Source organism: Dipodomys spectabilis, unplaced genomic scaffold (genome assembly GCF_019054845.1).
Source record: "Dipodomys spectabilis isolate Male_0828 unplaced genomic scaffold, ASM1905484v1 ptg000001l, whole genome shotgun sequence".
Taxonomy (NCBI): Eukaryota; Metazoa; Chordata; class Mammalia; order Rodentia; family Heteromyidae; genus Dipodomys; species Dipodomys spectabilis.
This window is the reverse complement of record NW_024870678.1, coordinates 12,590,655-12,657,167: the sequence shown is the minus strand read 5'-3', so window position 1 is coordinate 12,657,167 and position 66,513 is coordinate 12,590,655. Positions and strand designations below refer to the sequence as shown.

The 66,513-nt window shown below is 36.5% G+C and overlaps 1 protein-coding gene and 1 pseudogene across 1 annotated transcript; both read right to left on the bottom strand.

Annotated features, from left to right (window-relative positions):
• Window positions 1-6,085: 6,085 nt before the first annotated feature.
• Window positions 6,086-36,297, bottom strand: Hsf2 (heat shock transcription factor 2). Its single transcript, XM_042666482.1, has 12 exons — window positions 36,114-36,297; window positions 28,152-28,260; window positions 27,883-28,010; window positions 27,018-27,142; window positions 24,911-24,986; window positions 21,034-21,095; window positions 19,267-19,354; window positions 16,949-17,097; window positions 16,071-16,310; window positions 15,127-15,232; window positions 7,640-7,724; window positions 6,086-7,086 (listed from the first exon to the last, which is right to left on the bottom strand). The coding sequence occupies exons 1-12, from the start codon at window positions 36,204-36,206 to the stop codon at window positions 6,791-6,793; spliced, it is 1,557 nt and encodes a 518-aa protein (XP_042522416.1). The 5' UTR covers window positions 36,207-36,297; the 3' UTR covers window positions 6,086-6,790.
• Window positions 36,298-43,399: 7,102 nt separating this feature from the next.
• Window positions 43,400-44,316, bottom strand: LOC122121073 (annotated as a pseudogene).
• Between the last annotated feature and the right edge of the window lie 22,197 nt (window positions 44,317-66,513).

Here is a 66,513-nt window from a genome sequence, read left to right as displayed (position 1 = left end):
TAATTAGCCCCAAATTTTAACAATGAAAGGAAATAAATGCTTAGTTGTCAAGATTTATGTTTTTGCTAAGCCAGATAACTTGATTACAGTGCTAACAGTTTTTATCTTGAACATGCTGATACACACACACACACACACACACACACACACACACGTACACACACGTACACAAAGTTCTTTAAGAATGCAAAAATGAATATTAGCCATACATTTTCTGGAATTCCAGCAGCAAGGGATATTCTTGCCCATAGCACTGTAGAACCACGATGGTCAGTGTTAGAAAAACTTAAAAAAAAAAACAAAAACTTTTGCCAACAAACTAAATATCTTAATCTTACAGATAACCGAGATCTACATGCTGAAACAAAGTTTATGACCAAGGCACAGTAGCATCGGATTGACCTTTGAATACTTTCAGATGAAGGAAGGGTGAGGGTCACCTGAGGCTAAACTCTTAGCCTACAGGTGGCCTTACTCTTTACCAAATTTTAGACTAGAGCACTTTACCAATTCCAATCTGCCAAAATTAACCAGGGGTCAGAGGAGCTATATTACAGACTGGTACAGAGAACAGAATGAGACAAGACCAAGGCAGAAACATAAAAAACCTAAACCTGCTAGGTAGGCCAGGTCCAAAGACCTCCTGCCTTATCAGTGACCAGAACTCTCTACTGTCCTGAGCATGCTGGGCATGCTTGATCCGCAGATCTCCCACTTCAGCCACAACCAGAACTCCACAAAATGGGAGTTTGCTGTATGTGCCTCTCCAACCTCAGCAACCCCAAACTGTTATCCTCACAAACCTTGAGGGCTGTGGGTGTGTCTCAAGCACATCCAATCCCCTTACCTCTACAGTTCCAGATGGATCTATCCCCCCAAAAACAGAAAAACAAGCAGAATTCAGAGGAAAAAACAAACTTATTCTGGAGGTCTCCTGAGTGACTCCAAAAAATGGATGGCCTTTCAGGTATCCATGAGCTTGCTGTCAAGAATGGCAGAATTGCCTAAAGACCTGGAAAAAGGTCTCAAGCAGTGCCTGCCTTTTGGAGTGTTCCATCCTTTGGCAATTGGCTCATCAAGACCATCCACCAGTGGCATCAAGGAACCCAGGTGCCCCCTTGGCACTGGAATCTGGCTGGGGCCTCCAAATACTGTATAAAACTTGTTCGTAAGAAATAGAGAAGCCGTATTTTGAGAGGTCAAATTAGGAGTCTTTATTGAAAAGCCAGCAACTACAGGTGGAGTCTTGTCTCAAAGACTTGCAACCCAGAATCGAGCTTGCACAAAAGCTTTTAAAGACAAAAGACATGTTTGGGGCAGAGACCCAAGCCCATAAAAGCAGAACCTATAGAGAAATACTCAAGGACAAACAAACAAACCAAATAGGGAAATACTGTACTTAAGGACAAGTATTCACTGTAGCAAAGCTCTCCTGGTGCTAAACAATCTGATATCTGCAATTCAAAAACTGGCCAACCTCACCTGTTGGCTTTTCAGAGCTGGGTAAAAAGGGCCTTCCACCCTGGAAGGCACCAGGATGACTGTGAAAACAAGGTGATGTTACTTAGACCCAGTATCCTTATTTCAATACCTTGTTAAATAATTCTGTTGAAATGGTCTGAATATCTCCAGGATTATACACAAAGAAATGCCTGTAAAACTGGCATTATCCCACCTAAATAAAAACCTACTCACATAAAAACATGTATGTAGATTTTGATAGCCTTATTTGTAATAGTCCAAACTAGAAAACCAGCTGTCCTTCAATTGGCACATGATTAAAATTAGATGTATATTCAGTGCTACTGAATAAAAAGAAATGATACATGCGACAAATCATTCTGGATGAAAATGATAATCCCTAAAGGCCATTTACAGTGTAATTTTCTTATCTTGCAATAATAAAAACAGATCTGTGATTACTTGAGAATTAGAAGTCTTTGTTATTCTGAATATTTATGAACAGTTTTAGGGATTACAGCAAAAGTGAGGAGAAGGTACAAACGTTTTCTATGTATCTTTTTTTCCTGCAGCATTCAACATTTTATTCTGTAGTAGTATATCTGTTGCAATTCATTACATCATTATATTCTAGTGTCCACTACGTTTCATTCTTGGTATAGTGCAGGCCCATGGGTTTGAACAAATCTATGCTGACATGTATCCACCAGAATATCACAGCAAGTTTCACTTCTTTGTGAACTGCCTATTCATCCTATCTTCTTACTGACTTTTGTTTTTCCCTTTTCTGGAGTGTCATGAGATTAGAATTGTGTACGCACTTGGCATTGTCATATATAACCTGAAATTTTCATTAGTAACATACACTAAAAATTCCTTTCTACATGACTTTTATAGCTCATTTCATCTTTTTTTCCATTGCGAAGACACACCAGTTTATACTTTCACCCACTGCATTTTGCTTCCCTATTTTGGCAGTTACAAATAAGGTACATATAAGTTTGTGTGCGGGCATTAAGCTTTCATCTTTTTATGCAATTACCAAGGATTACAAATGCTAGGATCATGTGGTGATCAAAATAAGTTTAATTTGTAAAAAAAAAAAAAAGAGTTCCTCACTGCACTTAGTGTTGTCAGAGTTGTAGCTTTTGGACATTTTCATGTAAGTATAGTTGGATCTGATTATGAGTTTCATTTTTGCGTTTTCTAATGATATAACAGTATGAAGCATCTACTCACATGCTTTGCCATATGTGTATCTTCTCTGGTAAAATATCTGTTAAAATTGTTTTTGCTGGGCTGGGAAGGTAGCTCAGTGGTAGAGCGCTTGCCTTACATGCCTGAGGCCCTGGGTTCGATTCCTCAGCACCACATAAGCAAGAAGAAAAAAGCCGGAAGTGGCGCTGTGGCTCAAGTGGTAGAGCGCTAGCCTTGAGCTGAATTGCTGAGGGACAGTGCCCAGGCCCAGAGTTCAGGCCCCGTGACCGGATCCCCCCCAAAAAAATTGTTTTTGCTGTGTTTCTTCCCCCACCATGTCTAGGTTTTTATCCATTTTTTAAAAACTGCAGTTTTCTTACTGTTGAATTTGTGTATTTTATAGTATTCCTTTATCAGAACTGACTTTTGTTCATTTTCTCCCAATGTTGACTTGTCTTCATTCTCAAGACTGTTCGTTAATCTATTCTTTCATAAATTATAGCCTTTAGAAGACCTAGTAATGAAGCTTTGTGGTAGAGTGTTGTGCAAGGCTCTGAATCCAGTTCTTAGCATGGGAAGGAGGTATAATATTCCTCACCAAATTCAAAGTCATCTAGATTTTTGTCTGTTATATCCCAGGAGTTTTATGGTGGGCATTTTACAACATTCCGTTCTGTGATTCACTCGAGATGTTGTAGAGGGTTTTTACATGTGAATGCCAGTTGTTCCAGAACCATTTACTGAAAACTGTCTTTGCTGGTCTTCTCTATTCTGTTCCAGTTTGTTCACGTCTTTTGTCCATGCCACATTATCTCAATTACTCTATTATTTTGGTGCAGTATTTCGGCTTGAATTCAGGACCTTGGTTTTTTCCAGTTAACAACTAGCATCCTACCACATCCTACCACACCACAACTTCTGGCTCTGCTGGTTAATTGGAGGTATGAGTCTTGTGGACTTTTCAGTTCAAACTGTGATCGTGATCTTTGAAGGTCAGTTTTCTGAGATACTAGGATTACAGGCATGAGCCACCAGCACCCAGCTTCTAAGGTATATATATTTTTTCTTACATTTTTTTTCTTTTTTCTCAGCATACATTAGTTGTACAAAGGGTTTCATATCTATACAATGTATTCTGATCAACTTTCCCATTACATAAACTTACATTTTTCATAAACTTAAGCTCGGGTATTATAGAGCAAACTTGTAATTCCAGTACTAGGGACGCTGAAGCTAAAGAATCCAAGTTTGAGGCCAGACTAGGCTACATAGCAAGACCTTGTTTCCAAACAAAGAGAGGGAGTAAGAAAGACTACTAGCTTATTTGATGATCAGGAAATCTGTAAGTTTAGAAAAAACTTAAGTTATCCTTTTATGGCTCAAAACATGCCTTGGGTGAGTGGCTATTCTATGTAATTGAGAGAAGAATGTGTACTACTAGATATAATGGTCTAAGTTTTTCTGTGGGCTGGAGGTATACAATTTATACAAGTAGTCTGTAACTGGCATAGTGGATTCATCTATTTGTCTCTGAAGTTAGTAAGCTGCAAATTCATTAAAGATTTAAAGGTCTTTTTAAAACAATGGACTCACTATTAATAAACCTAAGTGAGTTATTTTTAATCCACTCTAACACTACTGTACAGTATTAGGACTGTTTTCTATTGGTTGCTCTTCTACTTTTGCCTTCCAGTTTTCCTGCTATTGTAATTTTTGTTTTCGGTCGTTTGTGGGGTCTACTCTGCACCTGGGTGCTGTCCCTCAACTCTTCAGCTCAAGGCTAGCACTGTCACTTGAGCCACAGCACTACTTCCAGCCTTTTCTGTTTATGTGGTGCTGAGGAATCGAACCCAGGGCCTCATGCATGTAAGGCAAGCACTCTACCACTGAGCCATCTTCCCAGTCCTGTTTTTCTTTTGTTTTTTTTTTAATCAGTCTTTCTTCCCTTCATTTTCAAATGTTACCAGACTGTTTCAGGGGCAATGTTGAATACCTAATAATAACAAAAGAAAGTCATAAATCCTCCCTATCATTTATATCCTTGTTTCCTTCATGTATATATGTTTATCCTATCATGAATACATTGTTATTATATTTCATATGGAAGCATGTTAATGGTTACTGAAAAAATTGCATCTTTACTCATATTATTTGGTAGTTATAGGGTTAACATAACTATTAATGTCTACTTCGTTGTTTTTCAAATTTGTTCATAATTATCTGATTTTGTTTTGCTTTTGTTTTCAAGAAAATTAAAAGTGATCTGATTTTAAGTTACCAACTAACAGAACATAAAAGTAACTTGGTAATTAGTGAATTCTGGTACATAATTTTGAAAAAGTTATAGCATAAATATTCTGGAACAAAATTCCTTTTTCATTCATTATTTGATATTAACAAATGAAGCTTCTTATGACTTTATGTTGACAAAAACAAAAATAGGAACAAGGCAGATGCTGGTTGTCTGGAACCTGGTGGTCTCTCAAATTATATAAGTATTGCTCCAAAAGAAGGAGGTATTTTGGCTATTTCTATCATTTCTCAGGGCAAAGGTTGTAGAGGTTTAGTGACTATCAGTGATAATGATCTTCGCTCAGCTGCAACAATGGGAGGTATATTCCAGTTCTTTATTAAGAACAGAATGAGGGGCTGGGAAGGTGGCTCAGTGGTAGAGCGCTTGCCTTGCATGCATGAAGCCCTGGGTTCGATTCCTCAGCATCACATAAGCAAAAAGATAAAAGCCGAAAGTGGCGTTGTGGCTCAAGTGGTAGAGCGCTAGCCTTGAGCTGAAGAGCTGAGGGACAGCGCCTAGGCCTAGAGTTCAGGCCCCATGACCGGACCAAAAAAACAAAACAAAACAGAATGAGCAGGGTGCCAATGGCTCATGCCCATAATCCTAGCTACTCAGGAGGCCGAGATCTGAGGATCTCAATTCAAAGCCAGGCAGGGCAGGAAAATCTGTGAGACTTTTATGTCGAATAAACCACCAGAAAACGGAAATGCTACTATAGTAGAGCGCTTGCCTTGAGCTGAAGAGCTTAGGGACAGTGCACAGGCCCAGAGTTCAACCTCCATGACCAACAAAAAGAAAAAAAAGAACAGAGTGAAACCCTGTATAATCTTGAAACAAAGAACTTCAAAATACATTTTAAGAAAAGGACTGTGAATGTGGCTCAGTGGTAGAGTACGTGCATAGCATGCACAAGGACCTGGATATAATACTGCATAAATAGAGTTAAATATAGAAATGCTGCAATATAAGGCGTTACTTTTTTTTTCAGATGAGGCACAAACATCTTGATGTGTCTCACATTAAGATGATAATGGACAAGAGACAGCTTAAAGCAAACTTCTTCCTGTAATTTGGAAAATATTTCAGGTAGCTATCAATTCACCTCCAAAGAAGACACATAACAAATACTAGTACTCAACGTTCATTCTATTTATTTTACTAAATATTATACTTCATAAAAACACAAACCAGAAAACTTTTATTACTTATACTAATCTAAGTGAAAAGTAGACGGGGTTGTTTCCAACCCCATCCCACAGTCTTTCTACACATAGGGAGCTGGAACAGTATCTGTGAACACTTGTGTACACTTTGCCTTTCCTGTTAAAAGATGAATAAACATCTCTGAACATAAATGAACTTCTCTGAACCAAGAGAGACAAATGAAGCTTTACAAGATACAGGCACTTTATGTTCCCAGTTTTAAAAACAAACCAAGCGAAAAATTTTTAATAAAAGTAACTGGAACAGAGAAAGTTTTAGGAGGTTTACTATTAGTTCTATTGACTTACAGTCAAATGCAAACAGCATCAAACAAAAAATGGAAGTTTAACTGGAGCAAATAATCATATATGTAAAAAACTGGAGAAAAATGCCATGTGACTCCAACGTAAAAGATATGCCAATAATCTACATTAAATTTTGTATACCTCCAAAACTGAGTAACACCTGCAGGTTTTGCAAGAATGTGTGGTTGGTGAGAAAAGCAAAAGGTGCTTTTATTCCACAGTATCTGATGAAAACAAAACAATTTACAAAAGAAAGTACCAAATGATACCTTAAAATAAATACTTCATCATTTTGATGAATATGTACATGTAGAGTCCACTTCCAGGTGATTTAACTATCTAAAAGTGGCATATCACTATCCAGTGGTGCAGGTGCAAGTTCACATAAATAAAACAGAGTAGCTTCACTAGCTTCAGCTTCAGTCAATGGCTCCAGGCGAACAAGCTTGCTTTGGGTTGGTTCTGGGTCCACATTGTTACCCAGAAGCTCATCAACTTCTATAGGTTTATCTACACAAGACATAACTTCAGATGATGCTGTTGTACTCCCTTGTTCAAGAGCAGCGGCAGGATTCCCATCAAGGAACGCAAGAAGTGGAAAGGCAGTATACTGGATAAGTTGCTTATCTATAAAGATTAGAAAGAAAAAACTTTTATATACCCAAACAAGAAATGACATGATATTTATTAGCAAATTTTAAAATATACAAGTCAGAAAAGTTAGTGTTTCCATTAAGAAATGAGGTTCTTTTAGGTCTCAAAATTAAGACAAAATGATCCAGGCCCCAGCAGCTCACTCACACCTGTAATCCTAGCTACTGAGGAGGCTGAGACCTGAGGATTTGTGCCAGCCTGCGCAGGAAAGTCCATGAGACTCTTATCTACAATTAACTACTAGAAAACTCGAAGTGGCTCAAGTGGTAGAGCACTTGCCCTGAGCTGAAGAGCTCAAGGACAGTGTTCAGGCCCAGAGTTCAAGCCCCACAACTGACAAAAAAAAAGTTTTTCAACTCATTTTTCTCTATAAGCTAACACCATTTGACAAGGTAAAGTCAAATTGGTATAACATTGTATTCAACGATTATGACAAGACTTTCCCTGGCTTACACTAGTTTCTCTAAAAAATTTTCTGAAATAACTAAAAATATCATACATAGTTTAATACTACCTCTTTACTCACCTGGTTTGGACTTAGATTTTCTTCCATCTTCTGAAACTGGCTGAACTATATTGTTCTTCGTAGGTTCTAATCCTTTATTCTCAGACTAAAAGAAAAAAAATTGTAAAAATCGCTGTTTCTTATTTTGTACTCCTGAAAAGTACATTCTTAAAAAGTGATTTAGTATATAATGAAATATTATCTGACAGGGGAATACAAGATAGATGAACTAGAAATTTCAGCAGAGGTAACAAAACTGGTTTTTAATCTGCCTTCAAGAGGAAGAAAAACAGACCTCAACTAGGATGGTAGTATATAAGGGGAGTATTTCTATAGTATAATAGATAGAATTTGATAAGGTAAAGATAGGAATGTGCCAAACACAACCAGTTTCAAATACTAATTGAAAGATAACTCTTGAAGCAATTAAATACATTTAAAAAGTATCAATTAAAACACATATTACACAATACTTTTCATGCCTAAACAGAACATTTAGGATAATTATAATTAGGTAAATATATGACATGATGACATCACTAAAACATGCCCTGTCTTGGAAGCCTCAAAGTTGAAGCGGGGTTTCTTCTTATCATTTTCTTCTTGTTTCTTTAAGCTTTCTCTCCCCCCTCCCCCTTTTAAATTGCTTTTTTTCCCCCACAGAGCAGCACAGATGAATTTAACCTCTAGTGATATTAAATTCTTCAGGAGATCTTTTCAGTGATGTTCAAACTCAAAGGAGATGATTCTCTTCTCTTTTGTCCTTTTTTTATGAATAGCTGTTAAGTCCTAACTACTTCCAAACCTGGAATTTCTGAATGCTGGTTAAATATGTATGGTGTTAACAAACATTTGTATACTTAATGTCTGCAATTCCACAGATTCTCATCATAATACTATGCAACGTAAGTTTTCAAGATTCAGAAATGATAATGTTCCTATGATCAAATAAAAACTGAGCATTTCAAGTATTTACATAAAAATATTTCGCCATTTAGCATTCACAATAATTATCTAAAAATAAAATTTCCAAGGATACTATACTGTGGATGCTCTAAAAACATGAGGACCAGAACTATAGATTCGTCTCCCATGACAATTCTTATTCATTAGCAGTGGTTAAACAGCAGCACTACAGAGTATCCTGATTGAATGTCATAGACCATGTCATATATATTAAAAATGGAATGATAGATGATATGCCAGTTTTACTAGAACTATAATGAAAGTCAGTCTCAAATTAATTTGTTGAGTTTTATAGAACATATATTTTGCTATACTACTTTGAAAATTTTCAGAATAGTATAAGAATAATAGCTCAATGTCTAGCAATAAATGTACAGTAAAGCATGTTCACTAAGTTAACCCGTGACATGGACCATTAGGTATATAACTGACAATATAATTATATATATTTACCAAATTTTATACTACAGACAGAATTTTATACTATAAAACAAGCATATTAGAGTCCACATGCCAAATTAAGAATACCATCTGTTTAAAAAAACTCTTATTGAAAGTCCTTTTATATTTTATCTAATTATTTTATATATCATCTATAACTGCTTTTTAAAACCATAACTTTTTATACTGTAACTGTAGCACCAAATAGTTCAAAGAACATGTTACCTGTAAAACAAGTATTTATTAGCTGTCTCTTTACATAAAAAGTATGCCAGACACTGATTAAATGATCCAAATACTAAATGATAATCAGTAACTTAGTATTAGGTTCTCAGTTAGACAGGTGGCTAAACATACAGAAAATCTGTCATGAGTCATGGCTCAATGGTATCTTGGCCAACCTACCAAGTGTGAGAACTCTGAATTTAAACCAAAGTTCTGACAATAAATTAAAATAAATAATACAAAGGTAATAGAAGGGTGCCAGTGGTTTATGGCTCCCACCTATAATTCTGCCGACTTACAAAACTGAGGCTGAGGCCAGTGCAGATAAGAAGGTTCAGTGAAATACACCTTCAAAATAACTAGCAAACATTCAAGCTAGAGGTGTGGCTCATGTGGTAGAGTCCCAGCATAGCAAGGCCCTGAGTTCTATCACCGATACCATAAACAAAAAAAAAGTAAGAACATTTATGTTATTTCCTAACATAACAGAAAAATTCAACCTTATGATTTTATTCATTTGTTTAGGAGTATTCGTTTTTAGATCTTGACTTCACTGGAATTCAGACTTGATTTACTCTGTAGTCAATGAAATAAGGTTCCTAAACAATTATGTGTAAATTAAAACTCTATATTACACTTGTCAGTAAGCTGTACAAAATAACCAATTACAAACATATGCTTACTTGTAACTGCCCTTAATACTCATTGAAAAGCTTGCTAACACTTGCTAAACCCAAGTAATGCTCTTATTACCTTCAATCTTTATAGTTGAAGAAAGAAAAGGCCAGAACTTCACTCTTTTAACCAGCCTTTCCTCCAATGAGTACAATTTTTTTCAATATGCCAATAAAATGAAGAAACTTATACAAGAATATGGGTATCAGTAAATTCCCAATTAAATAAAAGCTGAGAAGTTATTTACAAAGGAATAAGAATGCAGCTTACAAAGCATGAAAAAAAAATCTTTCTATACTTATTTCAACAATATACCTGAACAGGCCAAGGATGGTCAGGTGATTTCCCAGCAAGTGTGGTCATACTTAAGTGAATCTCATATGTGCGAGTATTGGGCAAAACCAGAATAACAAAAAGCTAACTTTTCATCTATCTTGTTCAAAACATACTAGGTACAAATGTATTTTAAAATATTTGTAACTGAATGATACTATCTACTTACTAAGCCTTTCTCATATTTTTATATTATGGATCCTGAATGACATGGATTATAACTTACTTTTATATTACTGGAATTCATTTGTGCAGAACTAATGAAAAGCTGAAAGACCAAACTAGAAAGATGATAAATTTTAAAAGAACTGCATGTTAAAATTTTTTATAGAACCCTGTTGAGTGAAGAAGTGTTAGTCCTTAGAAAGTTTCTACAATAAAAAACAAAATTAGGAAAGCAGAAAAGAAAAACAGGGCAAGGTAGTCTAATGTACTAGATGAAATTTTATGTTAAGAATTCCTCTACAGGGCTGGGAAGGTGGCTCAGTGGTAGAGCGCTTGCCTTGCATGCTCGAGGCCCTGGGTTCGATTCCTCAGCACCACATAAGCAGAAAGAAAAAAGCTGGAAGTGGCACTGTGGCTCAAGTGGTAGAGCGCTAGCCTTGAGCTGAAGAGCTGAGGGACAGTGCCCAGGAGTTCAGGCCCCACAACCGGAAATAAAAAAAAAGAAAAAGAATTCCTCTACAAAAATTAGTGTGTGTGTGGGGCGGGGGTGTTGGGAAGGTGGCTCAGTGGTAGAGTGCTTGCCTTGCATGCATGAGGCCCTGGGTCTGATTTCTCAGTACCACATAAGCAGAAAAAGCCAGAAGTAGCGCTATGGCTCAAGTGATAGCGCACTAGCCTCGAGCTGAAGAGTTGAGGGAGAGAGTCCAGGCCCAGAGTTCAGGCCCCATAAACAATAACAACAAAAAAAGAATTCTTCTACAAAACAATGGTGGTTTTCCCTAATTACCACCTCCTTCATTATTCTCCACTCATTTTTATTTCTTTCACTTCTACTCCCTACTTGATTCTGGCATCATGAGGTAGCAAGGGCTAAGTCCTATGCCCTAATAACAGGCTTCACTGAGTATTTTTTAATTGAAAATAAATGTATAGAATTTATGTGATAGTAGCACCTTAACTACACATCAAGTGTTTAATCTCACCTAATAAGGGAAGATAAGTGTCAATCATTGCTCATGAGCTGTACTCCTTAGTTCACCCAATTTATAAATGTAACTTTAAGTCATAAACTTCAAAATCAGTCATTCCATGAGAATTTATTAAGTATCCGAGAAATAATAAACATCATGAAGACATTATTTCTGCTCTCTAGGAGCTTACAATCTAAACAAGGTAAGACCAACATTAAATAGCCAACAAATGTACAGATACAATCCAATAAGATTAACAAAGGGTGGTAGGGCTTAAAAGTACTAGGGACAAAAGAGAATGAGAAGGGAGAAAGCACACACATGCATACATATTATGAAACAAAAAGACCTGATAAAGCTGTGTGACATTTATCAGTTCCCATAGAAGTGTTAGGGCTTGAGATGAAAAAGATTTGAAGGTGTGTGTGTGTGTGTGTGTGTGTGTGTGTGTGCACGCACATACACATAAAAACCAGATTATATTCTAGAAATGAATGAGCCAAGTCCAAATGACAAAGAAGTTTTGAACTGAACAGTAAATACTAAAGTTCAAAAGGTAGAGCAAAGCAAGTCCGTTGATGAGGCCAGATCCTATCAGTAATGAGAGCCTTAGGAATGGCTAGGTTAACAGAATACAGGCATTAAGTTAGTATTTTCTAAGAATGAGCATAACAATGGTTCATAAGATAGAATGAAGTGCAGAGAATCCACTGGCACATTCACTCTCCATTCTGTCTACATTGATTCCTCTCATTTAAGTTCCTTGAAAGCTCACAGTAGCAGTAAAAATATTACTGGCTCCCACCCCCCAATTTTCTTCTTTTCTTTTTGTATCACCTAGTGATCCCTGAAGAGTTAAGGAATTCACAGTCTTGAAAGCAGACAGCAGCACATGATTACTACTCTCTGCCAGACCACTTTCCATGACTCCAGAGGCCTGCCTGTTTCCATTTTGCTCCTCTAGAGGGTAGGTGCCATAGAAAGGCCACTAGTGTAAACTCATTTCTTCCCATCTTTGTTCCACACACCTACTCCCGACTCAGAAATACTTCTATGTGTTATCAGCAGATACGTGGTAGAAAAAACTAGACCACGTATGACAATCTAAAACAGCGAACTGAACTCTAACCAAACACTACAGAACCCACAAACTACAATATCCTTATTCATCTGACCATCTTTGTTGCTAGCTTAGAACACAAGCAACCTACAATTGGACATTTTAAAAGTTTATGACAGTATAACCTAATTCAAGGATAAAATAAGGATCCTAGATGAGAGAAGTAAACATAAAAATACAAAGTTGGGATGGCTTGTGAATGTTACTTCAGAAAAGACAGGAATGAATGAGATAAAGGAAATAAATTCAAGATGATTCCGTGATAACTATCCTCAGTGGGTAGGTATATTGACATCTGATACTATAAAAAATAAGAAACCTGCTGGATGCTGGTGGGTCTTGCCTGGAAGCCTAACAGCTACTCAGGAGGCTAAGATCTGAGGATTGCAGTTCAAAGCCAGACCCAGCAAAAAAGTTCCCATGAGACTCTTATCTTCAGTAACCAGTCAAAAAATGAGAAGCACAGCTGTGGCTTAAAGTGGTAGAGCTCAGGGATAGCCTAAGTCCTGAGTTCAGGCCCTATGAGAGAGAAAAAAAGAAAAAAAAGGATAGCTAATTTAAAGAATGAATATTTGGTTTTGAGCACAAATAATCTGAGGATACAACTGATGCTATCAAAGGCAAAGAATTAGAATTGAAGCCAAGTTTACTAAGAACTGGAGATAACACATTTCAGAGTAATCCTACAAAACAAATGATCTTTACAGGGGAGGCAAAAATAAAAGAGGATACAAAATTGAGTGTCTCGGAAATACAAGACTGCAGGAAGAAAAGCTCTTAGAAGAAACAGAATGGTTAGAGAGATAAAAAGAAAACAAAGGTTTAGTACCTCTAAAATCAACAAACACAATTTTGATGTATAATATTTGATAATATTGTAATACCAATAATGCCAATTAGAATACTTTCAATGCCCTTCATGTTAGGCATAAGCTATGTAGACTTAAAAGATGGAGAAACAGAAAGAGACAGGTTTTTCCATGTTTAATAATGTGAGCAGGAACAGAACTCAAACCCATATGATTCTAAACAAATTTCCTCCCACTAAATCACCGGATTATAAAAACAACCAAATCAAAACAAACAAAAACACAGAACACACAAAGCCTACTCACTATGTAAAACAAAACAACCCAATACCTAGAAATAGTGCTAAGAGTAAAAAAGCCAGACATTTCAGTCATAGTTTCAGAATAGAATGAGTAAAAATAGGTAATAATACTCATTTCTAAAATTTTGTAGTGAAGACAAAAATAGTAAAAGAGCAAAGCATTAATAGGAAAACACTTTACAATTTGTATCCACTGAAGGCAAAGTTAATAATTAATAACTAAGTTCAGAGGAAAAAAATTGAGAAGCAGAACGCAAGAATATAAATTGGTTTAACTTGCTCAAAGAAATGATACATAATTGAAAACAATCACAGCTCCTGAGAGGAGCGGGGCACAGTAAATTACTTTCTGCAAACAAGGAAAATTTAAGAGAAATAATATTCCAAGTTGAATTAAAATGACCAATAGCCAGAATTCATTCTAGAGGTTTCTAGAGATTTCATTCTAGAGGTATCTAAAGGAAAGAAACTCTAGGCAAGTGTTTACTACCTGTGCCACATCCTTGCCTGTAAGGGATAGAGATTGAGAAAGGTCTCCAGAATGAGTGAACAGAGTTGATAGAATTCACTAAAGATTATAACTGGTAAGCATAGGAAGGAAAACTGTATCTTTTGTGGTGCTGATGATTCCAGAAAAGTGATTATGCCATGGAACAATGACTGATGAGAAATCCAGAGGGAAAGGGCAAAATAATGAACTAAAGTAAGACTGAAGTAATAAGAAGGATTGACTCCTTATAGCCTCATTAATAATAATGACACCTTTAACTAATAAGACTAGAATCTTTTGAGGTAAGAGAAGCTTTAATGTAAGGCAAGAACACAGAAAAGAGCAAAAAACTTTCCAGAATAAAGACAGAAAAAAATGAAGAAGAAATGTGGAAATAGTAGAGAGATCAAGGTTCATCTGAGGGGGACAAAGCTTTGCATAAGGCACGGATGAGTAGCAATGAGTGAGCAATGAGTGAGTAATATGGTTAGACAAAGATTCACAGTTCTGACAACACGAGAATTGAATTCATACAGGTAGTGATAAGGATTAAAGCAAGAAAACTTTAGGACACAAGATACAAAAATATAAAACAATATAGCATATGTAATAAAACACAGTTGAATGGAAAATGTTCATTCCCAAAGGATTAAAAAGTGTTCCCACAGTGTTTCCTGGCTAGGTACTTCTATTACTAATTCCACAGATTTTTATTCGATGATACATTACTTCAGAATTAAACAGCACAGCAACAAGTCTGGACAAGACCAGATTTAGTAGTACTAGTAAATAAAATATGTTACGAAATATTAACTGAACCGCTACTCAGAGTAACAGTAATGACGACACTCCTTGAATGTTCCTAACAGACATCATCATCCTTTCTGACAATATTCATTTAAGAAAAAAAAACAGTATAGAATATAAAAACAAGAAGATGTATTGATTTTTTAAGTAATATGAATAAGTATATAAATTATCAGTACAGCAAAAATTACCCAAAGTACCTACATCAACCAGGAGATCTGGGTCTATGCTAAACTGTCTTCCTGATAGCATAGCTTGGAAGTCCTCTAAACTGCAATCAATACTGTCAAGATAATCCAACAGCTCAACTCTAAGGGGGAAAAAAAAAAGATTAAGTAGATTGAATATTTATTAGGTTTCCTTATTCTTACATTTACAATCACATTACAACCTTACTAGCTGCTGAATGCTTACCATTTCTTACATTTGAAATATTCCATTCAAAATTTGGGATTCCTTATAATTTGATTGGGAGCTTATGGCCTTCACACAAATTTCAGAGTTTACAGAAGGTTCTGCAATAATAGTCAGATGTACCTTATCTTCTAACTCAGACTCTAATACTTCTACTACTCTAATCACTTTTATACTAATCTCACTAGTATTAATCACTGGCTTTCCTTTTGTCCTAAATCCTTTAATGGCAATTATACTATTTCATAGTACCAGTAGAAATAGATACCCAAACAAATATTTCATTTATAAAAATCTGAAGAACTGCTAACAAAAACTCCAAAACTAGACAGGTGCTGGTAGTTTAACTGTGATCTTAGTTTATAATCTTAGCTTATCAGGAAGCTGAGAGCAGAAAGATCATGATCAAGGCCAGTTCCACCATTAAAATTTGAGACCGTACCTCAAAACTCACCAGCAAAAAAGGCTGGAGAGTAGATCAAGTGGTAGAGCATCAGCCTAGCAAGCACAAGGCCTTGAGTTCAAACATCAGTACTGCCAAAAAAATAAAAAAAAAATTTAAACACTCCAAGTCTACCCTTAATTTAGTTAATTCATTTCATTTCATGGCTCAACCTTGACCAACAGAAAAACAGACAGGATGGGTTGACCCTCTGAAAGAAAGATAACTAAAAATACAAAAGAATGTGAAGTTCAGAAAGCAATTAGTTCCTCACACATCTATGAGCACTCACTTTCCTAAAAGATTAATGTTATCATTCAAAATGGAATCCATCATGGTCACAGGATCTTCTGTGGTCAGATTAGATGACCCATTTAGCTGGATAGCACTAGACATTAGAGGGTTGGTGACATCACTTCCTGAACTGAAGGATTCTCTTGCTGGTTCACTCTGATCTAGACTCTGAATGACAGGTGCATACTCATCTTCATTGTCATCTTCAACAATAACAATATCAGGGTACTGGCTACAGCTAGATCAGTAAAATGAGAAAGAAGAACCAATTACACTTTCAGACATTCAATAAATTCACTCTATCCACCATTCTCCATAGAAACTTCTGAAAACATATTAAGAGGCTTGTATTTCTTGGGTAGGCAACTTAATCATAAACATTGATAGTTCATAAAATACAATGCCAGCTGGATGCTGGTGGCTTACGCCTGTAATCTTAGCTACTCAGGAGGCTGAGATCTGAGGATTGCCAGCCAGAGCAGGAAAATCCGTGAGACTCATCTCCAATTAACCACCAGAAAAACGGAAGTGGCGCTGTGGCTCAAGTGGTAGAGCACTAGCCTTGAGCTGAAGAGCTCAGGGACAACGCCCAGGCCGAGTTCAAGCTCCATGAATGATGAATGAATGAATGAATAAATAAATAAATAAATACAAGGCCACAAATATCAATAAGAGGTATTTAGTTCCAAAAACAAAAATAAGGATCAACTAATTGTCATTATTTACTTTGTGAGGAAGGCTTTATCTGTTTAACAATTTGGCTTAATTTTCCAGTTAAATAATCTAAATATGAGATAGGTAGGTACTACTCTTTCAGAAGAACTTTAACTAGGAAAGTGCCAATAGTTCACAAATTTTATCTCGTAAGCTCCTTACTTAGAGGTATCAGATATAACATCTTCATTAGTTTCTGGAATAACTGGGATATTTTCTTCATCTGCATGATCATCAGTAACATCATAAATAATGATGTCATCTGAAATCCGTTCTCTTGTTTTTAAACCATCAGTCCTACTGTGTGGAACCTTAAAAGAGAGGGAGAAACAGCAAAATCAAAGGGACTATAAAAGGTATCATTTAAAAAACAACTGCACAGATAATATAATTACAGATATTTACTGTAGACACAATCATAAGCAAAATAGCAAAGTTCTTTTCTTGGACTTTTCTATCAATTCACAGACATGAATCATATCTGTAGTCTATATAACTATTACTTTTACTGTAAAACAGCCTGAAGACATCATGTCCAAAAATGTTTCTATGGAAAGATCTTCAAATTCTAACATACTTATTTTTTGTCAGTCCTGGGGCTTCAACTCAGGGTCTGGTGGTATCCCTGAGCTTCTTTCTTTTGCTCAAGGTTATAGCACTCTACCACTTGAGCCACAGTGCCACTTTCGGCTTTTTCTAAGTAGCTTATTAGAGATAAGAGTCTCATGGACTTTCCTGCCTAGACTGTCTTCAAACTGCAATTCTCAGATCTCAGCCACCTGAATAGTTAGGATTACAGGTGGCACTCAAGTTCTAACACACTTTTAATAACTAAAGAATAAAAAAGTTTTAAGCCTTCAAACGTTCAAGCATTATCAGATATGTGATGGATGGGGATTATTTTACCGCAAACAACTGTTTGATGTTTTGTCCTTAGTGTAAGAGAAAACACTTCAACTATTCTATAGTTATATGTCAATTTGACATTTTTTAGCAAAGTTTTAATTTTTTAATTAAGATACCGGTACATTCACCAGTTATCCATTTTTTTAAAATCCAACTCTCAAAACTGAAGTTATTATAATACAAAAAATATAATGTAAAAATGATTATAACACAAAAGTGTTCAACACTAGTTAGTTACCAAGAGGTAAAAAATATGAAGCAGTCATATTGATAGCTTTTGTCTACAATCTTAGCTCTCAGAAGACTGAGATCTGAGAACTGCAGTTTGAGGCAAGGCCAGACAGACAAATCCTCAAGAATCTCATCTTCACATAACTAAGCCAGAGCAGAGGCCTAGCTCAAATTGTAGAGCACCAGACTTGAGTGAAAAAAACTTGACTACACAAAGCCCAGAACCAAGAAAAAAATGAAGCAGTTTAAAATACATAAATACAGTTGGCTAAAAATCTTCATCTGCTTAACATAAGTATACAATCCTATAAGCAAGATAGATACACTTGATAATTTAGAAATAAAAGTGGGACTAGGAGTCAATTATGATGTTAGTGCTACTTTGCCCAAGAACTAAATCATTTTCATAGTTCAGTAATAAAACCCAAAGCAGTATTTAAGAATTCTATGACCTAAAAGTAAGAATAGTAGCTCAGTAGTAGAAGTACTTTGCCATCCTGTTTAAGAAGGTCCATTCCCAAAACCACAAAAAATGAAAGAAACAAAGATTTTAAGATCATAAAAATAGGTCTGGTCTCTGGACTTGATGGTGGACTAATATGCCATCAGAGTTGCACAAATTATCCAGAGAGCTTGTGACAAAAACAAAGGTAAGGGGCTGAGAAGGTGGCTTAGTGGTAGAGCTCTTGCCTTGCATGCATGAGGCCCTGGGTTCGATTCCTCAGCATCACACAAGCAGAAAAAACTGGAAGTGGCACTGTGGCTCAAATGGTAGAGTGCAAGCCATAAGCTGAAGAGCTGAGGGACAGCGCCCAGGCCCAGAATTCAGGCACCACAACCGACAAAAAAAAAAAAAAAAGTATCTTAAAATTACTAGAGAAAAGCAGCCTATTTAATGCATATTTGTTTAAAAAGTTGGAAACAACCAACAAAAACTACAAGACATTGCACAATCATAATTATATGATATTCAATTTTTATACAGGGTTGAAATGCACTAAATGTGGTTTAAAAATCCCCAAAGTAACACCAACTAAAAGCAGCTACAGATAGATACATACATAATGTACTGTTCCTAAGTTAACACATATAAAACCAGCATGGAAATTAACATTAATGCAAGATAGAAAAACAGAAAAGCAAACTTGGAAATAGGCAAGTAGAACAATTATATTTGCAATAATTTGTTACTTAAATAATCTAAAGCAAATAACAAAAAATTTAATGATTTAATAGAGCTAGGGAATGAACACTTACATTATTATTCACTTAACTTCCTTGAAATACTGCCATAATAAAATTTAGTTTGAGAAAATAAATATAAAATATACATGAAAAATTACTTTATGATGGTGATTATCAGCTGGTTCTTTGACTATGTGCTGAAATAGATTCTTCTTTTGGGCTCCATTAGTATTTAGAAGTAGAGGCCTGGAAATCAGAAGAAATATTCAGAAATAAATGGTTAAAACTTCTAGAAATTTAACTATATTGAAAAATGTTTACTTCAATAGTGAACAAAAATCTTCAGTAAGAATACACAGAAATTCTTCTATGTATCTTAGCAATAGAAACTGGGGATGAAACTAAGACTTTTAGTTTTCTGGTTTTCCACATAACTTTTGTTACAGTAAATACAATATAAACAACTCTAAAACATACCACAATGTCTACTGCACTATACAGTTCTTTATAAACTACACTTACATACTAAAATATCAACAGGTATATTACTAGTTAATGGAAGAGTTAAAGCCACAAAGCTCTAATCATAATCAAACTTGTACTCAGGGCCTGGTTACTGTACCTTAGCTTTTGCCATCAAGGTTAGTGCTCTACCACTTGAACTACAGCTCCAATTCTGGCTTTCTGGTGGTTAATTAGATAAGAGTCTAAGGAGGACTCTTCCTGTTTGAACAGGTTTTGAACCTCAATACTCAGATCTCAGTCTACTGGCTAGAGATGATTACAAGTGTGAGCCACTGGCACCTGATGGTAATCTTTTTTTAACCTTCTAGCTATGCCTGTTGACAATTATTCATCTGGCTTAAATGTGACACTGGCCACAGTAGTTAATATATTAACAGGTATAGCAACCAAATTATGGTTAAGAATGTAAAAGATCAAATAAAATAATTGTTTTCTTCTAACAAAAGGTTCTTTTTCTAAGACTTCCTTTCACTTGGATTTTCTACTGCTACTTTAAGATGTTAATTTGAATGAAAAACAGATTTTTTATTAACCATAGGTACAGGTATGTCTGTAAAGTCAGCACTCAAAATGTAAGAAAGTTAGCACTCAAAAGTGTAAGAAAAATGTCAGCATGAAGAAGACACGTTAACACTATTCTGACAATCCAAAATCTGAAATGTTCTAAAATTCAAAGATTCTTTTTTTTTTTGGTCCGGTCGTGGGGCCTGAACGCTGGGCCTGGGTGCTGTCCCTCAGCTCTTCAGCTCAAGGCTAGCACTCTACCACTTGAGCCACAGCGCCACTTCCGGCTTTTTTGTTATGTGTTGCTGAGGAATCGAACCCAGGACCTCAAGGCATGCAAGGTAAGCGCTCTACCACTGAGCCACCTTCCCAGCCCTAAAATTCAAAGATTTTTGAGCAGCAACATGATGTTCCAAATGGAAAATTCACCTCATATCAAATTCAAGCACACAACACTCAGTTTTTCAGGGTCCCTAGACGGGGGAAAGATTCTCCCAGCCCTTTCATTTACTTTATTTATAAACTTTGCCTCATGCACAAAATTATTTAAAATGTTGTATAAAATTACCTTAGATTAAGTGCATAAGGTATGTATAAAACATAAAGAAATTTCAAGTTCAGTTTTATATCTCTCATTACAAAGATATTTCATGTTTATGGAAATTCTCCAAAACCTGAAAAAAAATTGAAATCCAAACCACTTCTAATTCTAAGCATTTCAGATAATGGGCATTCAATCTTTAAGGTAAGTAAAGATGTTAAGAATGAAATTTAACAAGAACTGTTGTTTTGGCACATCTGGCAAATCTAGGACATTCATGTTTAGAAACTAATGGTTATAGACACTAAACTGTTGGTTTATATATACATCCAAATGTTTTATCATAAAAACTTACCTTTTACGCTTTAAACTCACGAGTTGGTTATTCTGAACTAATGTAACAATAAACTGGACAATCTGAAAAATAAAAACACATCACAGAACCATTCATTTAGTCTACATCATCAAGTCTTATAAAACTGATTCAGATGATAGATGTTCTCTATTCTAGATTACATTGTATCTCACACATCAACATTGGAAGTTGGGTGCATATTATGAATTAAAAAATACTAATTTAAATCAGTTATCTGTTTTGCTGAAGTCACATTTTATACTATGAGGCACAACAGTAAACTGATATTTGATAGGCAATATTATTTTCATAATAGGTAATATAATTATAGGCAAAAGAAATCACTAATTTTCTCCAAAGAGATCATAAATTTTCAAGTTAGAAAAAGTTACCAAGTGGAGATGTATCTGCCAAAATTTGCTGCTCATAGTTAACAGAATGATTTGATTTTCAACCAATTTGTAAGGAAATCTATTAAACTGGACAAAGTATGTACACAAACGCTCATATTTTATAGCCTTGTTTCTTAAAAGTTGGTCTACAGTCCAGCAGCAATCGCTTAGGAATATGTTAGGTATGTAAATTCTCAACTTCCCTACACAATTACTGAGTATAAAATTCCAAGGGTGGAACTCGGTAACATGTTTTAGCAAGCATTTTAGTTAACACTGATATATGAGAACCATTGCCTTATGTATATATGTGGGAATTACACTGTCAACTTCCTACATAAAAACACTAAAAAGGTAAACTATGAAAAGCAGTGTATCACTGAGAGATTATGAATATAAAACAAAAATGACTGAAGGAATAGACTCTAAAGAAGACTTGCTTCTCAGCTTTGTGAAATGTAAATTACATGATTAAAACAGATTAAAATGCCTATACATACCTTAAACATTTTTTTTTGGGGGGGGGTCTAGTCATGGGGCCTAAACCCTGGGCCTGGGCGCTGTCCCTCAGCTCTTCACCTCAAGGCTAGCACTCTACCACTTGAGCCACAGTGCCACTTCTGGCTTTTTTTCCCCTGCTTATGTGGTACTGAGGAACTGAACCCAGGGCCTCATGCATGCAAGGCAAGCACTCTACCACTGAGCCACCTTCCCAGCCCATACCTTGAACATTTTATATCTCTCTCCAAAGAGACCACTAAGTGGTTTGCTTTACAATCAATAACAACTTTTCAATGGACAAAAATGTAAACACTTTAAGACAGCATTAGAGACATTAAATTGTTAATGCAAGTGAAAATACAAACAGCTCTAAATAAAGACAATGTTTAGGTTTAAAGATTATCTTTGGACTTCAGTTTTTTGGGGTTTTGTTGGTTGTGGGTCTCGAGCTCTTCAGCTCAAAGCTAGCGCTTTACCACTTGAGCCACAGTGCCACTTCCAGTTTTCTGGTGGTTAATTGGAGATAAAAGTCTCACAGATGTTCCTGCCTGAGCTGGCTTTAAACCGTGATCCTCAGATCTCAGATCCTGAGTAGCTAGGATTACAGACATGAGCAATGGCTCCTGGTCAACCTCAGTTTTGTTTTTTTTTTAAATTTATGAATGTTACATGCCACTGAATCACCAGCTAAATATATTCTCTTAGTTCTTTTTTTTGTCAGTTGTAGGTCTTCAACTCAAGGCCTGGGTGCTTTCCCTGAGCCTCTTTGTGCTCAAAGCTAGTGCTCTACCACTTGAGCCACAGAAGCACTTCTGGGTTTTGAGTGGTCAACTGGAGATAAGGATCTCATGCGGACTTTTCTGCCTGGGCTGGCTTCGAACTGACTTCCTCAGATCTCAGCCTCCTGAAGTATCTAGGATTACAGGTGTGAGCCACTGCCACCTGGTTATCTTAGTTCTCTTTTGATACTTCTGCATCATAGGTAGAGATTTCTTATTCCCCTGAGGAGACAGTTACGGCATCCAACTTTTGAACTTGAGGACCTGTAAGTGGTACCTGACAAATGTAAACTCAATCCAAGACCAAACATTACACAGCAGTTAGAACCAATTCCACAGGCAGAATAAATAGTACTAGTTGTTATGCATTATGTAAGATTTTTTGTTGTTTTTTGTTTTTGTCGGTTATGGGGCTTGAACTCTGGGCCTGGGCGCTGTCCCTCAGCTCTTCAACTTAAGGACAGCATTCTACCACTGAGCCACAGCACCACTTCCAATATTCTGGTGGTTTATTGGAGATAAGAGTCTCACGGACGATAAGAAATGTACTCATTATCTTGCCCATGTAATTGTAACCCTTCTGTACAGTATTTTCACAATAAAAAAATAAAATAAAATAAAGTGTCTCATGGACTTTCCTGCCAGGGCTGGCTTTGAACCCTGATTCTCAGATCTTAGCCTCCTGAATGGGCATTATATAAATTCTACTCACACAAGAGATTCAAAACTATTGGTGCATAGCTCAATCCTATACTCCTGGTTACTTGGGATGTATAGATTGGGGAATCAAAAATATGAGGCCAGTCTTAAGCATGAAAGGTTCTGAGACGCCATCTCAGTAATGGTTGGGTGAAGTTGTGATTTGTATCTGTTATTGTATCTTGGGAGAAGAGCACAATGGCTGAGTACAGTGGCACATGCATCCTCATGGTATGGTTAAGCAGAAGTAGGAAAATCACAGGCATTCCAGTCTCAACATAAAGACTCTACTTCAAAAACAGCCAATGCAAAAAGAGACTGCAGTCATGGCTGAAAAGGTAGAGCACCTGCTAAGTGTTAGTCCCTGAGTTCAATCCCCTGTATCAGAATCAAACACACACACAAAAAAAACAAATTTGAGCAAACAGCATTAACATTCACAAAAAGTTGAAATACAATGTAACCACTACCTATCTGTGCTTCAGGGGGAAAAAAAGTAGAGTCTTAGAGGCTTACAAATATGTTCAATACTCAAACTGCATTCCACTATATTCACTCTTCATTTTATGAATAGAAAATACAGAAAACTACTGTATCTACTAGGCTCCAAGAGCTATTCATCTCTGCCCTAAGCTTGTTTCACTAGATGCCGATTTTGTCAGTTATGCAGAGCCTTACTTTTAGGTCAAGGGCTTTCTAAGCAGAAACAAGCTCTCCCCCACTCTCTTCTTCAGGAAGACCTACTGCTTAGTCTAGTTTACTCATAAGAAAAAAACAGCTGCCTTAGTGACTTTTATGCTTCATCTCTTATTAACAAATGAAAGTTGATACACAAAGACTAAATCACAAGCACACAATGCCAGGGAGGGATTCCAACATTTCTATTGATTTTAAGCTTACAAATTAGCATCCAGAATCTATTTTACAACACTATTTGCTTTATGTATAGAATAATAATGACAATCATAAAATGAAATATACATATACTAATAATGGCATACATACAATAAAAAATACTGATAAACTCATAATGTGGTCAAGTAATCTGAAAATTGTATCTATACCAGTAAAAAAGCAGTAAAAAAAAAAACCACAAAAAGATAAAACTCTCAAAGATTGTTTTATAATAAACATATGCTAAGAAACGACCATCATTTAAGCCACTCAGCACAAAGGATTTTAAAACTGTTCTACCATGCAAAATGTCATTTACTAAAAGCTACTGAAATATCTGAGAACATGAAATAATCATTTTTAGTTAATGAGAAATGGATGCTATTAAAAAGCATATACGTAACTTGGCTTAATATGATTTCATATCTGTAAAGAGAAATACACATACATATATATGAACATACATGTATATGTACATATGTATACACATATATACACACATACATATTATTATGTATTAAATAAAGAAATTAAGCCCAATTACTAGCTACTCATAAGCAGTATTTACTAAACAATGTGAATTATAGTCACAGAGGAAAAAAAAATCTTTACCTTTCGAATAACTTGTTGCTGTTGTGCATGCTTTGCTCTTAATTCTGACACCTCTTTCCAAAGAGACTCATTCTCACTGTTATAATTTATTTAAAAACCAAACAAAATAAGATTTAATCAGAAAAAACAAGTCTCAATATCATTAATTAAAAATACTAAAGCAATACTCAGAAGGCAAAAGATCATGAGACCAAGATCAGCTTAGACTAGAGTAAGGTCTAGCTTAGCTTATAATACATACTACCATAATGAAAACCAAATACCTGCCCACCTCTCCCAAAAAACAAATATTGGAAAAGTTAATTATACCTGTTTTTTAAAGTATATTACATATTTATATTAGACCAGGAAAACTTGTTCAATTACCTTTATCTTGATATCTTAACACAACGCTAGAATCACTTCTTTATTATCTACTACTTAGGGAAATACAGATAAAAAACTTAAAAGACAAGTTCCTACATTGACCTAGTAGTAGGCAATTTACTCCTTTTGAACATCTGGTTCAGTACTTTATGTTTAAAAACAAGGTAACTTTTAAACTACAGCTACCAACTGACTTCAGACCTTGTGACTCAGCTTATAAACAAAGGTAAGTGACATTTACCTAGCACTTAATATGCTCCAGGTAGTGTGCTAAGCATTTTATGTGTATTAATTATTTAAATCCTCTCTAAACACTGCCAAGAAAGGAAACACAACCATATTTTTCTAGATGAGATGAAGATGTTCAGAAATGAATCTCCCAAAATGTCAGAGAGAATTCCATAACTGCTAAAGCCAAACTCCAAAACTATTACATTGTCTCAAGCAAAAATTAAAAATAAAAACATCTTAAAAAAAAGATGAAACCAATAACTTCTCTAATAGTAGTAATTCTTTTTCTTCCTTCATTTCTTTAAAAAACTGAAATTGTGCTATTAAATCTTAGTAGAATGGTGAAAAGATAGAAAAGACAATCCAATAACAAAATATTTAAATTTTTCAATTTTTGTTAATCTCTACAAATGACACCTTCTTCAATCTGCACTTATAAAAGATGTTCATTTGCATACAGAGGTACTAAAAAAGACTTTTCATCATTTACTGATTATTGCATTACTGAAATTCAAAGATGCTCTTATCTGCTATTAAAGGAGGAGGAGAAGGATTAGAACTTAAAGGATGAAAAGCTTGAGGGTATGGCTCAAACACTGTAAGCCTAGTACCACCAGAAAAAAAAAAAAAGCATTAAAGAATGATTGATTCGGAGATACAATTTTCTTAGGAGCAAAATAAGTCCAAAATATTTAGGGAGAGAAGCCAGCAAACAAAACATAAATATAATAATGGCATAAAGAAAAATACGTAAAAAGGAAAGATTAAGTGTTATCCAAACAATGAATCAAAGTGCAAGGTTACTCTTAATGAAGATAATTCAGGAAGGAATAACTAATGTCCCACATTTGAAACAAGAAAGAAGACATCTAAAATAACTTTCAAGCTGTTGGCAACTATTAAAGAGAAAAAAAATCTCAGCTACTTAGTAAGAAGTAAACACACTTAAAATACATACAAGTTATTATTGTAGTAAGGTAGGAAAGTGCTACCTAGTAAATGCAGTAAAACAAAATGTTTCTGAAAAACTTTGAGTAACAGTTTTCCAAGCTTCTGTGAAGTAAGTATCAAGTAGGCCAACTATCTCATTTGTTTTTCTTCCTATTGTGTCCTACTTTTCCCAAGAAGTGGGTCACATCAAGGAATTTTAAGAAATAGCCATAAAAAAAGAATAAAAAATATGAATATGTAGGATTTTTTAATGTGGACCCTCATTTGTGTATGAATACCATATACAACTCTATTTTCTGCAGTAACTTATAGATCTACTGTTTCATCAACAAGACTTATGTACTAGATTTTTTTTTTGGTGTGCTTGGATTTAAATGTTCTTTTGGTTAATGTAAAATATTAAGATAAAATCTATCAAGGCTTTTTTTCCCCTAATTTTCCCAAGTATAGAGAAAATATGTGCAGAAAAACAATAGTACTTAAAACACCCAACACCTTCAATCTCCAACATACATACCCAATACCCTATATTAGGATTTTATTTGGAAAAATACTTTACCTTTTTAATTCTGAAAGCCTGGATTCGATGGTTTCTTGTTTTATTTGAACCTTCTGAGCACTACTCATAATTTTTGTTAAATCTTCCTGACGAATTTTATTTTCTTCTGGTTTTGAAGCTGAAACCTTTCGAAAAGTAGACTTAGATAATCAAATGTATATTGAACATCCATAAATGTAATTTTAAGAAGGTTTTATATCCCATTAAGGAAGTTAGATGTGATTTCAAAAAGTGCAGGACAGAATTCTAGGAAAATAATAAACTTTACAGCTCGGTAGGAGAGAAAGCAAGGAACACTTACTTCTAAATTTCCAGGAACAGAAACTTATTTTCCTTTTCCTTCTGACAAACTACACCAAACTTCTTTTTTCACACATTCCACATTTTAATTAATTTATACAGTCATTTTCTTTCAGTCTGAATTTTTAGAATTAGTAATACTGATGCCCATCCATGATATCAAAGGGACTTAATATTTTAGGCACTGAATATAGAACAGGGAATTACATTATAGAAAAAGTTCTTTCGGAGAGCTAATATTCTAGTAGAGGCTTACTTTCCTTCATCTAACTTAGGAGGAATGAGCCATTTTATTAAAATTTATGATCCTTTACCTCAGTCAGAAGATTGTGAAAATTTTCTTTCTTTTGCAAAAATGTTTGAGAACTAAGCCCTCAGTACAATAACAAGGAGGCAAACAGTGGGGTGGGGAGGGAGAATAATTCAACAACCAATACCTATATATTTTTAATTTCAACAGCTGAAACAAAAGTTTTGATGAACCATATTATAATATAATCTACATTTAAATCCTTACTAAACTACATTTAAACCCTAGTTTAAATTTATGTTCATGTTATCTCACCTTCCTCTTAATGTTTTCCAACAAGTCATCCTGGCCTTGTTTGAAGTAAGGATGCTGAAATTCAACAGGACCATCTCTTTCTTGCTTTACAACTCCAGAATCAATGTGCACTACTTTACGAAAACCATCTGAAAAAAAATAAAATTTTAGTCTAAAATTATACAAAAGTAAGTAATGATGTTTCTATGGATTTCCTTTACCATAATAATAAAAAAAGATAGTTAAATAAGTGGCTGAGAACAGTAAAACAAATCGATACCTATACTTACACATATTTAGTTGCCTTACAAAGCTTGCCATGTTATTGTGCTTGAAGTACTTGGGAAGAATTTCTTTTGAAAATCTTTGTTCATCCAAGACCAGAAAACTTTGGCCATTCTAAAAAACAAACCAGAAAAGATCAATTAGTTAAGGTCTTCTGACACACATATATACATATGCATGTATGTATACACACATGCATACATGTATATGAGCACACATCCAAAATCCTGCCCTGGGCAGTTCTAGATACTTTGAGACCAATATTCTTTCCATGATAATGACAGTAAAAAGCAAATTACTATTAAGTACCAAAGTGCAATTTATTTTTTTAATTCTTTTTTTGTGGAACTGAAGTTGGAACTAAGGGTCTTACATCGGCTAAGCTGGTGCTATACTCTGAGTAATAAGTAATACCTCCAACACTGTGTCACTGGTTCTTTTTAGTAGAATGCCTTGACTTATTGCCTAGGGGTGTACCTGAACCACAATGTGCCTACTTGTAGGCTTCCCAACATTGCTGGAATCACAGATTCATGCTTTAAGTCCAGTTTCCCTCTGAGACAAAGTTCTTACAATCTTCTTCCTGAGCTGGCTTGGAAGCATGATCTTTACTATCTCAAGCTCTCACTGGCATGGGAAGACAGGCACATGCTACTGTACTAAGCCATGAGTTGAGAAGGAGTCTTACTAATTTTTCTGGCCAGGATGGCCTTGACCTTTGGTCCTCCTGTATTAGCCTCCTAAGTGCCTATCACTGTAAGTGTAAGCTACTAGACTCTGGCTGCAATTAAGCTTTCTGATGAAAACCTCAAACCAAAAGCTTCATGATTCGCTGAAATACTATTAAGAAGTATTTACCATTATTTTAAATTTATACAATTAGTAATATTTGAGACTTAGCATTTCAATATTATCTATATTAGAGATAATTGCACTTCAGCACAAGAAAATGAAAAAATGTAAAATAATTCAGTAAGGCATCTGGCTACCAGATTAATACTCCTCATTAACACCCTCCCCCAAAAATACAGTCATCAAAACAACATAGAACTGGAAGAAAGCCACATATTTATCAATAGAAAAAATAAAACTAAAGTCAGTCAATGTATTTTTAACAAGAATGCCATAGCCATTCAATAGAAGACAGGGGAGCAGAAAAACTGAATGTTCACATGCAAAACCATAAAAAGTGGGAGTTACCTGATGCCATACAAAGAAAACTAAATATGGATGATAGGCCTAAAAATTAACATCAAAAACCATAAATTTCAAAGAGCTTTTGGCAATGATTATGCATTACACTAAAATACAAACAAAAGCAAAAGAATCCGATATTATCATCAAATTTTAAAACTTTTGTGCAAAGAATATGACCAAGTAGAAAAGCAACTCACAATAAGACAAAAGATTTGTAAATGATATATCTGGTAATCATAAATATTTACAGAATTCCTAAAATTCAAAAACACTAAAAAAAATAAAAATGAACATGCTCAGGTAGGTATTTCTCCAATGAAAATATGTAAGTAGCCAATAAACACATGAAAAGATGTTCAAAATCACTAATCAATAGGAAAATGAAACTCAAAACCACAATAAGATTCTACTACATAGCTGTTAGAATAATTATTTAAAAACAAAAACAAAAACAACCAGGCAGCCAGTAGCTCATGCCTGTAATCTTAGCTACTCAGGAAGCTGAGATCTGAGGATCATGGTTCAAAGTCAGCCTGGGCAGGAAAGATCATGAGACTCTTTATCTCCAATTAACCACCAGAAAACTGGAAGGGGCACAGTACCTCAAGTGGTGGAGTGCTAACCTTGAGCTGAAGAGCTCAGGGACAGTGACCAGAGCCAGAGTTCAAACCCCACAACCAATAAATTAAATTAATTAATTAATTAATTAATTAATTAATTTTGGTGAAGAAATGAAGAAATCTTGAACATCTTGAACTATGAATCACTAGTAGGATATAAAAGTACAGCTGCTATAAAAAATATTCCTTGAAAAATTGAACTTGGAATTACAACATGATTCAGCAATTCATGTCTATATATAGTCTTCTCCCCAAAAAGTAAGCAACTAAGAAGACAAATATGGATGGACATAAGTACTTTATGAGAAGCTAGGAATAGCAAAGAGATGAAAAGTACTATTTAATAAATATCGTTTCAGTTCGTAAAGATGAAAAACCTTCAGGAACTTGATGGTGTTGATAGATACAAAGCAGCCTGAATATACTTAATGCAACTGAAGTTTAAATCAATTCCACATCAATTCAAGACATACTGAACTGTAAAGCTTTAAATCTTTCCAAAGACAGAGGAAATATTCCCTTTAAGGTAAAAAGAACTGGAAACTACAGCAGAATAAAATATTCCAATAGCAGAAAAATATCTTTAAAATATACAGGACCTTTAAGAAATCTTAAAACAAATTCTTAGTTAAAACAGATGAAAAATGTATCACAATTATTATTTATTAGTAAAGACCAGTTAATGACCTGTGTTTAATTTTTCTGTTTTCTCACTCTTCCTTCTCAGTCTTCTCTGATTTTTTGAGTCTTCATACTCTAAATATTAAAAATATCCCAATGTTCTTTTTACATTCATTTACTGTCCAAGATTTCACTAACTGACCATTCATAAATTCCAAACTTTATCCTGAATGGCCAAAGTCAAACTCAACAGCTTATTTATTGGACATTTCTACTTGGACTTCTTGGAGTATGGAAGTCAGTCAAGGTGTTCAGAAATGTTCTTTGTAGCATTGTATGTCCCCACTGCTATTGAAACTAGGTGTCTTGTCTATATGACTGTATGTGTGGTTAACCAAATGTAAGCAAAAGGGAACAATTTTCAAACATAGGTTATTCCCAATCCAAAATGCTTGGGGTTGGAAATGTTTCAGATTCCCGATTTTTTTTTAAATTTGAAATGTGTGCACATACTTTTTTTTTTTTTTTTTTAAGTTGTGTGGTAGTATTCCAAAAATCCATGAGAGCTTCTGATTTGGAACATTTATGGTTCTGAACAGGGTTGCTCGGCCTATAATAAAAGTGACCCACCTCATACTCAAAACATGGCCAAACTTCTAATATTCCACTGTCTCAGGAAATGGACTCAACCTATTGCCCAGGCCAAATCTGTGTGTGTGAGGCCAAATTTGTGGGGGAGAGGTGGGGAGAGTGGAGGGAAGTGCTTGGAATCAAACCCAGAATTTATAATGTTCCAGGTACCACTCTACTACTGAACCACTACTGAACCATGCCCAACTGTAAGATATTCTTAGTTCAACTACAGCCTCCAACTACAGCCATTTTCCATCAGTCTCTGCATTTTACCTTCAAAGTGGTATCAATTTCTCACCACTTCTACAGCGAGTCTATTCAGAACCACCACTACTTTCAGTCGTTTATGGAAAAACGGATCTTACAAGATTCACTCATTTCCAGCCTCCTGACTCTTATCTTTAAGAATCTGTATCATTTGCTTTTACCTACCTCTATGATTTCACTTTCCCATTATCTAAAGATATACAGCAACCACACAGGCCGCCTTGCTTCAACAAATCTTAGTAAAAAACTACACCTGTCCTAAAATAGCTACAAATGCCACTCAGTTTATGTGTCAGTTATTATCATGCCAAATTCATTCTTTGTTCAAATATGGAACAGAATTGCTTAAATATTTTTTCTTTTCCTGTCATAATGCCAAGTTTTGTCTGTCAGCAGAGATAGTACAGAGATAAATAGAGGAGAAAGAGGTTTTCCTTTCTGGTTTTATGGTGACCTTAGCACAATCCTGAGTACAAGCTAGTTCTCAAGAACCATTCAAAAGAGCAATTCTCCTTATCACTCTCTCAACTTCATAGATTTCAAAAAAATCTCTCTAGTAAGAAATCTCCTCAGGAATAGCTATTTAGGGTAATGTAAAGAGTTGACAAGCCTTTTCTTGAAGAGCCAGATAATATATTAGGCTATTTGATAATAAGATCATTTTACTTATAAAATAGATGACTAACCTACATGAGCTATAGTTGTCAATCTTTGACCTAGAGTAATGATGTATGGATTTCCAATAAATTCCACCAGTGTAATACTAATGACTTCTCTTGTCATTCAGTGGGACATGACCATACTTTTTTCAGTAAGGTCAGCATCTTAACCTACAGTGAAAGGTGTTTAATTAGACATTCTATCTCAGTCCTATTAACAGTGGCTGCTCTAAACGATTTCTACTTTAGTTTTCTTTACTCCAATTCCCTAAAATAGTAATTTTACTAAACTTCCCATTTTAAATATTTTATATATTGTTGTGTTCTGATTACTCTGATTTATTTTCTTTCTGGTACTTATCACTACCTGGAATCATATTACTTTGTCTGTTTTATTTTTTTAAATCAGTATCCTCCACTAGAATGTGAACTTCAAAAAGGCAGGCACTTTGCTGCATTGCTGAATCAATTTTTAGTATCTAACACACTGACTAGCCCTAACAGATGCATAATAAACATTTATGATTAACTTACTGAATACATCTTTAGCCAAATGGGCTATATTATATATTTAGAATTTCAACTTGTGTTTATATTAGAGATGTCTCTTGCTTGTATCTACTCTTCCTCACATATACCCCTTATTATTCCTAACATTCTATGTATCTCAATCCCTACCTAATACCAGTAAATAACCTTTTTGCATCTGAAGTCAACTCTTACTTGTGAGGATCAAACAGTGCAACACAGAACTCTTTCCATTCTCCCTCAGCATTTTAAAAGCCATTACCTACTGCAGTAGGAGACTGGTACCTTCTTAAGATTTACCACAAATGTTAGCAGCCTTCCAAAGAAGTAGTAACAGCTGGTACTGCCAGTGTCTAAATAAACCTTTTGGCACTTCCTATGAATACTCAAAATATTCTTATGAAGAATAACGCTCAGCCCCACATTATGAAAAACATTCTTCAGAATAGAAATTTATAACTTTAATTGAGTCTGTAACTTCCTAATGTTTACCATTCATTCCTTAAGGCTGTAGCTCATCTTTCCTAAGTGTACAAATAAAAATTAACTGTAAATAAATCTCTCAAAATTTCTGTAGGCCTAAATTGCATGTTGGATACCAAATATGTGTCCTTTCTTATTTTTACTCTGGAATACTAAAATAATCCATTAGTTGTTGGAATGTTCAACAATACTAGGATATTGTGAAGTCTAAATTCATCCCACAGGAAAACTGGAAGAATTCTGGTTTTGCTCCCTTTCCCTCCTACGTACACTGTGATCCATCTGGTGATTAAAAAAATAAAAAAAAGTAGTATAGAATGCCGAAGAGTACACAAAAAGGTGAAACAAATTTGTATGAGGTCTTTAATAGTAATCCGTCTTGCAATATTCTGAAAAACTAGGTAAGAACACTGACCAAGTAAATGACCTGCCAATGCTTTCCTTCATTTATATGGTTTCAATTCAATATACAAATTATCAAATTTAACAGTAAAAACTGTTCTTCAAATATGAGTAAAACAACTTAAATTTATTCTCTATAATCTCTGTCTGAATATCATATTTCTCCAGTTGCTTCTAGCTAAACACATGCCCTCTGTTTAGGATTATGCTACATTTAAAACTATAGGAAATGCTTAAAAATATGCATTAAAAGTCTCATTTCCAGGGGCTGGGAAGGTGGCTCAGTGGTAGAGCGCTTGCCTTGCATGCTTGAGTCCCTGGGTTCGATTCCCCAGCACCACATAAGCAAAAAGAAAAAAGCCAGAAGTGGCGCTGTGGCTCAGGTGGTAGAGCACTAGCCTTGAGCTGAAGAGCTGAGGGACAGCGCCCAGGCCCAGAGTTCAGGCCCACTACCGGACCCAAAAACAAAAACAAAAAAAAAAAAGTCTCATTTCCAATCTGAGTTAGCTATATAATTTCAGGTAAGTAATCTAACTACAGCAAGCCTAGAAATCCATCTCTAAGATTCTTTTCAAATGTAATTTCATCATTTCTACCCCATTACATTTTTCAGAGATTTTTCTTGACTTTTATTAAAAGCTGATCTGGCATGGAACTGACCTCACGTAGTTAACATTCGCATTGTCCTATTGTATGAGAAAATGAGTAGTTAAAACAGAGCTAAGTCTTAATGGGACTGATAAAAAGTAAGTTATTTACTTAGTTTAGGATTCACAAAATTAGGTATCTATGGGTTGGTTAGTCTGATACCCTCCACATTTGATACTGCCCCAAAATGCAAGATACTTGAACTGAGGATGTTTTAGATCAACCAACAACAGGTCTAATACTCTGTAAATTAAAACCAATTACTAATATGTCTAGGTAGATACCATGCTAGACAGTGCAAAATGTATGGTAACTTGAGTGGGAAGAGTATCTCAGTTCAATTTCTAATATGAATTCATGGCTGAGCAACAGCCTGTGCCGAATCTCCTGTCAACTTTTAATCCTTCTGACTGAGGGAAAGCATGAGACATCTATTTATTTTAAGTACATGCTGGTAGCTGGCTTTCTTATTTTACCTTTCACTGTCCAACGAAAAAAATTTATGAAATGCTTAACACAGCATCCCCTTGAAAGGATTAAAAAAAACCAGGTGACACTATTGACCACAAGAAAATTAAACCCAAGGTAAAAACTGAACAACTGAGTCTAATACAAGGAAAAATATAACATTGTAGTAGTTTCAGGTACTAAACAGATTAAGATAAAAGTAAATAAAACTGAAAATTAGTGTAACAGAATAGGGACAAAAAGGAGGTAACATTTATTTAGCACATCATAGGTGCCAGGCATTGTTCTTAAAGTCTTTGCTTACTGTTCTGAGCACTGTATGTACCTAAGAAGATATCTATAGATCTATGAAGATATCTATATACACCACGGGAAACCCAATCTCCTTCATAAAACGATGCCAACAGTCAGTAAATATACACTACAACACATATACTATTGAACCACTTGGCTTAGACTCTTAGTTGTAACTACGAAGGGTCTTGGTCACCTCTTCACTAATCCACCTGTGGACGTGAAATTTAGGCTTCACAAGATAAAAGGCTTAAGGTCATGGCCATCCTGGTGAAGCAGCAGAGAGGAACAAAGTAAACAAGGTGCTCCCACCGTACGTAACCATGTAGTGAAATTTAGTGAATCATTTTTAGCTCCTAAATTACTGTCTGTTAGCACTTTTATGATGGTGATATTTTTTTAAATGATGTAGTATATACAAAAGGCCCCGTTCCCAAACAATAATTCGTCTGATTTTTTTCTATTAGATACTCACAACAAAAACCCAAACCTGCTCTGGGTCATTTACCTACTTCGCGACGGATTCTGTCCGCGCGACGACTGCAGATGCGCACAGAGGGGTGTGTTGTGCGTGTGCGCGCGCGTGGAATCGGGGCGCACAGCAGAAAGCTTTCCTTGGATCCCCCCCCACCTCCACCCCGCCGGAGGCTCCGGGTCCCCATCCCCAGGCCCGGCCCGAGGATGAGTGTGCACGAACGGGGCGCCCGCACCAGGCACTGGCCGAGGCCCGGCGGCCTTTCCCCCGCCCGGGCTCCGTGGACCCCGGGGCTGGGCCGGGGTCGGTTCTGAGCTCCGTCCTCGCGGAACCGTTAGGAGGTCGCCCCTCCCCCACCCGCCCCCGCCCCTCCCCCGCGGCCTGCGCCGGGCCCGGCGGCCGCCGCCGCCGCCGCCTCCCCCTCCCTCCCCGCGCGGACAATACCGGGGTTCCCCCCCTCCCCGCGCGGCTCCCCGCGCAGACAATACAGGGGTCCTCCCCTCCCCCCACCCCCCGCTCCCGCGAGGACTCGGGCCCAGGCCGCGCGCCGCACGCCCGGCACAGCGTCGGGCCGTCCAGGCCGCGAGACGAGCGGCCCCGAGAGGAGCCGGAGAGCCGAGGGGGCTCGTTCGGTCCGGAGGAGCTCCGAGGCCGCCTCTGCCCCGAGCGTACCTGGCTCCAGGTGATGAACTCATTGGTGTGCGTCTCCTCCACCAGGGTCCACAGCTTGCTGAGGAAAGCCGGCACATTCGAACTGTGCTTCATTGTTACCGAGGAACAGGGATTCCAGATTCTACCCCCGAACGCGGCGGCCGAGAGGATCGGCTGTGGGAGCGGAGGAGGAGGCGGCGGCGGCGGCGGCGGCAGCAATAGCTGCTCCGGAGAACGCCCACCGCGCAGGCGCAGCAGAACCGGGCCCCGCCCCCTCGCCGCCGGGTCGGCGGCGCCGCCAAGCCTGGAAGCCCAGTGACTGCGCCTGACGGACAAGTGTCTGGGCTCCACCCAGGAACGGTCCTTCCGCGCCGCTCCCCCCGCTCTTGCCCAATCACAGGCGTCAACCTTCTCAAGTAGAAAAGCGATTGGGTGCTGCTGGCGTAGAGGGGTGGGAGCAGAAAGAGACGCTGTCTTCTCTTTCGTCTTTTGCACGGAAACCTCCGCGGGAGCGGGGGACCTGTGCTCCCGAGACCTAGGAGACGGGGTTTGGTTGGTTCGCGTGGAAACCGCCTCGGGTTTTGGGGCGGTGGGGAGGCGGCTATGCCGAGCCTCGCGGAGCCTGTGGAGTCAGAAGTTCGACCTGTGCCAGTCCAGAGCCGGGATACATGACTTGGGCCGGGTGGGGGATGGGAGCAGCCTGCGAACAGGACGTGCCAGGTCCCGAGTTGAACCCGATCTAAAATTAACCTTCCCTTTACATTTTCACGGGGAGAAAACGGTTCCTTTGACATGTACTTATCCAAGCTGGTTTAAATAACGGTACTAAACACATAAACTTAGGAAGCATCCTAGGAAACACAATCATGTAATGCTGTTTTAAAGTCAGAATTCGGACATCAGGCACCTGCTCTATCTAGGCCCAGCATAAAAGAGTTCGAATCCGGTGCCCTGCATCTTGCATATACATTTTTTTTTCTATTTTGGGGAGGGGAAGGAAAATAACAAAATGCTGAAACAAGGATGCAGGTTGAGAGTTGGGGAGGTGGGGGAGGGAGGGATGGTAGGGGAAAAACAAAGGAGCGGGTAACAATGCTCCATAGGAAATGGACTCATTGCCTTACTCATGTAACTGTGACCTCTCTGTACAGTATCTTTACAATAAAAATGTGGGGGGAAAAAGAATTCGTCCAAGTGACACTGTTTTGATGAATTACATTGTACCTGCATATAAGCTACAGACAGGTTGTTAGTAGTAGGGGTGGAAAGTGAACAAGTAGTAAATAGAAATTTAGGCTCAGCTAGTACTCTGTCCTTTGGAGCAATTCCTTAATCAGTGACTTTTTTTCCATTTCATTCGTTCGGAATAACAATATCTTGTCACCTATTATGAATGGCTTAAACTATGATATCTGTGAAAGTGATTTGAAACCTTTTTTAATTTTTATATGTTTTGTATTATATAATTTTATATATTCTATGTAATATTACATAGAATATATACAATTATATGTATTATATACATATAATGTATGTATATTATGTTATTGTATGTATACATTATATATGTATACTATATACATATATGTATATAATATAGGTAACATATATATGTAATGTATGTTACATAAAATATACAAAATTAATTTATAATTTTATATAATGCCTGCTACAGTTACCTCACAAGATGAAGATAAAATCAGTTTCTTCTTCCTGTCATTCACCCCACAGTTTTACAGATACCTTTCTAAAGTTCAAAGCCGATAATTATCACTTCCTAACTTGAAACAGTTCACTTGTGTTCTATATTTCCCAAGTAAGTCAAAATTGCTTAAGACTGCATAAAAAACATTCAGTAATATAATGCCATCTACAGTTCCAATCGTTGTCTAAAAATCTTGACACTCAGGTGGGTGCTAGTGGGTCACACCTACGATCTAAGCTATTCAGGAGTCTGAGATCTGAGGATTACTGTTCAAAGCCAACCACAGCAGAAAAGTCCATGAGACCCTTAACCACGAAAAGCTGGAAGTGAAGTTGTGGCTTAAGTAGAGCACTAGCCTTGAGCACAATAGCTCAGGGACAGTTCCTGGGACCTACAAAAACAAACAAAAATCTGCTGTCCCTGAGCTTTATTGCCCAAGGCTAGCAATCTACCATTTAAGCCACAGCTCCATTTCTGGGCTTTTTGGTGGTTATTGGAGATTTAGTTCTCAAAAAGTTTCCTGTACAGGCTGTCTTCAATCCACCATCCCAGATCTCAACCTCTTAAGTGGGTAGTATTACAGGTGTACTGAGTCACTGGCTAGAACTCATCTCATTTGTCAAATGTTTCTTGATGGCCATTAGCACTTACAACATCAAGTTGTGATTTTTCATTGATATGCCCTTTGGTACTGGATTATGAAAACTTCAATATAAAGACATTTATATTCATTCATTTACAATGGTTACCAGTGCCTGGTATACATTAAATTTTCAAACATTATTTGTTGAATAAATTATTAAATACATCAACAAATAGATGCTAGCCATCTGTTTAATCTTCCATGACTCTCAGATCTTGATTAATTTCCTCTCATGTGCTCTTATAGCTTATGGAATATGACCTTCATAATATTTATTCTGCTGTAGTTGCCCATTTATTTCTCAGCTGGAAAACTGCTTTTTTTTTTTAAAATGGGTATCCTTAGCACTAAACATGTTGCCACTTATATGGGAATTGTTCAATAAATGCTTGCTAAAAACAATTTCAGTTCTTAAAAATTCTTAGAATTAAAGTGTACTCTCCCTTTCAATTAACTAAGTCTCTGTCAGTATAAACATTTTTATTTTCCAAAGAAGAGAGTGGAAAGAAGGAAAGCTTAAGAATAGCTGCCTTGAGAGGCATGTAGATGATAAATTATTATTACTAATCAAATATATGAATTCTGGAAATGCTAGATGTTAATGGACTGTTACAGAAGGCCAAGTTTGAGGTCATTTATGCCTTCACAGCTAGTGACAGTGTCAAAATGCTTGCGCATGGCTGGTTAGATATTTCAGAACTAGTGAGAAGACTGTGAAAAGTTCATTTCCTAAAACTTTGTCAAGAAGGCCAAACAAGAGTTACTACTTGGATGTAGCACATACTAGTCAAAAGAATTTCTACAGGAAAAATCAGGATTGTGTTGTAGCTGTATTAAATCTCCATTTGTGATAAATTTTCTAGAATCCAGTTAGTCACCTAATTATGGGTGAAGAGTCCAAATTTACACATTTTCTTTCATTTTTAGTACTAAAAGCCCTATGCTCCAAGGGCTCTCTTAAACCCAGACAAACAGGGAAGATTGTTGACCACATCTGCAGTCTCTGCCAGTTATTGCTGTTATACAGGTGCTTTCTTATCTCAGAAACATACTTTGTAGTGACCAGTATTGACAGAGTATCCAAACATTTTAATGCAGCTTTAGCTTTCTCACAACAGAATGGAAAGATTCCAGTAGAGGCACTTCACCAGCTCTCTGGTGAATAAGAGGAAACTGGGTATCCTCCTTTAAGGCTTGGCTAATCAGGATATTCAAAGCCACAAAGCAGAGCAGAGGGATGATGATAAGAAAAACAATGTGGATCTCGACAATTTGAAGTCAACAGGAAAATGCTTCAAATATATGGGCTTGTACACTACAGCTTATTAAACTTAGTATCATTTTTTTTAGAAATTGTGCCACAATTTCTTTCTCTCTTATTTTTTGTCAGTAATAAAGCTTTGTCAGTTATAAGCCTGGGTGCTGTCCTTGAGCCTCTTTGTGCACAAGGATAGTGCTCTCCCACTTGAGCCACAGCACCACTTTTTGAATGGTTAATTGAAGATGAGAGTATCATGGAGACTTTCCTGCCTGGGTTGGCTTCGAACCATGATCCTCAGATCTCAGCCTCCTGAGTAGCTAGGATTATAGGCATGAGCCAACCTATGCTCAGCTAAATACAAGCCCTTAATGGTGCTGTTATTTCTAGGAATGGTAAATGCAGGTTCTATTCTATGAATAGTGAGTACAGATTTTCATGTATAAATTACATGATAAATCTATATTTTCCATTATGGTACCAGCATGTGAAAAGAAGGTTATACTGATTTTAAAGCCCTACATTTAAGCCAACAGAAAAATATTACATATGCATCAAGTCAATGAAGTTCCTAGCAACCAATAAGATCAGCATAATGCTTCCATGGCAATATGAAATGTTTAAACTTGACAAAAGAATCTAATATTTGGTGCTCAATAGAGATGTTACCATTGACTAGGAATGAAAGGAAACGCATTTATTCTCTAGTATTTTCATGAAACATTAATGCAACACCTGGAAAATAAATGTTATTATTTGTGACTTTTGGAGCACTGAAAGCTGAAGCTACATTCTGTACTGCTTTGAGACCAATTAAATTCTGTGGGTCAATATACAATTTTCAGCAACTTTCTCTGTAGTCTTACTCAGCTGTGAGAAAAAAGAAAGGTAAAGGAGATGGAGAGAATTTTGATCAGATTCTCTCAGGTTCGCAATCAGTACATTTAGAACACTTCCACTTTGACTTTTTCCATGACTTTGTTTAGGATTTAACGTACAGTGGTCCTCAAGGAATCCAAAGGAAACCTTGTTTCCCAAGTCTCATGTTTGATATGTCCGGAATTGGGTACCTGGGATCCCAATGCAAAGGAGTAGCTTTTCCTTCCGTCTCTCTTCCCACCTCTCAAGTCTATAACTTGGCATCTTCATTGTTTTCTGTAGTACGATTACCATGCAAAATGCAATCAGGCCTCTCATAACCACCCACTTGCTTCATTAGGTCACAGGCAGACTAAGGCTTTTGGAGACCAGATGAAAATTAAAACTATTTTACTAAGTATAAAAAAGTACAATAAATGTTTTCCATGACTATGTTAGTAATTTTTATAATACCAGTGTCGACAATGAACACAGAATTTTAGCCCCACTTCTACAGCCACACAGACATCAAAATGTTTTGGGTTCTTCTACTCACCCTAGAGCCTTATTAGGTAATTGAGCACCTCAGCCCTAGAGTATTGTTTGCACAGATAGATCACATGGGACTTGATAGTAGGTGTTATGTGCTAATTTATAGCCCCTCAGAATTCATAGATGTCGAAATCTTACTCCCTTGGTACTTCAGAAGGTGACTAAACCTGTGGAACAGGCACTTTAAGATATCATTAGGATAAATGAGGGCATGTGAGTGGACTCAATATAGTATGACTGATATTAGGAGACAGATAATACACAGATCGAGTGACTATGTGAGGGCCCAGAGAGAAGACAGAATTTGAAAGCCAAGAAGACAGGCCTCAGAGGAAACTATCCTTACCAACACCTTGATTTTCTACTGGTTGCCTCCAAAACTGTGAGTGGTCTGGTGGTGTGCTAAGTGCTAGGCTGTGGCAGCCTCCCACACTAACATGCTAGGTGAACAAGGTAGCATTCCAGCTATTCTTTGGCTTCTTGGTCTTAGGCATCATTGTGGGCCTAAACTGAAGAGTTTACCATACTCACTGAATTCTGTGATTGAAGCTGCTGGCCATCTACCCCTATATGGCCTGAAGCCAGCCTCTATTTCTTCCTCACTCTGGTTTTACCTGTTCACTTTTTCTCAGTTGCACACTGTTATTACCGTAAACCCTGCAGCGAAGACAGCTAATGTCTGCTCCATATGTTCATGATCTCAACTACGCCATAAGCTCTGGTCATCCCCCCAACCCAACTGCAATTCACTTTTTTTTTTTTTCTATCAAACACATTTGTTCCTAAAGTGAGAAGCTCCTAAAGGATAGCTAGAAGAAACTGAAATATTTGCAGTAGAAAAATCATGGACACTAGTAAAAGCTCAAATACAGTCATAGCTGAGTTACTCCAATGGCACTTTTCCAGCATAGAAGAAATTAACTGCATTCTCTTAACATTTCTCAATAGACATGCACAAGGATGAATCAAACATTTCAGGACTCCAGTCCTCAAGATCTTCCTGAATGGATTTATGCACACATGAAAAGAATTCACACCCAAAAAAAGAATTCACATCCTTTCTTTAAATATAAATATAAATAAAAATATATATATATATAAAAGAGCAGCAGCATTTAACTTCAAAGGAAAGTAAAACAACACAAAAACAGGCAACAAAATAGACCTCCTTCTATGTGCAAGGTACTGGATTCTGGTATTGAGAATCTTAATGTCAGTCCTCACTTCAAACATTATATCGAAAAAGCATGACAGGAAGATGAGTCACCTTCAATATGAAGGATGTGAGTTGTGTTCACTGACAACTATCTTGAAGGTAGAGCAGTACTCTAGGAACAATGCCAATGAGTGGGCCTTTGTGTAAGGTCAGAAACTCATGCGTTACAAGATATTGGGTTAAACAACTACATTATTTTTGGTTTAATCAGACCCTTGTGAAGAACCATCTTTGACATATGTGGATTCCTGTGTGCTGTTAGCCACTAGAAATGGCATGACTAGTTAGCTATAACATTCTATACTAAGAACCTAAGTACAATGCCTTGATCACAAAGTCATTTGTCATATTAGGACTTCAAAGACAGCTTCAGTTAAACTTGTCCCAAACCGTGACTTTTTTTTTTTTTTTAAAAACAGACCATGATTAAACAGAAAGACCTTAAGGTCTTGAGTCTCCAAAATTATAGTTCATCTTCCCCAAACACCATCCAATATCCTAAAAGTTTATTTGGCTTTTCTCCACAAGCATACATAGAATAGACCTCTTCCCTCTCTTCTGAGTTATTTCTCCAGGAGAAATAGTTGTAAACCCAACTTCAAAACACAAATATAACCTTACAGTTTCACCAACAATTAAATGTTCAGACCTCCACTCCTACTCTGACTCAAGCCTCAGAGCTATTTGCATCTTTCACACACTCTTCCTCACACCATTAACACAGCTTTCCATCACCATCAACTGTCCTTCTTCAACTTTTTCTTGCTCAATGTGAAAGCTAGTAACCGAGAGGGAAGACGGGAAGGGCACTGGAAAGAAAAAAAAAGATTACTTAAACAGTAATAGTTCTCAGGCAGTTACTTGATCATCTAGAACAAAATGATGAGTAGAATTATCTGCCTGGATACCAACACTAACTTTTCAAGTGGCTCCTATTTTTCTGTTGCCAGGCTCGGAAGGTTCAAACCTAAACCTCTCAGTAGAAAGTAGCAAAGGCTTCCTAATATTGAGCAATACAGATATAAAATTGCATGAGGACTACCACAGGTCAAGATCAGTCACTAGGTTGCTTAATTCATCGAAAAGAGGCCAAATTCTCCAATCTCCACCTCGGACTGCCAAAGATGGTTGACTCCAACTCAGTCTGGGGGGGCATCTGGTTGAATGCACAGTCCTGGGATGCCATCTGTGTCTGCACCCTATCTGGTTTCCACTGTACATGAACAATTCTGTAATTCTGGCCCTGGTTGTTGTCCCAGAAGACTTGCTCATTAGCTTGATATGAAATGCAGAACTCCATTTTCTCCTCAATTGGGATGATAGAGGGTAAGTCAATGGTAAAGGAGAAGGTGTCGCTATCTGAGCTGCCGTACACATTCTTCATGTAGACACAGTCCACATCCGTATAGCTTTTCCAGAGTCAAACGTAATGCAGACCTGAACCTTCTTTTCAAAGCTCATGTTTTTCACTTTGATTGTCCCAGTCACTGTTCATTCTTGCAAAGAGCAATTCTCCAGACAGACAAGGCTCTTCTGAAAATGATTCTGGAAATTTACATAATCAGTTGAAGGCTGAAGAAAATCTAAAATCAGGGTTTTCTCCTCATGGATTTTTAAACCAGAGGTGATATCATTAAGGTCCAAGAGATCAAACTGGAGGTCCCATGCAGGTTCTTCTGGAAGGTCAGAGAAAACATGGACTGCAGTGAGAGATAGGCCCTTGGAGTCGGCAAATACAACCTGCTTCTTGGCTTGGTTGTGTGCGTGTTTCCATTCTTTCTGTGATTTGGCTTCTTGTCTGAGGTTGAGACATGATTTCAAAGGCTTCAATTTATTCACAAAATCTTTTCGTTGAAAGTCATTGTAAGGGCCCAAGAAACTCTTCAGAGGTGGCGAATGAGCCAGGCAAAACCTCATGGCCATATCCATTGGCATGACTGAACTTGTCAGAGGGCCTGGGTCCAAATCCTGGATCATTCTGGTGCAGCTCATGAAGCTGGGAGGCAGCAGCAGAACCACAGAGCCCTCACCCTCACTCTGACCCACAGCCTCTCCAGTAGACTGCCTGCAATGTACTTCAAAGTATTTTACTAAGACAGTTTACTAACAATGGTGGAATAAAGTAATAAACACATTTAAATGGTCAATATTTTTAATAACTAATACTTATATAACTAACCTTATTAACTAATACTTTAATAACTAATACTTATTAATGACACATCCAGGTATTATTATTGTAAGCCTTAGCTGAACAGCCTATATTAAATATCTGCATGATACTTGTCAGTAGCTATAAAAGGCTTAATGAACATGTACTAAATCTTTGCTACTTGAGAAAAAGTTGACTGCTGATGTTTTGAATATTAAATACTTTTGCTCCTTTCCCTGACTCCTACTTTTGAATTATCCTTTACCATGATTAGATGAGAATTTTATTATACTAATTATGTAAATTATTTTTAATTACTAATATATCTCAGAACACATTGCCTGTGTGGTAATTCTATAGCGCTTTCATCTCCAAGTAAAAGTCAAAATCCTTTCAATCCCTTTCAGGTCCTGTCTGATCTGTGTTTCCATACTGTGCACCTTACCTCATCCCCAGCCCAGGTCAGGTCCTATGACTCTGGTCCTGTCAAGCATGTCAGCAGCATTTTCTTTAGAGGCTTGGTGCTGACAGCTTCCTCTGCTGGGAATACATTTCCTTAGATTTCCTCAGAGCTGAATTCTCTCCCTCTCTTTCTACACTTGGTTTAACAACCATCTTTTCCACGAGATTTCTCTTCCCACACCACATGCCCCAATCCCATTGGGTTTTATTTCCCCTAAAACAGGGATTGTTTTTTTTTTCACTGATATACTCCAAAATTCTTGCAATGTACCTGCAACATTATGAGTACTCAATAAACATTTGTTTAAAATGGAACAGCAAAAAAAGATTTACTACATATTTAACTAAGATAAAAAGAAACGAATCTGGCTCATGAACTAATGAAATAGTTTATTCATGGGAACAAAACAGAAATTGAATGCTCATCTTTGTTAGGAACTATGATTTTCTCAATAATAAACCCTTTCCAAGATCCCATAGTATTTGTAAAAAGTATTTGTTTCACCACTGAAGAATGACAATATTATGTTGAAGAGTATTCAACTAAGAAGATCCTAATCTTTTAAAATAGTCAAAGTTGAGATATTAGATAGTATTTCTAGAACCTCTAGAAATATTCCTTTTAATTTTTCTTAGTTTTAGTTCATGTGCTTATTCTATAATTGTTCTGCTTACATTTATGCATATTCTTGTAATTTACTTAATCTATTGAGGATGTTATAAAAGAAAGGGTATATACTAAGGTATGATATATATATATATATAAATATATTTGAATCTTAGATCTATTATTATTAATTAACAGTAAGGCTGAAGATTCCTAGGAACTGTAACCATTTACAAAACCTCATGTGATTATAAAAATTGCAAGAATTAATTCATTTTGAATCCCACAGACTCCACTCCTAAATTACTCAAGCTGATTAGAAACTTTGGCAAAGTAGCAGGGTATAAAATTAACCCTCAAAAATCAATGGCTTTTCTGTATGCCAACAATGAGAAAAGCATGGCTGAAATCAGGAAAGCAACTCCATTGGAATAGCCCCACAAAAAATAAAATACCTAGTAATTAACTTAACCGAAGAAGTGAAGGACCTCTATGATGAAAACTTTAAAAACCTGAAAAAGGAAATCAAAACAGAACTTAGAAAGTGGCAAAACCTCCCATGTTCCTGGATTGGAAAGATCAACACCCTGAAAATGGCAATACTTCCCAAAGCTATCTACAAATTCAATGCAATACCTATCAATATTCCAACGTCGTTCTTCCCAGAAATAGAGGAGGCAATCCAAAAATTCATATGGAACAATAAAAGACCCCAAATAGCAAAAACGATCCTTAACAGAAAGAACAATGCTGGAGGAATATCAATACCAAATTTCAAAGTCTACTACAAAGCCATAGTAATCAAAACAGCTTGGTACTGGCACAAAAACAGACCTCAAGACCAGTGGAATAGAATTGAAAATCCAGAAATGAACCCACAGGCCTATAGCCACCTAACTTTCGGTAAGGAAGCTAAAAAAAAAAAACAACAAAAAACAGAATGGAAGAATGACAGCCTCTTCAGTAAAGGGTGCTGGTAAAATTGGTTAACTACTTGTAGAAAACTAAAGCTAGATCCTTACATATCACCCTGTACCAAAATCAACTCCAAATGGATCAAAGACCTCGGAGTCAAAGCAGACACCCTGAAAACATTACAGGATGGAATAGGAGAAACCCTAGGTCTCCTTGGCACAGGCTGAAATTTTCTTTTTTCATTGTGAAAATACTGTACAGAGTGGTTACAATTACATGGGCAAGATAATGAGTACATTTCTTATCAAGCATTGTTGCCTCCTCTTTTGTTTCTCCTTCCCATCCCTTCCCATCTCCCACCCCCCTGAAATTTTCTTAATAGAGACCCAGAAATACAACAAATCAAAGAAAGGTTGGACAACTGGGATTGCATGAAATTTCAGAGCTTCTGCATGGCAAAGGACATAGCTAGCAAGATCAATAGAAAGCCCGTGGATTGGGAGAAGATCTTCACTAGCCATACAACAGACAAGGGTCTCGTATCTAAAATATACCTGGAACTCAAAAAATTAAATCCCCAACAACAAATCCTCAAAGAAACAACTGCCCAACAAATAAGTGGGCTAAAGACTTAAAGAGAAACTTCTCTAAAGAGGAAAGAAGGCTGGCCAATAGACACATGAAGAAAGGTTCAACCTCCCTAGCCATAAAAGAAATGCAAATCAAAACAACATTGAGATACCACTTCACCCCAGTTAGAATGGCTATAATCAAGAACTCTAATAACAACAGATGCTAGAGGGGATGTGGACAGAAGGGAACCTTACTACATTGTTGGTAGGAGTGTAAACTTGTTCAACCACTTAGGAAGGTAGTATGGAGTTTCCTCAAAAACTCCACATAGAGCTCCTGTAGGACCCAGCAATCCCACTTTTAGCTCCTCTGTGATCCAGCAATCCCACTTTTGGGCATTTACCCAAATGATCACAAACAAGACCATACTAAAGCTACCAACACGACTATGCTTATTGCAGCATTGTTTACCATAGCTAAGATATGGAACCAACCCAGATGCCCCTCAGTAGATGAATGGATCAAGAAAATGTGGTGTATATACACAATGGAATTCTATGCCTCATCAGAAAGAATGACATTGCTCCATTTGTTAGGAAATGGAAAGACTTGGAAAAAATTATATTAAGTAATCCAGGCCCAAAGAAACATAGATCCCATGGTTTCCCTTATATGCAATTACTAGTATATGTCTGAGACAAGCAGAAAGGGTCAGATAATAAGGACTCAAATGTTTTTTCTTTCTTGCTATTGTTTCTAATATATTTATAAGATGATTTTTTTTCTTGATTTGCATGTCCCTCCCCCATGATATAACCCTGTTTTCACTGTATTTGATGTTTTTATACTTTGTGGAGGGGAAGGGAAAAAACAAATTGTTTAAATAGGGATACAGGTGGACACATTGCAACAAAGAGATGTACAAGACGTTATGTCGAAAAACGAACTTTACAACTTTGGCCATAGTGGGGGCGAATGGGGAAGTGGGAGGGGGGAGAAGATGGGAAGGGATGGGAAAGAGAAACAAAGGAGGAGACAACAATGCTTGATAAGAAATGTACTCATTACCTTGCCCATGTAATTATAGCCCCTCTGTACAGTATTTTCACAATTAAAAAATAAAGAATTAATTCATTTTGAATTAATTTTTCCCTATACTACAAAATAACCTTGAAATAATAAAAAATACCTTACACACAGTAGAATGAAATAGTAGATTCAAAATTAGACAAGTCTTTGTGGAAAGAACAGACTCCATAAACCCATTCCAAATGAGTTTTAGCATAACAATAAAATCCAGAATAAGAAACATCTTTATAGCATTTAATATGTTCCAGGAATAGTCATAAGTACTTTATACTTAAAGTTATTTAATTCTCAGTAAATCCCTGAGGATTAGGTGTTATTTTAAAATCTCATTTTACAAAGGAGAGCTAAAGGAAGGATGAAGAATGTGATTTTCCATCTTTCTCATGAAGTCTATAGGTCAGGAATACAGTTTTACCAAAAGGCAGTATCTAATAAGAATACTGCAGAAGAATATCCTCTTAATATGACAGATAATGCACACGTTTCTAAGCATATTTACACCTACCTCTTGCTTCAACACACTCCTTTGTGCCTTAGTACATTTATCATGTTCTCTTTATTATTGATACCTATGCCTCTTTATAAACACTTCATGTTGACACCATATTCCAAGAGAAAATAGCTTCTTTTCTTATAGTATACTGACATGATAATACCTTCATAATTATTTATGTTTATTTCTTATTATAAGCTACCTTAACTTTAGCTACCTGATTCATTTCTTTTTGCTACACTGCACCCACACCATGTTACCTAATATGTCTTGAATGCTGTAATTATTACCTAAGTCCTTACAGTGACCAAATTTATAGACACGGGCAAAAATATTGCAGTTTCTGTTTTAAAGAAGTGCTAAAGATATTGCTTTCTCAATAAATGTTAACAAATAGAAAAAAGTAAAAGTTGACTTAGATTACTGAAGGAGAGAAATATGTCAACAGAAAGACAAAAAGACGAACAAGAAAAAAGGGAAGAAATTATTTTAAAACAAAGTTGAAATAAAATATGAGTGGAACAACTGATATTGTAAAAGTAAAACAAAGTGGATACATTTGGAGAGAAAGTTGTTGATATGAAAAAAAGAATGACAAAGAAATACAAAAGAAAGAAAATACATAACGTGAGAAAACATGGAGTATAGAAAAGGGAGTGGCAAAGAAGAATGAAAAGAATGTCCCTTCTTAAACAAGGTCACTCAGCATTTAAAAAAAAATAGATGATTTGTTTTACCTCCCTTTCTATCTTTGCTTATAATCTATCTTTGCTGATGATACTCATAAAATGAATCACAAAAGGAATTTCAAGAATTTATAGTTGAAATATTTGACATTAATGTTTGCAAAGTATTTTTCAACATAGACAAAATAACATAGCATTTGTCCTAACACTATGCACAAAACGTACTACATTAAAGGTAGTTTGATATTTTCATACTACTTTTGAAGATGAATAAATTTCTCAGTAATTTAGTCAATAGGTGCAAAGATTTGGATAAATACGAATAGGTCCAAGAGTTCAATGTAGTTTTGCTGACGTTCACTGGGTACACTGTGCCTGCAGCGCCCTCTTCTGTTCAGACCGTGTTCTCCTGTGACCTATAATGCATACAGAAAAAGACCAACTGGTCTTTTGCAAAAATAAGGAACCTGACTCATTTTCAGAATGCCTAAATGGTGTTAAAATGATTATTTTCTTAATTTTTACTCTCCAAGAACTAGAATTGAATGCATCCAAATTGCATATCGAGTTGTTTCCCACATCAGTATTTTCTCCCCTTCCTTATAATCAGACATTTAGTAAGTAATGATAAAACATGAATGCACAGCAAATGCTTCTATTGAAAGGCATGGTTTTGAAAAAAATATATCTAGATGATGTTAAAGGCAGATGGCTTCTTTTTTTTTTTTTTTCTGTCGGTTGTGTGGCTTGAACTCTGGGCCTGGGCACTGTCCCTCAAGCTCTTCAGCTCAGGGCTAGCGTTCTACCACACGAGCCACAGTGCCACTTCGGGCTTTTTCTGCTTATGTGGTGCTGAAGAATTGAACCCAGAGCCTCATGCATGCAAGGCAAGCGCTCTACCACTGAGCCACTTCCCAACCCCGGCATATGGCTTCCATGTACTTAAACAAATAGCATCCTGGAATATTCTTAAAGTTCACAATTCTTTAAATATTTTATAAAAAAAAGTTATTTTCTTAATGACTGAGCATGGTGACGTGAGTAATCCAAGTTCCTAGGGAGGTGAATATGGTGGTTCCAGGCCAGCCAGAGAAAAAAGTTAGAATGATTCTTATCTCAACAAATAAGCTGGGTGTGATGTTTCACAGCTGTAAACTTAGCCTAGGGAGGAGGATCCATGTCTGAGACTGGCCAGGACTCTTCCTCCCCTGGGGGGGGGGGAGGGAAAGCTTGTAAAAATAACTAAATAAAAAAGAAATAGAAGTGTATGACTACCAAATATAAGGTTCTGAGTTTAAACTCCACTAGAAAAAAAGTTATTTTCTTAAATTAAAAATACATAATCTGAGCCGGGCGCCGTGGCTCACACCTGTAATCCTAGCTACTCAGGGGGCTGAGATCTGAGCCAGCCCGGGCAGGAAAGTCTGTGAGACTCTTATCTCCAATAAACCACTAGAAAACCGGAAGTGGCGCTGTGGCTCAAGTTGTAGAGCACTCACCTTGAGCTGAAGAGTGCAGGGACAGAGCCTAAGCCCAGAGTTCAAGTCCCATGTCTGACAAACAAAACCATAATCAGAGATCTTAGAAAACAAATGTAGTATTAGTATATAGTTATAATATTTAATAAATTGAATTTGTTTACAATAACAGCTATGTTCAAGCAATGAGCTGATTTCTGATATTCTCTTTCCTTAACATTCAAACCATTAAATATTAAATATCCATGCAGATTGTATGGCAGATTAGTAGTATAGCAAAGCTTAGGCAAAGTGAGCAGTATAGAAGAAGAACCAATGAAAAGAGAAAGGAGGAGAAAGAAGAAAAAAGTGAAAGAAGAGAGTAGAAGTGGTAGATGCTGATAGTAATAGCCCATGGGAGATAGAAGTAGGAGGATTGATTGAGACTTTGAGGACCTCCTGGGCTACATAGTGAGTCTGTCTCAACTACCTTTACTCCTCCTCAAAATTGAAGATGGTAAAACAAATGAACATAACAAGTAAGAGTAAACCACTCAAGCAGTTTTATTTGGAAGGTCATAGAAAGATGTTTGTGAGCCTGTGACTTCTTGTTTTTATGAGATGGCTCAGCCTGTGACTTCTTGTTTTTATGAGACAAATGAGCTCTTTCAATCTGCAAATTTTCACCTCGGTTGTAGATTTCTTCTATCATTATTTATCTTCATCGCCTCTCTTCTATTCTGTTGTTTATAATGATGAACATCTATTCATCTGTGCTTATTTTTCTGTTGCTTGTCATTTAGTTCTATAATTCTGGAAGCCTTTTTCATGTTCATATCTTAATTTCTAAGAGCAAGTTTGTTTCCTTATTTCTACATTTAATAACATCCTGATCTCATTTCTATTTGTTCTGTAGATGTAGCAGATGTAATCTCCCCTCAAAAACCCTGGAGGATGTAATTCCTTTCTTTCCTTCTTTCTTTATTTTTTCTACCCTAAAATTGTTTCTTTGATGAATTATCTCTGTTGTTCCTGGAGTCATTTTGTTTTTATTTTGAGCTTTCTCACTCATGTTGCATTTTCCTCCCCTTCACTTTGGTGATTCTTGTTTGTCTGTTTGCATCAGAGAAACAGGCCATAGAAAACCTAAGTGTTTTCCGGTCAGGTACAATTACTGTACTGGCAAGCTTCCTTCTAAAATATGTGGGTGGAGATCAAAACATAATTTTGGACTCTTGAAATATCAGAGTTACCATTCCCATATCAAGGACCTTACTTTTCCAAGGAAATATATGTATTAACTTGTGTAGAGAATGTTAGAGTTCATTCCTCTCTCCTCTTCTCTCTCTCCTTACCTTCTCTCATTCTTTTCCTCCTTTATCTTCCTTCCTTTATCTTTCTTCCTTTGTACCTACTCATTCCTACCCTTTTTAATTTTCTTTTTCATGTGGATATGGATGGGGAATGAATAATAGGCAGCAGTTAGACTTTCTGAGAAAGAAATTGCATAAAGGTGGTGGGGATGGCCAAGCTGAATCTCCTTTTTTAACCCCATTCTTTTTTTTTTAATTTAATTTTATTTTATTTGTGAACATACTGTACAGAGGGTTACAATTACATGGGCAGGATAATGTGTACATTTCTTACCAAGCATTGCAGCCTCCTCCTTTGTTTACCCTTCACATCCCTTTTTAACCCCATTCTTGTTCCTACTTCCCATCTTTCTCAGCACATCAAGGTGCTCAGTCTATTGGGATTTGTGGGTACAGAATAGTTTTCTCCTTCTGCCTTTCCTATGTGTATACTCAATAGCATCTATCTTTGCCTTATCAGACACTAATTCATCAGCTGAGCACAGTCTTCTCAAGATTTTTTGAATTGTTCTATTGTATGCCTTTTCTCCAGTCTCCTCTTCATTGCTGGCTTACACCGTAATTTTTGGTGTATAGTTTTTACTCTTTTTTTGAGAAAGTGAGGACATACATAACTTAGGAGCTATGACTTTCATCTTTAACTTTTCGGAATGAAGGAAATGACTGTTATTGCTGATGTATCTGCTTGTTCAATCACGATATATTACTTAACAGTTTACTGAGTCTGCGTCTTTTACTGAAAATAAAATAATGAATTAATCAAAGTTTTTGTGCTTGTTGACTCCAAATGGAGCATGTAGGAGTGGGAAAGGGGAGTCTGACCTCTGAGGGCAGGTTTTCTAATAAAGAGAGTCAAAATGAACATCTACATGCTTACTAAAAATGAGATAGTTTGGTGAAAATGAGGTGAAAGAAAGTGTGTCAGGAAAAATCAACTGCATTTACCAAGTCTAAGACCTAGAGAAGAGAATGAATGGTGCTGAATGAAAATGAAAGAATCATGGTGATTCCAGTGGGAGGTGAAAAGAAACAGCAACTGCAATGTGACACGAGACTCATAAAGCAGGACAGATGGTTTCCTGGGGTTAGAGCAAAGAGAAGAGAATACTCTAGGCTCTATTTGGAGAGAGAGGCAAAGGCAATGATGATGAAGAAAATGATTTTGGAAGTTATGACAACTGCTTAGAGAAGTGTTGGCAATTTGAACTCGAATTGCAGACATGAGATGGACATGAGAGCAAGTCAGGTGGGAGTTGTGTAGAAGTTAAAGCAGTGGTCTGGATGATAGATGAGATAAGGAAAGAGAAAGGGAGAGTTTTCCAAGGAGGACTTCCAAGTCTCTTGGTATCATAGATAGAACACATGAGAAGTTTGGACAATAAGAATATAATGGGGGGCTGGGAAGGTGGCTCAGTGGTAGAGCTCTTGCCTTGCATGCATGAGGTCCTGGGTTTGATTCCTCAGCACCACATAAGCAGAAAAAAAAATAAACCAGAAGTGGCATTGTGGCTCAAGTGGTAGAGCGCTAGCCTTGAGCTGAAGAGCTGAGGGACAGCGCCCAGGCCCAGAGTTCAGGTCCCACCACCGACCACCCCCTTCCCCACAAAAAAGAATATAATGGGTCTGAACTTGCTGGTTTGAAATGTCTTTGAAAAATATAAGTAGAAATTCTGAGTCATCTTTTAATATGCAGAGATGAGATCCATGTTATAGGTACTAATTTGGAGTCCTTGTATATCAGAATTAACTAAGATGTCACTTTTAAATATGATTTATTAGGAAGAGAGATTATGTATTGAGAAGAAAGGAAGACATAAAGATGTTCTAATATGCTTTCAAGACACGGTAACAAGATGGTAAGAAACGATCTCTTTTCACTTAAAAATATATTTACAAACAATAAGGACTGTTAGAAAATAAGTTGAGAGCTGGGTGGTGGCGGCTCACACCTATAATCCTAGCTACTCAGGAGGCTGAGATCTGAGGATCATAGTTCAAAGCCAGCCCAGGCAAGAAAGACCATGAGACTCTTATCTCCAATTAACCACTAGAAAACCAGAAGTGGCGCTGTGGCTCATTGGTAGAGTGCTAGCCTTGAGCTAAAGAGCTCAAGGATGCCTCTAGGCCCCACGATGGACCAAAAAAAACAACCAAACAAACAAAAAAACAAGTTGAATATTTGCACTGACAATTTGATATTAAACGTTTATTCATAGTATGCAGTTTAACCATTAATTTAACTCAATTTCTTATATAGACATAATGAAGATCAGAAATATCCTTGATAAAAACCCTTGATCATATGTTCTTTTTCTTATCCCTTTCTTTAGTAATAAAATGTTCAAATTTGGGTGGTTTTCTAACTTATATTGTAGTTTCCTTGTTATTAATACAGATTTTAGGTCATTTTTTTAGTGATAACACAAATGTTATATTTGATTTTGAAAAGTAGAGTTAGTATTAGAAGAAAATTCAGTCATTGGCTTTCCAATTTCCTAAGGCAAAGTAGAATTTAAACTACATTCGAGTAAAATGTCAAGCAATTACATCTATAAAAAATGTTAATACTAGATTCCAGTTCATAGCTGACTTTACTTATATAATTTTGGAAGTCATATCCCAGCAATACTACATGAAAATAGTCCTAAGGAGATGAAGCAGTTTCTATTTGATGAATTTCATCATATTATTACATTCGTCTGTAACATATACATTTATTTTCAGTGGAGCTTTACTTATTTCCTCTAGATGGCACACAAGGAACATGGAAGTTGGAAAGTCAATAAAAAGATCCTTAAAGCCTTTCTCTATTTTACTGAGTGTGAATAAAATTAAATTCTCTTCTCTTCTATATACTCACTAGAGTTTAATAGTGTAGGCAATTATTTATTTGAGCTATTAGGATGCACACAACAATTTTGTTCAGGGCAGTAAAATGCAGATAAATTTTTTTTCTTGATTTGATTGTAATATTAATTCTTCACCCTCAGTAAAGAAAACTGATACATATCAGATCTGTTTCTTTCAGTTACTTCAAGTTAATATTAAAATGCTAAGGTCATCACTATTTTACAGATACCAGAGTAGAAAGGAAAGTAGATCTGTATTCAAGTACATTCAAATACTTTAGATTCATTCTTGAAGGTATTGCTACTGAGTATTCATATACATTAAATAACCCTTATCTTTTTACCTGATACTGATGAGGGATGAAGTCTGAACAAGCGCATACTCTTTTTGGATTATCTTCTCTTTAGTGTAAATAATGCTGAAGATGTTTGGTGTCCAGGAAAAAATCACCACAAGTGTTCAGGGCAGCTTTTTGGAGGAAATAATATTGTAGTGAATTAGGGATGTAAGGACTAGGATCAAATAATTTTTATAGATATCAATATAAAAATTTAAATGATATAAAAGCTTAGTTTGATTTTTCTTTTACATTTTTTTTTTTTTTTAGCTGTGGTGCTTGAACTCTGGGCCTGGGCGCTGTCCCTGAGCTCTTCAACTCAAGGCTAAACGCTCTACCACTTGAGCCACAGCAACATTTCCGGTTTTCTATGGGTTTATTGGAGACAAGATTTTCACAGACTTTCTTGCCTGAGCTGTCTTTGAACCTCCATCCTCAGATCTCAGCCTCCTGAGTAGCTAGGATTACAGACGTGAGCCACTGGCACCGGCTTCTTTTACATTCTTAATGAACATTTTTATGAACGTATCTGAAGAATCTAATTTGGGTGTGTTATTTCAAGAGAAGACTTTACTAAATTCCAAATACAAAATCTCAAACAATAACTCTGGAGTTGAGAGTTTTATTATGATCTCACACAGGAAGGAAATGTCAAAACAGGTCTTATAGAAATGTGATAGGCAAAGGCTCAGAGGGGAAATTTCTTTTCCTTTTGTTTATTTTCCTTTTCAGCTCTCCTTCCCTGATCACTTCTCCTTTCTGATCAATTGTAAATTATTCTAAAATGTATACCCTCTCTATAATATACCCTTCTTCAAAAATTAACAATATTTTGACCTTAAGTTTAGCAGTCTTTACATTTATTATTATATTGCACTTTCTGTGAACAGTTTTAAAGTGGTTTTTATTTATTTTTTAAATTTAATTTAATTTTCTTGTAAAGGTGATGTACAAAGGAGTTACAGTTAAATAAATATGCTAGTGAGTACATTTCTTGTTGAACATTATTAATCCCTCCCACATTTTTCTCCCACTTTCCCTCCCCGCCCAGCTTCCCCCTCACCAAGTTCATTTCAACCACAGTGTCTAGTGAGTATCAGTGTTGCATTGATTCACCCTTTGTCTCACCATTTTGTTATTCCCTTCCCTTCCCCAAAGCATACAAACATATATACAAGACACAGGGTACCAAGATCAAAAACAATGACAACAAGGGATACACCAAAGGGGGAAAATCTAAAGAAAAAAAGAAGACATTTCACACAGCACATTAACAACAAAATCAAAATCAAAACAAATAAAAAAACCCCTCAAACCCTGTTGTTTCCCTATCTTGGAGTTCAGTTAAAATGGCCATTATCAAGAAAACAAATAATAACGGATGCTGGCCAGGATGTGGCAAAAAGGGAATGCCACTACACTCCTGGTGGGAATGTAAACTGGCTCAACCACTCTGGAAAGCAGTATGAAGAATAAACATGGAACTCCCCTATGATCCAACAATTCCATTCCTGGGCATTTACCAAAATGATCACAAACAAGGCCACACTGAAGCTACCAGCACAACGATGTTCATTGCAGCATTATTTATCTTAGCTAAGATATAGAACCATACCAGATGCTTCTCAGTAGAATGGATCAAGAAAAAGTGATACATATACACAATGGAATTCTATGCTTCCATTAGAAAGAATGACATTGTTCCATTCATAAGGAAATGGAAAGACTTGGAAATATCATATAAAGTGAAGTAAGCATATAAAGTGAAGTAAGCCAGACCCAAACAAACATAGGCTCCATTGTTTTCCACATTTGTAATAATTAGTATAGTCCTAGCAGAGGATCATAATAGCTCAATAGTCATGTACATATGACTATATAAAGTGCTTTTATTTTTAAATAATTACATAAGAAGTGATAAAGGTATGCATTATTAAGTTCCATGCACCATTTATGGAACCACTCCCAATGTTAACAGTATCTGAAGTATCAAGTATCTGAAGTAGAACACTGACAGATTTTTATTAGTTGTATATGTGCCCATTTGTGATTCTCGAATGTGATTTTATCACATTTGTAGCTTCCCAGCAATTATCACCACAATTGGGGTATAAAATTGTACTATCTCCCCAAAGTTACCTCATGCAGCTCCTTTATAACTACATCCAGCCCCTAACCTTTGTCAATCACAAACTTGATCTTTGTTTCCAAAATTTTGCTATCTTATATATGTTATCTAATTGTAATTTTGCATTATAACCCTTGTGAGATTGTCCTTTTAAAAATGTACTATAATTTTCTTGAGATTCTTGGAATTTGCTGTAGCAATTTGTTCTTTTCATCTTATAATATTTTAGAAATACATTTCCATGCCAGTGTATAAGGACCAGCATAATGTGTGCATGTGTGTGTGTGTGTGTGTGTGTGTGTGTGTGTGTGTGTGTGTGTGTATGTTTGTCTGTATAGTGAAATATGCTATTGTATATAAGCACCATAATTTATTTAACTTGCTGCCTATTTCCAGGTAATACTTTTAAAATTTTACATTAAAGTTTTACATATTTATTTGTTAAAATGAAATGTTTTGATACAGGTATACATTGAGTGGTGTTCAAATCAACATAAGCAAAATAACATCATTTGCTTGTGGTGAAAGCATGAAAAGACCTTTCCTCTCTTTTCAGCTTGTTGGAAATACATAGTACATTTTGTCAGTGGTAATTTTCTACCATATACAAGAATATCAGAACTGGGTAGCATTTCAATAACAGTGTTTAGTGTATAAATTTGGAATTTTTGTCCAATTGTTTAAAAAATATCTGTGGAGCTAATAATTAGAAATAATGTTTTGATTTTGTATAGAGAGAGCTCTCCAAATACTAAATTGTTGTTGCATTTCCCCATTAACATTCTCCATTAACACTGAATGTTATTAATCATTGTGTTTTATCTATGTTTTTCTACTGTCAAATGTTTTTTTTTCTTTCATGCGATTGTTTCTAACACATTTATAAAATTATTTCTTTGTTGCTTTGTATGTCCCTTCCCCATAGTATAACCCCTGCTTTCACTGTATTTGATGTCGGTATAATTTGTGGAGGGGAAGGGGAAAAACAAGTCGTTTAAATAGGGATGCAGGTGGACCCATTGCAACAATGAGATGTACAAGTCGTTATGTCGAAAACGAACTTTACAACCTTGGTGGGGTGGGAGGGGGAGGAATGGGTGGGGGGGGCGGTGGGAGGATGGGAAGGGGTGGGAAGGGGGAACACAGGAGAAGGCTACAATGCTTGATAAGAACTGTACTCATTATCTTGTCCATGTAATTGTAAACCTTCTGTACAGTATTTTCACAATAAAAAAGAAAAGTTGTATTTCATATGCCTTTAATTATAGATACATTATAATTAGTGAGTGAGGATGAGATATTTTATTTATATTATTGGTTGTATACATTTCACTTAAGAAAAAGAAATGTAAAACTATATTTGGGGAATACAAATAAAGCAATTAGAAACTTAATCTTTGATTAGGGAGCCCATATTACATTTGAGCTATAAAAGCTATATTTTACTGAAGAATGTCAACTTCAGAGTTTATATAGGTAATATATAGTGAGTAGAATATATTTTAGTTGAAAAGCTAGACACAAGGTTTTCCTTTAGTCTTGTGATGATTTAAGATAAAAAATTATGAATCCTTAGGTTCAGTGTAGTAGCAGTCATACAATGAAAAATTTCTTCTTGACGATATTTTCTAACTGAACAGATCGAAAGAGAGAGGATTCTAAATTGATGTTATGACTTTGCCTGGTATAGGGGGATGATATGTCTTACAGAAGCAAGAAAATTTGAAGAAACTGATTTGGAGATGTAGGTCTGGATGGAGGTGAGTGATTCTGCTTTAGACATTGTAAGTGAAATGTGCAAATATTGCTGAGAGATGACAAGGTATTGGTACCATGTATATGCATATATATATATTATATCATGGTGTTAGAAAGACTTCCAATTTCCTATCTTCTGCAGAACAAAAGGTTGGAAAAATAGTACTTTTTTGGAGAATGTGAACTTGGAACAAATAGTCAAAACACAGTTTTCATGTACTAAAAGAAAAGACAGAAAGTAGTTAAACAATCTCAAGTCAGGCCTAGTATCAGTGCCTCACTCTTGTAATCCTGGTTACTCAGGAAACTGAGATAGGAAGATTGAGATTTGAAATCATCCTGGGCATAAAAGTCTGTCAGAATCCGTCTCTAATTAGCAATCACAATTCTTCCTGGGAAGCATGGTTCCAGTGGTATAGAGTACCAACTGTGAGTGAGAGCTTGAGGTCTTTAGACAAACGAGTTTTATTATAGACTCCATTTCTTTCTAGCTTTTCACTAAGCCTTATATTTGCAATAGGAATTTTAACAGTCATAGCCTGAAGAACTATTTCAACAAATGGAGTCATCCATGAATAATATCCAGCATAGATAATAACACTTCTCTATTTTCACTTCCTCCCCTTCCATTTTTCTATTCTACAGCAATCACTATCTTAGATACTTTTTGTATATTCTTTCATTGGTGAATTTTACAGACCATCTTGTTTCATCTGTTAACCTTTTATTATTAAAGTCAATGATAAACAAGTATATATATTTTAGTTTGTCGAAGTCAAATATGCCTGAAGCAAACCAATGTCTTCATATTTTATATACTTAAATCTTAGAATTTCATGACCACAGCTAATGCTAAATAAAGTTCCAGTCAATTCTAAAAAATAAAAATAACATCTTTTGTCATTACTATTTTATTGTGATTAGGCAAAATTTTATAAGTGTTACAGTCCTTTTAGTTTTTCTTGAAAAGGATTCTTGGGCTGGGAAGGCAGCTCTGTGGTAGAGCACTTGCCTTGCATGCATGAGGCCCTGGGTTCGATTCCTCAGCACCACATAAGCAGAAAAAAAAAGCCAGAAGTGGCACTGTGGCTCAAGTGGTAGAGTAGGTAGAGTACTCGCCTTGAGCTGAAGAGCTGAGGGACAGTGCCCAGAGTTCAGGCCCCACGACCAGACTCCTCTCCCCGCCCCCCCCTCTCAAAAAAGAAAAGGATTCTCTTTGCTCACTTAGCTTCATGCCTTCACAGGGCTTCTGAAATCTATAGTTTTTAGGTTGTTACCAGCTGAGGAGAAGAAGAGGTGCACACATGGAAAGAATAAAGTCAGTGGGAAAAATTAAAATCTCAGGGGAAAAAATTCATAGATGTTAAGGATGATATATTGCAGGAAGTCTATTGTGCCTGGGGAAGATTCAGGAGCATCAATCAGGTAAAAAAACTGAAGAGAAAGGAAGAATTCTTCAATACTAGACTTTATAGAGACTTTTGCGAGTGAGAATAAAGAACTGAGATGAGAGAGCGTCTTCCTTGTGGCTATGGTATATGCATTTGGATCTTTGTAAGTGTGTGTAAAGGACTTGAGTCCTAGAACTTGTATTCTGCTGTATGCTGTATTCGTGTTTCTGTGGCTATAGATGCCTAGCAAGTGGCAATGGGGTAACAGACAAAGAACCACCTCCATGTCCTCTCATTTATTTTTATCCCTACCTCATAACACAGTGCTTGGCATATAATAAGTTCCAGGTAAACGTCTGTAAAACTGAAAGAAAACAATAGCAACATCTAGTTGGGATCTCTGTTCTCATTTTTCTTAATGGCAGCATTATCATTTTGCAGATTACTTCTCTAGCCCCCAAACAAAACATTCAGTGTCATCTATGGGGTTTTCTCCCTTTTACCCAGATAATACCAATATATCAACAAATAGAATCCAAATTGAATTCTGTATCACTGATGTGATTATTCTGGCCAGAGACCACTCTTAAATATCTACTTGGATCAGTCTCTTGTGAGGAAAATAGGATAAAGCTGAGATTTAAGAACTAAGATTTAAGATTAAAGAAGAGATTTTGTGTTGGAGAGGAGGAGAACATAACATCCCTCTGAATTTTTTTCTCTTAGTTTTGATTCAACTGAGATAGACATGGAATTGTAGCCTGGGAAGATCTGCATGTTAATTTTGTTACTATCAGAGTTGTTTGGATATTTGTCAGTGTGTGTGTGTGGCAAAATTATTGGGCTCCATAAATACCAAGCTCATAAACAAGCAGATTTTTCCCAACCACAAGCCTATCTGGTCTACAACAAACTACCCCTGTGAAGGAAGAATTGTAAAATTTTAGTCTTGCTAGGAATAGAGAATAATGTGTACTCTCTTTAGGCAGACTGTTCCCAAAAATGAGGTGGGAAGAGAAAGAATCATTGCTCTGATTGTTCAGTACTTGTTCCCAAAGTTGCCAATGTAATAATGTACTGAGTCGTCCTCTCAGACTACTCTTCCCCCAAATTTATATGCTAACGCCCTCCCTATAAGGTGATGGTATTAGGTGGGGAATTGGGAGATATTTGTGTCCTGTGGGCAGAGTTCTCATGAAGGGTCTCAATGAGCCCCCTGGCTACTGTGCCATGTTAGGTTAAAGCAAGAACAAGGTAAAGAGGCCAACACAGAAACTGCCAGGTGCCATTATTCAGCCTCCAGAAGTATAATTAATAAGGTCCTGTTTTCTACAAATCCCCTATTTTATCGTATTTTAGTATAGCAGCTTGAAGTGAATACAGTGTTCTACCATGCTTTAACTCCATGGATGATTATTATTTTTTAGCTCACTTGTGTTTAACCCTTAAGTCTATGCTCTACCATGATGGCTTTCCATTTTAGGGAAAAGGATACGCTTTTTGAGTTCACTTCTTTCTTGTGAGGCCACTCTCCTCTCACCAATTATTGAGCTTTCTGGAACTGTTAGCTGGCAGTATGTAGCTTATACCCAGAAATCTCTGAAATAAGTCAGAATAGTCAGAATAGTTTAGTAACTAAATTAACATTTTGATACTAAGGGTGACTGCAATATCCAAAATTGCTTGTCAGAAAGTCGCAATGATCCTGAATGACATTACTAAAATACTCTAGTAGTAAACTCCCACCTATGGAGATGTCTCAAATTTGAATGTAAATGATTTCCAACAATAAAAATTTAAGAGAGATTCCATGGATTTCAAGTCCCAAATCAAATTATATTCCTTAAATAAAATTAAAACCAAGGGACCTCAATTCGAACCCTTTTTTTATTTTGTTGTTTGTGGGACTTTTACTCTGGGCCTGGGCACTGTCCCTTAGCTCTTCAGCTCAAGGCTAAATAGTGCTCTACCACTTAAGCCACAGCCCCACTTCCAGTTTTTCGGAGTGGTTTATTGGACATAAGAGTGTCATGGATTTTCCTGCCCTGGCTGGCTTTGAACCATAATCCTCAGATCTCAGCCTCCTGAGTAGCTAGGATGATAGGCATGAGCCACCGGCACCTGGCTTCATACCCAATTTCGAGTTCTCTCTCTAACCTACACAAAGTCAGGATTTTCCATCATAATATATGTGAGTCTTTCAGTTGTATCAGTCAAGTCTTTCATAACCTTTGCTTCATAGAAGAAGTACCTAGTGACTTCATAGAACAAAATATTTTCTGAATATCAGTTATAGCTTCTCACAATTTGGGAATTGGTACAATTCCAATATCCTAGAGCTGATATCCCATGCGAAAATATTTGCTCAGGACTGAAACCTAGTGTGTCAAAATCTTAGTAGTACTTTTAGAAAACCAAGTTAAATGTAAATATATTTCTTGGCAAACACATGATGAGTACTGTCCATTATTTCCATTATTTCAAATCCATGACTAGTCCTTTAGTTTGGACCTGAAGTATCCCTAAAGGCTCATGTATGAAAGGCTTGGTCCCTAGTCTGTACTTCTATGTGAGGAGAGTGAAATCTTTGAAAAGATAGGACCTATCAGGAAGTGTACCCTTGAATGTGGTATTTTGACTCTGGCATCTTCCTGCCTATCTCTTTGCTTTCCAGGTCCCTAAAGAGTCTCCTCCACCCTGTGCTCCCACTATCATAGGTGGGTGCCTACCACAGGCCCAGAACAAAAGATCATGGATTAAAACCCTTAAACCATGAGCCAAGAAAACCTTTCCTTTTTTGGTATATGGTTGATTAATTATCTCAGGTGCTTTGTTAGCAAGCTGATAAACACAAGCAGTGAACTTGGAAGACAGATCTCTTCTACTAACAGTTAGCTTTGATAATCTCTCATGACCAGAATCAGGGGGAAGAATCCATCCATCATGCTGCACAGTTTTTCTAAGTTTAAAAATCACAGTGGTGGTGACTTTGGCTTCTAGGTTTCATTTGATGTACTATCTGCTGCTGTAGATAGAAATGGCATTCCAAATTCTTCTAAATAGCTGTTTTTTTTTAACCATGTACTTTATTCATTCTTTTTTTTTTAATTTAATTTTATTTGTGAACATACTGTACAGAGGGGTTACAATTACATGGGCAGGATAATGCGTACATTTCTTACCAAGCATTGCAGCCTCCTCCTTTGGTTTACCCTTCGCATCCCTTCCCAGCCTCCCCCCTCCCCCCCAATCCCAATCCTTCTCCTTTCCCCCCTTCCCCTCCCCCCCGCCCCCCCCCCCCCCCCCCCCCCCCCGCACCGACGTTGTAAAGCTCGTTTTGGACATGACAACTTGTACTTCTCATTGTTGCAACAGGTCCACCTGTATCCTTAAACAACTGGTTTTTCCCCATCTCCTCCACAAGTTATACTGACATCAAATATAGTGAAAGCAGGGGTTATACTGTGGGGGAGGGACATACAAAGCAACAAAGAGATAATCTTATAAATGCGTTAGAAACACATGCATGAAAGAAAAAACATTAAAATACATATCTAAGGGTTCATTTTCCTGACATCACATTATCTGACCTTTTCCGCTTGACTCATACATATACTAGTTTTTGCAAATAAGGGAAACCATGGGACCTATGTTTCTTTGGGCCTGGCTTACTTCACTTAATATAATTTTTTCCAAGTTTTTCCATTTCCTAACAAATGGGGCAATGTCATTCTTTCTGATGGAGGCATAGAATTCCATTGTGTATATATAACTTTATTCATTCTTATGTGATATAAATTCCCTAAGCCCAGAAACCTACTGAGTGGAGTTTTTCTTCTAGTACCAATCTAAGAATTGCTCTTCATTGACTTCAGACTGAAGTTCCCTTTAAGTATTCTATTACCTGTTTCTCATAGGGCCTGTGTTTGGAAACATTTTCCTCAATGCTAATGCTCTAAGTCTTTTGAACCAATATTTTCTCCCATATCTTTTTCTTCCACATTTTTTATTGTGGTAGGGTATTTGCCCATAGTTTTATTTTCTTCTCTTATGGTGCTCTACCTACAGAGGTGTTCAGTTGGAATTTTAGCTATAAAATCTTTCGTAATTTGTTCTCTTTCCTTTTCTAGCACTATTAGCTATGTGCAATTGCCTTTTCCTCTGAGATTATTCTATTTCTTTATACTCCACTAGTTTTCATGTAGATGTTGATAGTTATGTATTATAAAACATCAACTCGTTAAATATGTGTTGTCCAAGTTATATTCTTTGAAATTCCTACTCAGGAGTTGTTCAATTAGACTGACATTGAATTCAAGAGCCCTGCTGCTTCTGACTGGATCTTTTATTTCTTTTATTCTTTGCTTTGATAGCCTTCAAATAGTTAGCAATATATGTCTCTGCGATGTGATGACAAGGCACCCAGTCATGCTGATTATTGCATTATTTTACTATAACAATCAAGACCTTATCCCCTCCAATTTGTGCAGATTTCTAGTTTTTTAACAACTTAAAACGTTTCCTCTTTTTACTTATGTGTTCTATCTTCTATAATTCATTGTTAATGAAAATATGTCCCATTTCCTGTCTTTATTAGTTCATTTCTTTATTTGTTCCCATCTTTCTACCTAGAAAATGAGTCTGAAAGAACAAATCTGGGTTATATTTTAAAGGAACTCATATGCAAACTGTATTTTTATAGACTGCTTTAATGTGTCTACAGGTTTGATTTACCAAGAAGCTTAAAACAGCCAATGCAAAGGGCCCACTGCCAGAGACCTGGGGTTAATTGATGATCAAAACTGGACATTGGTGTTTTAAAACATCTTTCCAGGTGATTCTAATTTTGTAGACCTATGAATGATCTGAAACCGCATTACATTTTCTATGCAAAATATTAGTTTGTTACAGTTTCAAAGGTGTCAGTGTCAGAAAAGTTTTAGGCTCTGTCCAACATTCCAGTGTCAGATGCAGTCACAAGCCATACAGACACAAGTAAAAGGTAAAGATCAGAGAAGGAAATTTAATTAGTGTGATGTTGCGTGCCTTGGGAAGAGGCAAGATATTCATCTGAACCAAACTTTCTATATAGACATTTACTTTAGGGTTTAATAGAGAGAAAATTAAGGATAGGAGATGAATGGAGTTCAGTCCTACTCACTAGTCCTCTAGTAGTCAAAGTCCACTGGTCACAGAGGGTTCAGTTTTTCATTACCTCAAGGTTATTCAGGTGGTGTTTTGTTATAATAAGAGTCATTGTGGAATGTGGGGAAATGGTGGATTCGAAGATGGCCCCCTTTCTTGTGTCATTGCAGACCAACTATAGATACATGTTTAAGGAGATGCCAGAAAAAGCAGAGGCAGACACAAACTAGTGGAAATCAAGATTGTAGAATCTTAAACTTTAAAAGAAATGTAAAATTCCACTTAAATGGATCTTGGAACAGGATCAACAAGAGTGAAACAGAATCACCCTTGCAGATTTTTTTATTCCTCTGTAGTAGCTTTTAATTTTATATTTTTGTTTTTTGCTTCACTTTCTTACTCTCTCCACTTTTCTTCTTCTGGCAACACACACAAATATAAGTGAAACAGTGCAATTACATAGAGAATGGCACACCAAAATTGAGGAAAAGGCAGGATTAGGAATGGACTTATGTCTGAGTCCTGCTGTCCAGGGCAAAACAAGTGCAAGAAGCACTGTGGATGTCATGCTAGCCCCAAAGAGAGACTTGAACTCTTGGCTCCATGAGAGGAACCAAGTAAATGGGTAGAGAAAGGAAACATTCGCTTAGTTCCTAGGTGATAGGGTATAATAATACAGTACTGATGATTTTCCCTTCCCTCGTTTGATCAAGAGGAAACCTGTGGGAAGATTTTGCAGAATATACTTAATTCTCATGAGTCCTATCAACACT

Bases quoted from the DNA above. Each gene is read 5' to 3' on its own strand.
- Hsf2 (XM_042666482.1), bottom strand. From the start codon at position 36,206: ATGAAGCACAGTTCGAATGTGCCGGCTTTCCTCAGCAAGCTGTGGACC. The intron at 24,987-27,017 runs GTAAAGTATTTT...AAATTATAACAG, and splicing joins AGGCTTTCAGAATTAAAAAG to TGAGAATGAGTCTCTTTGGA. The intron at 16,311-16,948 runs GTAAGGAGCTTA...TTACTGATCTAG, and splicing joins GTTATATCTGATACCTCTAA to CTGTAGCCAGTACCCTGATA.